Genomic DNA, 72,089 nt, shown 5'->3' with positions numbered 1-72,089 from the left:
ATTTTTCATAACAAGTAATGATAAACTATGGAGTAAAATTAATGACATAATCTACCATAGACAGAACATTTATATTATATTAAATGCTATTTTAAAAAAAATCATGTTACTACATGGTTCTCTATAAACTTCCAATAATCTTATAGTTTTTAAAATAACTGTGGAAATTCCACATATACTGCATGTATAAAACAAGCAAATATGTTAGTGAACACTCTATCTTAATATTGATCACAATATGTATTGTGTACCATTCAAGTTAGATCTGAACTTTACCCTTAACCATTCATACAGCTCTATATCCGGCTGTCTGTGTAGTTTACTCACTCAGATTGGTTAACATATCAGTACTTGTTGAAATGAGTTATAACTAGAATAGATTAGTTTCCTTGATTGTATTTCTATTTTTAACTTTTGTTGGCTGATCCAGTTGACATATCTCATTCACAATGTCTCCATATCATTTTGACAGCATATGAAGGGAAAATATAAAAATTTTGCTTTTAGCTCCTACAATGCTTACTTAATGTGGACCTGATATAAATTGATGGATAATGTAATCTGTGGTATGCTATATCTAGAATAATAAAAAAGATCAAGTAGTCATGGCTAGAAAACCTTTACTCATAAGTTCATTCAACTAGGGTCAACTTGGGACAACAACAAATGATAAAAGAAGGTATGGAGGAAACTAACAAAGATTAAACCATTGAAAGAAACCCTTTAAATATTGGGTAAGAGAACTAGAATAATAAAGATAGAGAAGTAGAGTAGGAGTGTTTAAGAGTGGGTGGCATCCTGTGGCATCTCTAGTTACACTGGAAGCAATGTATGGTAAAGAACCATTTTTCTAGATATAGGAGAGAATGATTGAGAGATGAGCAATGAAAGCATGGTCACTAGAAACTTGAATAATAAGAACATGGGTGATAGGGACATGGATGACAGATAGGTGAGTGATAAGAGGCATATGTAATAAGAGGGTGAAGGATGTGTGTGGATTGTGGGGATGCTATGTATTCATTTCTTCAGTAAGACACCCGCTTCTGTGTCTCTGTAATACTTTCGTATCCCTCAATTCTACACTCTACTCATTTGAGGAATCTTGTTTTGCGAGTACTTGATGACCATCCCAGTGCTGGTGCCACAAACAAAAGCATCCAGTATACACTCTGTGAAGTGGTTGGTGTTAGGGAGGGCATCCAGCTGTAGAAACAATGTCAAAGTAGACATAGACATTGGAGTTGGTATGGCCCTCTGATTCATACTGAGTTCTCCAATCTATGCCAGAATTAAAAAAGGTTAAATGATGATGATGTGTGTGTGTGTGTGTGTGTGTGTGTATATAATTATCATCATTTTTTTACATCCCATTTTCCATGGTTACATAGGTTGGATGGAATTTGTTAAGGCAGATTTTCCATGATTGGATGTCCTTCTTGTCATCTGTTTCCAAGCAAGATGATATTTCCCCATGGCCAGACATGTTTTCACAGAATATTGGAAACAAAGGACACTATTTGCTTGATAATCCTCGTTTATAACTATCACATGATGTCATGGAGACAGTAATGTTTGTGCGTGCACACACACAAACACACACAATGGACTTTTTGATTTAATAATTAACAAAAAGGCAAAAATATTTCAAATCCAATAATTCTTGTGTTATTAAACAGATTGCCTTTTGATTCTCTTTATCTGTTGTTTTATTAATCTTTTAATCTCTGACCTTCTTTGCTTTTTTTCCATCCCAGTTATGGTGCAAAAATTGATGCTGCTGACAACGAAGGCATCAGCCCCTTCATGGTATCTGTACGTGCAATGGAACCAAACTTTGAAATCATTATGATGCTTATAAGAAATGGTAGCAGCTTCAGCAGCCCTGCATGGTGTCCATCTGTGTTTTATTACATTTTACAGAACACTAATAAAATGGTAAGTTTAGTCTGAAGTGGTGGTCAGTATTAGACTGTGACGTGATATGGAATACAGTTCAGTTTGTTTTCAGGTTAATTCTGATTGAGCTTATCAATGAGCAAAAACATTCCGTCCAGGACCATCCTTTGTAGACAGCATATTTAGGACTACATTACACGATGTATTCTTCCTTCTTTAAGCTCGTAGCATGTGATTTGAGGGAGATTTGGTTGCTATCTGTAACATGTTGAGTACCTTTGTTAACTCATTAATAGTAATACATAATATAGTCCAGTTATGTCATGTTCAGAACACAATGTGCTGCTCGGTCTGGGAATTGAATACATAATCTGGTGATTGTGAGTGCAACAGCCTAACCACTAGGCCACATGCCTTCACTATAGGCATATACTAGTAAACAATATCCATTCTTCTCTGTGCAACTGAAACCTGAACTATGAAGAAAGAGCTTCAAGATTGTCTTGATGGTACATACACCATATTTCTTATGAGGGCTTAAAACATCTCATGGCATGTGCACAAGTTCAAAGAGGAGATTTGTGGGTGCATTTTGCCCATTTCTACTATTATTTCTCCATGCAGGGTAGCCACTGCAGACCACTTCTATGATGCTGAACAACAGACCATATCAGATGTTCTATTTTGGAGACTTCCACACTCTAATAGAGGACAAAGATGACTCAACTACATTGATGTTATTAGCAGAGATACACCACATGAAATTAAGAATCTACCAAAGCTAATGGAGGACAGGAATTCTTTGCACATTTTGGTAAAATGCATCTAAGTTGCAGCTATTTGAAGAATAATAGTCATTGTTATCTTTTGTTCATCTTTATTGGTGAAATGATTAATAAGAATAAAACTTCCAGAATATATGCCTGTTTGTTTTGAGAATAATTAAATTAAGTTTTTAAACTAACATCACTTGTATGAACTTAAATGTAAGCATTTTACACTGTCTTTGGCAACAATATTTTCTCTACTTTTATATAAATATTATTAAATACTATTGATTATTCATAAATTCTTTTATAGTTTGAAATATTTATTCCAATGTGGAGAAATGTTGATAAATTAAATTGACATTAACTAATTGAATTGGATTGAAATTGAGCTTTGTATACAATAGGCTCTTGATAATTATAACAATAATATCGGAACAAAACATTTTCTGTTGTGGTGAAATTTGTTTGGTTATTACAAATATAATTACAAACATCAATTTTCATTGAATAGGCATGTAATCTCAGTTTTACTTCTAATATTTATTCTTTTTCTTTTTCTTATCGTTTTCAGATAGTTAACATGGCTCTGTTATCCTGCCAGCTTTCACCAGAACAAATTTACAAAACTGTATTGACATTCCTGTTAAATCTGTCTTATATTTATGAACGGGGTTATACAGATATACACTCACTGAATACATGTAGGACAAATCTTCTGCACATGAAAGAAATGCGCGAATATCTCACCGGACTTGGCTACACCACATCACCTGTGTTGCCTTCACTGCAGTCATTATGTCGGAAAACTATACGACAAACTCTGAAAGAAAACTATGTTGGTAAACTTGAGAAGGGACTCGAACAACTGGGGCTACCACACACACTAAAACTCTTTGTTCAGTTGAGAAACATTTAGAAGATATAATTACTCCTTACAAGAGAGGAGCAATGTGACAGAAACATAAGAACACAGCACAAAATGGTTTTCAATATTTAGCTTTGTCCGTCCAGTTTCTCAGTTCAAATCCCACAAATGTAATTCCAACATTTATAAATTGAAAGCATAAGGTGGAGAAACAAACTGCATACATATATTATTGTATTTATCACTAGGTACTGAACTAGGTATACTAAACCAAATAAATACAAAGATTGATGAAGTAGGTACTTGTAATATGTTGAAGTTGATTCATTATCTATATTTCTTTCCAATATTTTGTCTTTCGTCAAAGTAGAAAATCACTATTTATAGAAACAAAGACCAGACATAAGGGCGATACTTCAATGGCTCATTGTTTAGTACTAAATTATAAGAGACAGCAGAAAGTTTCTCAGATTGTTAACCTCAGTTTTTCTCAGGTTTTTTTTTTCTTTTTTAAGAGTACACTGTTTCATTCATTTCTGCTATTTCTCAAGCTGAGATTAGACTCATAAACCTTTATTTAGGTAGCATTCCAACTGTCATATCTAGTAAGACACTGACAAGTAGTACATAAATAACAACTTGTTACATGAAAAACAGGTGTCTGAGTTAATAAGACAGGCAACTGAGAAGTCTATGGTTCCTACTCCCTGCACCAACCAAGAAATTTCAATCATAAATTCTCAAGCTGAAAATTGTAGATATTGTAAATTTGACCTGTAATTTGGTAGTTTGCAATATTGGGGTGCAAGTAAAAGAGGAGCTAGTAGCCATTGGTTTCTATAAGAAGTCAACGAGACTGATTACCCATTAATGTTCAAGTAAGTGACATTAATATCTGACAATAAACTGAGCACAGCCAAGACCATGTGATTAAGAAGTTCAGTTAGTTACTGCACAGTTTCAAGTTCAGTCATATTACACAGCAACTTGAAAGCCTTAAGAGTAAAATTTGGTGGATTGAAACTGTTTAGAAGATTGTTGTAGGGATCTTTTTTGTTCATAGGACTTAATCCATCACCCAGTCTTACACATTCTTGACCTTTGGGTAGCATCAACGGAGTATACTGCAGCATTGTGAGCAGTTGAGCTATGTCACCAGTCTAAGGATAACTTGTTTCACTTTCTCACATCAGTCTCAAGGTCCTGAAAGGGGTTTGGAGGCTACCTTTCCTTCTCAGACTAAGTCATATAAAAAAGAAAGGAAAAAGTGGAGAAAAATTTGGAAGTAGAGGACATGTAATTATAAGTTTATCACAGGATATGGCCAACCTATAAGTTTATATTTTTTCATGTTAATGTACAGAGAAATCATTTATATAATAAACAGTTGCATGAATATTAAACGTATAGTAAAAGAACAGTCAATAGAATACATGATCTGGTTATAGATTGTGTTAGTAAGAATTAAATTAGAATGAACCCGAAGATGTATGACGAGATAAAGAAGATACTAAAATTTCAAGCATTACTATACCTCAACAGAGAAAATGGAGTAATCTTTGTATGAATATTATTGTGTTTTACCCCATGTGGAGCAGACCTGTGATCAAAGGTATTCCAACTGTGACCATCTTGACAGCTGAAACCTTGCATGAATTTTTATAGCACAGACATGAGTAATAGAGTAAATCGACAGTAAGCTCTATAATTAAAAGTCACTAAAATTGGTAGCTTATTTAATGTCTGTGACATCGTAAATTGAATTTGGGTTAAACAAAAGTGAGGCATATTGTGGCAGAGTGATATAGAGATATTTCTCTTCTAATAAGAGAGCACTCTGCTTGGAATGTTAGTCTCTGCTTTGCCTCACAGTATGCCAAAAAGTTCAAAGTTTGACACACATTATTTAATTTAATCATTAATCAGATTCTCTTTTGGCAGCTAGTATTGATTTTTCATTGTACACCTACATCCTGATCATTTATACATACACCTTGCCATTTTAAGGTATGATCACACTGAGCAGTTGTCTTACAGGTTTAGGGGACCTAATGGTAATTTATATATACTATATAGGTGCATGTGTGGCTGAGTGGTTGAGAAGTTTGCTTCATAACTACATGGCTGCAAGCTCAGTCCCATTGCATGGCACCTTGGGCAAGCCTCTTCTACTGTAGCATAGTGTATGTGTGTGTGTGTGTGTGTATGTATAGGGTGGGCCAAAAGTCTCACACCAAAACATTTCACATTTATATTACACTAGCAGAGATACCTGGCGTTGCTTGGGGTTAAAATGTCATAGTTTTTTTTATCGTTTTACTTGTTTCAGTCATATGACTATGGCCATACTGGAGCACTACTTTTAGTCAAAGAAATTGACCCCAGGATTTATTCTTTGTAAGTCTAGTACTTATTCTATCGGTGTGTTTTGCCAAATGGCTAAGTTATGGGTACATAAACACAGCAACATCGGCTGTCAAGCATTAATGGGGGTACAAACACAGGTACACATATATACATACATCCATATATATATATATAGCCATGTATATGTATATAAACATGTATATCTATATATATACACACACATATATGTCTGTATGAGTTAGAGGTTAAGAAACTATCTAAGCGATATTAAATATCCAATATACTACTGGATATGTACCTACATATTTATAACCAAGTGCTTACTATTGCATGACAATATCACAATTCAATACTAAGTATGGGTGGGGGTAAATTAGAAATTTACCCAGGATTTATAAGGCAAATAAGAAAATGGAGAGGATATACAATCGACAAACATCAGCCAGTAAACATTCAATTATATCTATTTATTAATTGGTTAAAAACAAGTGTAAGTGATACAAGTAAACATGAAATAAGCCAATAATTATGTAAACAGATATATATATATATACAAATACATGGATAATAATACATGAGTGTACAGATACTAATCTGTACACTCATCTATTATTATACATTTATTTTGTATATATATATATATATATATAATGTTTACGTATTTATTGGCTTATTTCATTCGTTTACTCGTATCAATTACACATATGTTTGTAAACAATTAATAAATAGATATAATTGAATGTTTACAGGCTGATGTTTGTCGATTGTATATCCTCTCCATTTTCTTATTTGCCTTATATGTACATATATATCATCATCATCATCATCGTTTAACATCTGTTTTCCGTGCTAGCACGGGTTGGCTGGTTCGACTGGGGTCTGGGAAACCTGGAGGCTGCACCAGACTCCAGTCTGATCTGGCAGTGTTTCTACAGCTGAATGCCCTTCCTAATGCCAACAACTCCGTGAGTGTAGTGGGTGCTTTTTATGTGCCACTGGCACAGGTGCCAGGGGAGGTTGACAGCAGCCATGATCAGTTGGTGCTTTTTACATGCCACTGGCACAGAAGCCAGTCAAGGCAGCGGCCACATTCGGATGGTGCTTTTTACATGCCACCGGCACAGGTATCACAACTACAATTTCCATTTGATATTTATTTTGGTGTGTGTGTGTGTGCGTGCATATATATATATATATATTGTGTGTGTGTGTGTCACAGCATGGACCCTAAGTAAGGCATGTGTAAAATTTGAATGAAATTAGTTGGGTAGTTCTTGAGTTTTAGTGATGAACACACACACACACATTCTCAGTTTTATATATATATAGATTATTATTATTATTATTATTTATTTTGCTCATGACCTACAAGTACATGTGTATTCATCATTTTATTCAATTTTAGAAAATTTGAAGCATGTTTTTACTTATTTGGTGCATGACTTTTGGCCCGTCCTGTGTGCATGTATGTATATATGTGTATATATATCTTGACAAATCACCTGCAATGTCAAAAGTGGTAGACCTCAATATCATTGGAAATAAAATACTATATTTATTGAATAATACAGGTAAGGCGACTCACATACAGGACATCAAGTTTCTGAGCCAATGATACAACAATCTCTGTATTTCTTCAGCTGTTGCAAGTCCATTGCTCTTAGCACCATCGACTTCAAACATAGAGATCAAACAAAAAATTATTAGTACACTTCACATGGAAAGTTTTAAAAAAATCTTTGGATTTTAAGCTTAAAAATTTAGGTAAAAATATAGAAAACCATTGGCTAACTACAGGCACAGGCATGACTGTGTGTCAAGAATCTTGCTTTCCAACCGCATGATTCCAGGTTCAGTCTCACGGTTTGGTACCTTGAACAAGTGTCTTCTACTATAGCACAAGGCTGACAGAAGCCTTGTGAGTAGTTTTGGTAGATAGAAATTGAAAAATACCCATAATATATATATATATATATATATATACACACACACACATACCTGTTTCTATATGTGTATATATGTTTGTGTCTTTCACCACTCTTTTTGACAACTGGTGCTTGTTTGTTTACGTCCCCTAACTTAGTGGTTTGGCAAAAGAGACTAATTAGATAAATGCTAGACTTTAAAAACTAAGTAAGGGTCAATTTGTTCAACTAAAACCCTTTAAAGTAGTGCCCCAGCATGGCCACTGTCCAATGCTAGAAACAAGTAAAAGATAAAAGATAACTTGTTTTATTAATAATACTTGTGTATAACAAAATTGTGAATAAGTTTCTGTGGGGAAACTTATTCACAATGGCTGGAGGAGATGCACTGGGGCTTAAGCTTCAGGGAAATAGAACAGGTGAGTTGGTGTTTCATAGAGGGAATGAGATCCCGGAGCTGGGTACCAACGTCAGAAAGAGAGAACTGTTTTCAATGTGCGGGAAGTTAGTAGGTCACTACCCTATCATGGAGTGGCTGTGTATGGCATGAAGTTACACCAAGAGACAAGCAGAAGGAGAGAACTGGAGTGATAAGGTGGGAGAGGGGACAGTGGTGATGATGTTAGAAATCCTAGAGAGGATGAGAGTGAAAGACCCAGTCAGAAGGAACTGGCATGTGCCCAAATTGGATAGTGGGATCGTAGGGTGTGATGCTAGCAGTATTGCAATAGGCAGCATGTTGGAGATCGGAAGTACCAAAGTAGAGGATGCCACCTGGCTTCAAAAAGCAGACAACTACAACTATGTCGCTGAGTTGGACACAGTGCTGAAGGGAGTGAATTTGGCCCTAAAATGGGGGCTGTGCCTCATCGAAATCAGGACGGATTCAGCTACTGTATTTGGCTGGGTAAGATCAGTGATCACCAACAAGAAGAAGGTGTGAACCAAAGGGGCTGCGGAAATGCTAGTGAAGCACCGCCTAGGGATTCTAGGGGAGCTGAATGGCAAGGTCAGCCTGAAGCTGAATGTGGTTTTTGTGCCTTCAGAGAGGAAACAAGGCAGACACTCTAACCAGGGTAAAAAAGGCCTGGTTAGGGGAGCTGGAAGAATCAAAGCAAGGGGTAGCCGTGGTGTGTCAGTTAAATGACTCCAAGCTAAGGAGACTGCATGCCATGCATCATATGGGCGTGGATAGGACTCTGTATCTCATTAGGAGGATTAACACTGATGTTACCAGATGGGGTATCCAGAAGGTGGTCAGGAACTGCGACAGGTGTCAATCCATCGACCCTGCTCTAGGTGTGCATGAGCAGGGAAATGTTTCGGTATAGCACAACTGGAGACAATTAGCAGTGGATATAACACACTGCCGATAGGGGACGTATCTCTCAATGGTCGATTGTGGGCCGGGCCAGATGGCCATTTGAAGGGAATTGAGGACAGGTACAGCAGACAAGATACCATGTATTCTAAATGAGGTATTCTTAGAGTGGGGCCCTGTGGATGAATTGCTGATGGACAACAGCACAGCATTTTGTTCGGAGGCGCCAAAGGAGATGCTTGACAGGTGGAAAGTGCATCGCTTTTTTAGAGCCGTATACAGGCCAAGTGGAAATGGGATTGTGGAGAGACATCATCAAACAATCAAGGCCATGGTGGAGAGGGGAGATGTCTCACTGCTGGAAGTGGTGTTCTGGTACAACATGTCACCCCAATCAGGACAGGCTGAAGAGTCCATGTCACATAGAGCGATATTCAAATATGAATGGCAGCGTCTGAGTAAACCATTGAGATGCCATGTAGAAGAGAGGGGACCTGACTTCATGGAGGTGGGAAATGAAGTCTGGGTCGAGCTACCAAAATGCACGCAGCACAACTCAGTGGTACAGAGGAATAGTAGTGGTTGTCAATTCCAAAAACAACATCCCTGTCAATGGACTGCTGCATCATGTCTTGGATGTTCATAGGATTGTTGCTTTATCAGATGATGATTGTGGAGAAGAGGAAGACAACGAGGTTCCCAGTTTAAGAAGGTCACAACATGCAAGGCACCCATCTGGGTGGGTGGTAGATTTCAATACAGAGTGAAGTGAGGAGGTGATCTTTGAGATTGGGGGTAGGGGTGTGTGGGGCTGAGCCAGAAGAAGAGGGCCATGATGTCAATGGTCAAGGGACTGACAGGAAGAAGAAGCATGAAACAGAAGGGGGGACAGGAGAAAGTTATTCTCTTTTGGCCGACCGAGGCATTGCAAATGGGCATGTGGGAATTTGCTCTCAAGTTGGAGATAGCAGCTGCTTATTATTGGGTGACAGGGTAGGACAGGATCACCAGAGTAACTACTATTAGACAGGCGCAGATGAGAGAGGAAGGTAGGTGACCTCTTTTTTTTTTCCCACGCACAAGTTTCCAAGACTTAAACATTTCTATGCATTTTCTAAAGCCTTAATTTTAGGAATCCACAGTACACCTAGACATTCCTTGCAGCATACTGGTATACTGTGGTATTTGTACCATTGTATTGCGGCATAGAATTGAAACCCACAGAGAGAGAGAGAGAGAGAGATTATATATCATGAGTGTATCATGTGCAACAAATAAACAATAATTGTGTGTGTGTGTGTGTTTATGAATGGTAAGCATGACTTTGCTGTAATGCAATACCTGTTTCAACTTAATGTCAGATAAAAATTATGCAAGAAAGAAAATATTGTTTTCTAATGTTGGTGCAGAGTATGCAGCTTTGAGGGGAGGGGTAAGTTGATTACATCAACCCCAATACTTGACTGGTACTTTATTTAATTGACTCTGAAAGGATGAAAAGGAAAGCTGGTCTCAGCAGAATTTGAACTTGGAATGTAATGAGGTGGAAGAAATGCTGCTAGGCATTTTGTCCAGCATGCTAATGATTCTGCCAACTTGCCACCTTCAAGAGAGAAAATAGTGAGTTATCATCATCACCATTTAATGTCCAATTTCCATGCTGGCATGGGTTGGAGGGTTTGACCAGAGCTGGCAAGCCGGAGAGCTGCACACCAGGTTCCAGTCAGATTTGGCATGGTTTCTACAGCAGGATGCCCTTGCTAATGCCAACCACTTTACAATGTGTGCTGTGTGCTTTTAATGTGTACTGCATGAACATTTTCATGTGGAACTGGAACTAGTGCTTTTTTGTGTGGCACTGACACAGGACTCTTACAGGTCAATCCTCTTCACCAGAGAGAGCCCTTAAACTTCTGTTAAGGTTTAGGAGCCAAAAGATTTTAAGGAAGTGATAGAGTGATTTGAATCAGCCCCAATATATAAATGAACTTATTTTCTCCATCTTGAAGGGACTTATGCTTAGGACATAAAGAGACATAATTAAAAAGAGTCACTAAACATTAAGTCTGTCATTCAATTACTCTAAAAAAATATAATACTAACCAATCTTTATTAAAGAGAAAAGATTTAGAAAACATAACAACATTCACAACCTCACTATATGTTGTGGTATTTATAGAAAGAAATGTTGTTTTTTAGTCCTAGGTCAGCCCTACTCAAGCTGTCTTATAATGGAGGACATTCCAGCCATGGTCATCTGGTCTTTTTGTATATCAGGGACTACATTTTGTTGAGTGCATCCTTCTTTATTTAAGATAGAGTGTGATTTATTGCTGGTTGAATGATCACATACAAGCTATAAGTCAGTTCTGACTGAGCAAACCTATGATCAAAGACATTTCAGCCATGACCATTACATTTTTATCTTGGGTGTTAAAGATATGTCCCATTTTTCAAGATGGTAGGAAGTAATTTGAGCAAGAATTGGTTGCTGTTTCTAGCAAGCTGAGTAACCACATAGAGGCTCCCATACCTTGTCATCTTCAAAGGTGTAAAATTTTGTTATTTGACTTTACAGACTGTAAACTTCTCTCTCAAATTTGACCTTGCATAAGTAATAGTATAACAATAAAGTTGACCCTGCAATAAAGTCCTATAATAGGGCCTTCCCTAAGGAAATACCTGATACCATCATCATCATCATAATCAATGAATTCTTGAAACTTTTGGCCAATCTTCACAACTACATGCTTTCTTGTTCGATAGTGTCTTCAACTGGGGCTTCAGGTAAGCCAAAGCCTTGTTAGAGAAATTTGATTGATGAAAACTGTGTGGAAACCTATTGGAAGGGTCATTCTTGTTTTGGGGATGGTAGAGTTAACCTGTTGCCTTCAGGTGCTTTTAGCGGGACCATTCTGTTGTAAGTGGTCAGACCTGGTCTCTTGTCTGGGTAAACTTCTGCTGGCTGAAAGAAAGGTTGTGAGCATTGCCATTCCACCTGTGACAAACTCATTTTGCAAAATATAAAAAAGAAAACCAAACCAAACTTAGACCTCCAGATGCAATTACTGTACCCTGCATGCTGATTCATCCCTATGCCATTGTAAACAAACTAATGAGAAAATCTTTTCATGTTTGATTGACCTGACTTGTTAAAAATTGCAACTAAATCTCCGCCAAAATTACGTCCTTATTAAAAAACGGAAGGCTAGATTTTATGATATTGTCTAAATAGCTTTGCTTGAATAAAGTTGGGATAGTCACACCTGGAATGCTTTGATTGTAGGATTACTTGATCTGGACTGACCTGGGGCTAAACAACAACATTGAATTAGGCAAGTCAATAAAGCAGTCTCTGTGATTGTTTAACCTGTGAGAAATAGCAGCCAAATTTCTCTCAAATAGCACCTCACTATCTTGAAAGAGAAAGGACACATTAAATGATATAATCCAAGATACACTATTCCTAAAAAAGAAATGGCAGGATAGTCAAGGCTTGAATGTTTTTGATTCTAAGTCAACTGAATAATATCTGATCTAAGTTTAAACAATAACATAGTTACAGTTCGAAATTTCCCCAAGACACCTGAAGAAGGCTGGAGGGTATATCTGCTGAAATGTTGTGTTAACAACAAACAAGATGAGGACAAATATCCATTGAATGTAAATAATGTAATAACAGTTGTTCTGAGTACTTTTTTTTCTGTATGTTGATTTCATGATCATAAAGTTATAGGCTCAATCCCTGGACCACAAATTGTGTTCCCTTAAGCAAGGCACTTCATTTCATATTGCTCCAATCTTCTCACTTGAAATGATGCAGTTCTCTCTTCCTCCAACTACCACATCCTGGAAAGTCTGCTAGGTCAAGAGTGAGAGGTCTGAGAAGGCACCTAAAACAATTAGCAAAAGCACAGTACATGCTACCAAGCCATTCTCATTAACCAGTACCATTGATTATTGATATTCACGAGTGGTTAAACTTTAATCAACTCATTACATTTCAGTTTACAATATATCAGATTACTACATACCAGTTTATCACACTCTATTATATGTCACACATCAGTTCATTATACACACCTTCACTGTATGTCACATACCAGTTCACCATATACGACATACCTACATCTTACACACTGGTTCACCATCTACAACTTCAATATGTCAAACATCAGGTCACTATGCACAACTTTACTGTATGTCCATTACCAGTTCACCATACAACTTTACTGTACCCCACATTCTAATTCACTGTGCATTGTACAATAGATATATTATACTTCAATTTACCCATGCACTAACTCACAGTCATTCTATAAAAAAAAATTTGGTTAAAAGTTTTGTATGTAGTTACTTGCTCAATGTAGCAACAGCTTCCACACAACAAAGCATTCACTTAACAATAATTTTCACATTACCTGTCACTAAACAGCAGAATTGAAGGAAACCAGTTTAAACCTGCCGTCTCTCTCTCTGTTTGTATTTTTGTTTTCGTATGTTTGTTTATTTGCCCATGACCTAAGTGAAAGATTTAATTTTGGAGTCTAATTTTTATTGTGACATTTCAAGGACTGCCAATGCTGTCTGGGAGAAATTCCCATGGACGAGAAAAAAAAAATTGTGTAGATTGTTTTTTTTTGTAAGTGAATTTTTTTATTTTCATTTTTACAACTCTTATCCTATTGCTGACTTTTACTCTATACTACTCTCTATTTCAGAGCAGATATAGAAATATTTCTAATTAACATTAGAATATATAAAGATGAAAAACAATTTTAGAATAAATAAATTAAATTTTTACAAAAGTTGCCTACCAACCACATGGTTCTGGGTTCAGTCCCACTGCATGGCACCTTGGCCAAGTGTCTTCTACTATAGCCACGGGCTGACCAAAGCCTTGTGAGTGGATTTGGTAGACGGAAACTGAAAGAAGCCCGTTGTATATATGTATATGTATATATATATATATATGGGTGTGTGTTAGTGTGTCTGTGTTTGTCCCCCAACATCGCTTGACAACTGATGCTGGTGTGTTTACATCCCTGTAACTTAGTGATTCGGCAAAAGAGACCGATAGAATAAGTACCAGGCTTACAAGGAATAAGTCCTGGGGTCGATTTGCTCAACTAAAGGCAGTGCTCCAGCATGGCCACAGTCAAATGACTGAAACAAGTAAAAGAAAGAGTTATAAGAAAAAAACAAAAGAGTTAAATGGAAAAAAATCAACAATATACAGCATGAACGTTAATTGCCCATTATTCTAACTCTTCAGCATTCAGAGTACTCTCTCAAATATAATGCTTATTTATTCACCGTTTTCAATTACTTACCTTGTAGCTTTGTGTTTTTAATGATGTGATTGTATATTTTTAGAATGACATTGTAAGTTAGGTGTGAGAAGCCAGATCTTCCCAGTTTGAACATAAAACAGGTAGAATATTTAGGCCTGATATGACTGGTTTAAATGCTAAAGGGTCAAAGACTTCACTTCTGGTTTTTGACATATCATCATCATCATCATCATCACCATCGTTTACTGTCCATCTTCCATGCTAGCATAGGTGGGACGCTTCCACAAGAGCCAGCCTGGGCAAAGTCCGCACAAGACTTCTATAACTATTTTGGCAGGATTTTTACAGCTGGATGCCCTTCTGAACACCAACCATTTTACAGTGTGGACTGGGTGCTTTTAAGTGGCACCTGTACTATAGTAGAAGACACTTGGCCAAGTACTTGCAAACCAAAAAAATCTTTAAGAGGGGAGGATGCACTGGAGGAGATAATGATGAAAAGTTTATAGTGAGAGAGAGACAGGTGTCTTGCTGTAGAGGAAGTACAAGGTTACCCAGCCAGAGAGAAAGATCAAGAATGAAGACAGAAACAGGAATGCTTCCACAAAGAAAATACACGGTTGCCCAACCTGAGTGAAGTGCAGGAGAAAGAGAGAGAGAGTGAGAGACAGTAGGATAGAGATGGTGGCAAAATGCCAGGCATACTCACAAGGAATGGGGATCAGAATATAAATGAGATGTTTGAGTAAAGGAAGAGAGAGATACAGATGGTGGAAAGTGCCAGGGCATACTCTTGAGGTTCAGTGCCATAATATAAGTGGCAGGATACTGTGAAGGGAGTGATTAAAGAGTGTGACTAAGTGGTGAAAGACCTGCATATACAGATGTGTGAGGACAGTATTGGGGAGTGAGAGCTAGGCATAGTGTATGAAGGAGGAAATGTGAGAAAGAGATGTAGATTAGTTTGTTGGGGTATGGTGAGAGAAAAATTTTCTTGTTACATGTGGTTGGAACACCCAAGTCAAGGGCTAGCAGATAGCAATAATAGAGTGAGACAGGGCATGTAGATAGAACAGGATTGGAAAGTAACCATAATACATGAAATTTTCTTGCTCTAATGCTGATTATGAAGCTGATATTGTCTGACCCTATATTAGTCATGACAAATCAGTCCTATGTATGATAAAATGCATTCATCCTAGCTGTGACCATTCCAACTTCAAGGCATAGCATATTTAGAACTACATTACCAACTGTCTTTCTTCATATTTTGGTTGTTATTTCTAACAGGTTGAATGACCATTTAGAGGCTTTCTCTTTCATATAGGTGAAATAGATAACTGGCCATCTAAATAAACCTTTTCCAATTCCATTTTATTATTGTAGCTGGCATGATGTAAATTGACCTTTAGTACCCAAGACATGCCATAAGTCATAATGGCACCTGCATGACTCCATAAAAGAGTTGAGGGCCCAAAACAAAGCAGATTGGTCCTAGTAAAATTTGAACTGATCAAAGAATAATAAAACTAAATACTACTATCAAGCATACATTTTGTAATCAGAATGTATGATATATTTTGGCATTGCCTATTTGTTTTGCTGATTTAACATCAGAAGTTTTAAGGTTTCTTTCATTCTCTCCCTCTTGTATGAGCAAATTTCTCTGTGTATATGAGGAGAGGGCAAGTTTATGTCATTTGTACGATGGTTGATAATTTTATGGGTGTCTGCCAAGTCAGCTGCTAGACGTCGGAGTTCCAATGTGTCCATGCCCAGGGAAGTAAGGCGTTCAGGATATGGCAAATGCCTGATGGAGGGTACTAGAGTTATACTTGAGGTCAGGGAAACTATTTGATATAATTATTTATCACTTCCTTTTAAAGATTCACCTGTCCACTGAGTTAATATTTATATCTCTTGTCTAGTGAGTTGGTATTTATCTCCAGTTTCCAAAGCGTTAAAAAGATGAAAAGAGATCAATATTCATTTGGATATTTATCATAAACAACATTTTTGTACAGTTGGAACTGAATTCAGCACAACAATAAATTATTTCGGCCAGTGACATAACTGTACAGCTTAGTGAACCAAGTCATTGTGAAAAGATTTTCACAATAGACATAGCACAACACCAGTGACAGGATATGAACTACCAATCACTTGGTTGGTTAATCAGTAAGAACCTCTATCCATTTAGTCTTCTCTTGTTTGTTGTCTACTTAACTATTCCATTCTATAAAGATGGGAGTTCCTAGCTTTCATCAAAACCATAACTATGGAGTCAAATATTCTGTTCTTTGACAAACCATCTGCAGTGGTTAGGTTACCATTTGTATAGTGGTCAATTCACAGTCAAATAAATTCTTCATATATAGGACTTCATTTATTTTATATAAGCTCTTTTATCTAGCACAGTGCAAGAATTTGTTAGATTGTATTATTTTTGCCATTAAAAAATATAACAAAAAATAAAAATATAATATTTTAAAATTGTTTTAAACAAAAGCTAAAGACATCAGCTTGTGAAGTTGATATTTTGAACTCACCTCCATGTCAGTCATGCAAGCAAACAGATATTTGAATAACACGTACCTAAGTGCCTCAAGAGTGACCCTGTAAAGTTGGTTTTTCACACAAAGAAAAAAAGAAGTATTTGAGAACTACAAATCATCAGTAGATGAAGCTGTTCATTGTTCCATAAGTTTTGAAAAAAAAAACCCAACTCACATTTGTCTCGAACACAGATTAAACATAAAATTTGTATACAGAGAAACTTTTTTCATCAACAATGCTAACAACTTCTTGCAGCCCTTCCTTACACTTAAGCTTTCCTTATATCTAGATCACATGTTAGATTTATATCTACTGATAAATATGAGCAATTCATGAACTTTCTGTTATGACTAACCCTATTATTGGCCCCTTCCTAGGTAATGGAGCCTGTAGTATTTCTTTACTGATAACAAGTCACAGCACTGGGATTCTATACCTGCTGAGCAATTGCCCAGTGTACCAATGCCTTGAGACTACTGCTCTTGTGCATCTATCACATTTTGAATCCTGGTTCTCAGTAATCTTGCCCAAGAGCTCTCCTCACCATTGTTAACCCTGAGTATAGAGTATCAAGTTCCTAAAATATATATTGAACAAGGATTTCATGCTCTCTCCCTGTCTTACTAACTGGTACGTTAGGCTTTCTATGTTTGGCTCTAACTTAACTTACAAGTTTGGAACCTTTCTCAAAAAGTTTCTGCCAGGAGAACCAGGACTTCAATTTAAGTTTCTGAGTACTGAAAACTTGTTTTGTAGACTCAAGGACTGTAATGAATAGGATAAAGGTGGAGCAACCCTAAAAGATATTTATAATACTTGAAGGCTTAATTTCTTATTGTAAAACCTACCCTTACTAACATCACCCCAGTACATAAGTTACACAGCTTTCATAAGACATTCATCTACACCTGATTTCTTTAGCACAGACTAGGGTACCATGAGTGGATTGTTTTGAATGAAGAATTTCTCTTGCAGCTGTTTTACTTGAAATGTCATACCTGTGGTTATACACCATGGTACACACTCCAAACTGCAGCTTATTTAATGTCTTCTAAATTAACTTCACCAAAATTTTCAACTACAATCAAGGCATATTTCATCAGTATCAGGCCTCTAACTGCCTCCACTAATCCGGATGAATTTTTTGCTTTCTCTTTCATTTTTCTTATTGAAACTAAACTTGACAGCTGGCTCCATTTGAAGGTAGTTTCTCAATGTCCTTATGCAAGACTTAATTTCTTTGGTATTTTTACAAAATCTTTTAGACCTCTTGATTCCACTTTCAAGTTCTTTAAACACCTTATTCTACTGCTCCTCATAAACACAAAACATTGGCAGACTTCTAGATATACATGAGGTCTACCTTTTCTTGTAGCTACCCGATGTTTCATGCTCCGTACTTTTCTCTCACACTTTCCAGTCCTGTCTCAGTTTTTATGCCTTTGTTACTGTACCAGTGTTAGCTTGTCTGGTACCAAAAGTTTGTTCTACATACAAATCTGGTCTGCAACTGAGAGGAAAATCCAGTTGTCTTCCATATTCCAGTCCAATTGTCTCCTCCTCTCTATTACACAATACTTCTTGGAAATTACAATAATCTTTTAGCTTGTATACCTTCTGAGCCAAAACCTGGCATTATTTATTGTCTCCTCTTGGGAAACCATAACTATTTATAATTTTGCTAGTCTGTTTTCTTGAGAATATAGGGTATTTGGCTCTAGAATCTCTACAATCAATCCAGATCTACCTTTCATTGTACAAACTCTGGCACCTGTGCCGGTGGCACGTAAAAAGCACCCACTACACTCACAGAGTGGTTGGTGTTAGGAATGGCATCCAGCCGTAGAAACATTGCCAGATCAGACTGGGCCTGGTGCAGCCTTCTGGCTTCCCAGACCCCAGTTGAACCGTCCAACCCATGCTAGCATGGAAAGCGGACGCTAAACGATGATGATGATGAAAAGAGTGTTGGTGAGATTATAAGATGATAATCAAACCAGCGGTGCTCACAGTCATTACAACAAACAGAATGCCTTATAGTATTTGATCTTATGATGAAAGCAAAGGTTTTAACATTATGTGAGAAATGTTATACAACAGAGAACTATCAAAAGATGCTCCCATGATTGCTGCATCAGCAGTAATTATCATGTTGAGAATCAAATTTACTCTGTTTGTAATGTAATTCGCTTTGAAATTCTGGTAATTGAAAAACATCTTCCATTAATATGAGAAACAAATTGTTGAGAAATATAGAGAAAAAAGTTCCGAAACCAAGGTGCCGTTACTGTCTCCAAATGATTTTGTTGCTGTCATAACTGCAGCCTTCATACCTTTACAAAGGGAAATAATCACATTTGGCAGGTTTTTTTTCTTTTGAGCCTCCTACTGTTGTTACTTTATCAAAAGTCTTGGTAAGGTCAACAAAAACAATGTAGCCTGATATCTCATACTTTTTTCTGTAACCTGATCCAAAGGCAATGTCAAAATGTTTCTTTCTTTATCTGGCTTAAAGTCATGCAGGGGTTCAGGGTAAATTATCTACAACTTGAGTAATGAGTTTGTTTAGGTAGAATAGGACAAACCAGAAATTTACTAATAGTAGAAAGGGAAATAAAACTGGGATTACCAGAAATTACTTTATTGCTTTTGTTTTTGTAAATATGTTTGATGGAAGCATCTTCAAAAACCTAAGGAACATGCATGCGCTTCCATATTAGCAAAAAGTTTCCCATGAATTTATAATTCAATTTCCTACAATTAGACGACCATAATATAAGATGTAAAATCTTTCCCTTACATGGGTAGTAGGAAGATGCAAATTTCCCTGGATGATGATCTCGTGAATAGATTATCCTAAGCAAATGCCTCCTTTGGTAAATTGCAGTAATTTATCTGAAATGTGAGAGGCCTTACTTTGAAGATAAATAAATATTGATGTGTATATATCAAGCTGTAGTCCCTTCTACCTTGCTTTACAAATCAGACTTGACTCCTTATAGATCCAGGTTGATGCTTGCATCACATCCATGACTTCAGTTACTGAAGCACTTCTTATCATCCAGTCTCAGATGAATCAGATATATAATTGTCAGATGGGTGAGGAGTATCTAACCAAGATTCTCCTAAACCTTATGATAGTGCATGGAACATTGGTGAACCCCTCTTCATATACAAAAATAAACTGAAATCCAAATTTATTTGTAAATTATAGAGAAAACTGTGCAACAATGTTATAAAGAATTTTGAGGTCTCAAGGTTTGATAGCCTATCAGTAAATAACTGTTATGCATTGAAAGCTAAGAGTAAATTCATATATTATAAATTTACATATTCGGTATTTAACCATGTGTATCCCTGTTTTAAAATAAGCATACCATATCCCTGCATGTCATAAGAGGTGACTGAAGGAATTCATGACAAGAGGGATATCAGGCTTTAAAACACTGCCTTAAGAAAGAAACCACGAGGAATACAAAGGGCAACCCCAACTTTAGAAAAGAAAATGGCTGAAAACATTCAAAGGTTTATAAGTACACACACACACGTGTGCTAATTGAACAATATATATTTTTACATGTATATTTTGCATCTTTCTGATGTAAGTTAACATAACATGTCTGACAACTAGAATAATTTCATAGTTTCCTTTTGTTTTAAGATTCATATGTTATAATAAAAGAAATAATTCAAGTCATCAAAATAGTTGCAGGTATGGCTGTGCTTCAGAAGTTCACTTCTGAACCACATGGTTTTGGGATCAAACCTCACTGCATGGCACCTACCTTGGGTAAATGTCTTCTGTACCAATCAAAGTCTTGGAGTGGATTTGGGGATTTTGTAGATGGAAACTGAAAAGAGGCCTGGCATATCACTTTGTATTTGTTTTCTATGTTGGTATGGGTTGGATGGTTTCACAGGATCTAATAAGCTGCAGGACTGTTGAGCTGATGTCAGCTTTGGCATGGTTTTTACAGCTAGATGCCCTTCCTAATGCCAACCATTTTACAAAACATACTGGATGCCTTTTTTGTGCCATTGGCACTAATGAAGTTGCCAAATAACTTGTAAAACAAGAAAAAAAAAAAGAAGGCTATGTATGTTTGGGGGTTGTGTTTGAGAGGGAGTGGTGGCCTTATGCCAGGTGGTGTATAATCATCATTTAATGTCCATTCTCCATGCTGGCATGGTAAATGCTTTGACAGGAGATACCATTTGAAGGGCTGTTCAAGCTCCATGTCTGTTTTGACATGGTTTCTACAACTGGATGCCATTCTTAATGCCCACCACTTTACAGTGTACTGGATGCTTTTATGCAGCACTGGCACAGGTGCCTTTTATGTGGCACCAGAACTTACAAGCCTGCAAAATTAGGGATACTCAGCTGGAGAGAGCTGCAATGGACAAGCCTGTATGCAAAGGTAACCACACGTGTACTTAAATTGACATGTCTTTTCAAGCATAGCAAACTGCCAGGAGTCTTGGTCCTCTGTCATCCCCTCTGTGAGTCCCAACGTTTGTAGATCCTTTCTCACCATTTTGTCCCACGTCTTCCAGGGTCTACCCCTTCCACATGTTCCCTCTACAATTAGAGATGGCAAAACACAGAGGCATTTATTTATGGGTGTGTGTATTCACGTGTCTTTTGTGTTTGTTTCCATCTGCATGTCAGTGGTGTTGTTAGTGGTACTTCTGTCTAATCAACTGTCTACTTAATGCCTTCAAAGCCATGTGGAATAAAACAGGTATTATTATTTCAAAAACAAGTAAGGGTTAGTATCAGGAAAGGCATTTGGCTGTAAACCAATGTTGCAATAACATGCAAGCATGGAAAAACAAATGTAAAAATGAGCAATCTATGACTGAACAAAAAATACTTGGATGAAGTGTGACATCTGGTGTTTCATTTTACATTCTGCTCATCTCAATTTTTAGTAATAGTCATCCCTAGAACATTAGGGAAAAGATAAGGAACACTATTTATCTGATGTTCTTTATTACACCCTTAAATCATCAACAGAAGAATGGTATTTGAAAATTTTGAAGTTAGCAACAATAGAACTCAAAAGTGTCTAACAAATTGTTGCTGGTTTCTGTGTAAAGTAGAAGCATCACTTAACAATGTTAGTTAAGCTTTAGCAGACATTCACCAAAAAGTCCTCATTCATGCTTGATAATACATCCAACTTCAAGTTAACCCTGGCAAAGAAAACACAAAAAAAACAAATTATAGAAATTAGTATCACATATATTATATATAAAGTATGTGCATTGAGCATATATATATATTTTTAATATCTGTACACTCTCACTGTTTTGTTTTTAAGGCTGGATACACTTTCTACAGCTTTGCATCCAGCTGTGAATAAAGAGAGGAACATATTGAAGATTGCAATACTGGATTCATCATGTGTTTTTGTGATAACCTCAAAAGATGTTAGATGGGGTGATATCTTTCGTCTAACCAAGAATAAAGTGCTGAGTTCATCTACCTGTAAACATAATAGGTAGTACTATAAACAGACAAGAGTTCTGTTTCTCCAGTGAGAAAATACAGAATATTCTACCAAGCCTTTTAAACAGATATTCAATAGTCTGTTTAACCTTTGCTTTATGGTATTGTAGATAAAGTGACAGTATTTTAAAACCTCCTCTTGGATAGGACACCTTGTTTATTGCATGTCACATTCTCAAGACATCTGATATCTTTCATCACAGCTGGGTGAATCTAAAAACACAGCAAAATATAGACAGTAATTTTGAACTGGAGTTTGTAGTACAATATCTTTATTTTCTCAATCATTTTGCTGCTTCCTTAAGTTGATTTACCCTACCTAGATACAGAACATGATGTATACCTTCAGTATCTAGGTACACTACATACAATCATTTGTCATATCACAATCAATAATTTATCAAACACTTCAACACCATCTAACATTTTTCTTCTCATAAGTGGGATAAATTTTGTTGAAGCAATTGATTGCTTTTATAGCTGAATGCGCTTTCTACCACTATCCACTAAACTACAAATATCTTCAGTAGCAAGGTTTCAACTCATTCATGTCCATGTGGTTGGCAGTCCAGTATCACAACCTTGTTATTTTTAAATGCTTATTTGATGCACATAGACAAACTGAACGTTAAGTTATCTATTGACTGCTAATATCATTGCAAACTTTCCAAATTGAGGAGAGATGCAGACATTTAAGAGTGGACATGAAAACAACAGGAAGACAAAAAAATGTGGTAAAAATGGACAAAAAAAAAATAGTAATAATAATTATAAAATCAGTGAAGGTAATATGATTAAATATGTTAGCACAGGGTTAACAAATATGTAGTGGCAAAAATGTAGTTGGTTGAACAACCATCACCTCTCCTATACAGTAGTAATAAGATAGTAAAAACTAAGAACTGCTGAAAAGAAAACTTACTGGTTTAGTCCATTGCATACTTCTTCAACCTTTGAGGGGTGACAACACACCGAACATCGGTTCTTCGCAGGGTCAAAGAGATTTGGAATATATTTTGGACCAACTCTTTTCAAATCTGCAATAGATACTTGAGCAACTTTTCCGAGTAATTCCCTGTAAAAGAAAGATTGAAATTAAACAGATTAGCAATCATATTGTTAAATGAAATGATGCATTCTATCAAAAACATGATGTACATTGAGTATAAGGCTAAGTTAAGGAAATTTTGCAAGAAAACTAAGGAGCTTTACTTGTCATATTTCAGAATAAGCCACATATCAGCACAGTTCAGTACAGTTGCACCTTAAAACTATGTATGTAGTCTACAAGCTAACAAGGAAGCTTCTATTTAAGTCACTCTAGAAATAGCAGTCAAATTTCCTCCAAATTTCAACCTACTGTCTTAAAAATAGGGTATATATAATAATGTTGTTCTAGGTATTCTGTCCTAAAAAGCAAAAGGATGATCAAATCAAGGCTGATCTGAAGTAAATAATAATAGCAATGTCATTTAGTTCAATCAGAAATTCAATTCTGTAGGATTAAATGATGCCAAGTTTTAACTTGAATCAATTTTTTTTAGAAAATTTGACATTAATTCAAAAACAAATTTCAGCCTCTTTATATATATCACTGAATTTTGCCTTATATTTCACCTGTAATTATTGAATTAATTTCCCTTTCCCTTCTCTATGACTTAACCCTTTCATTACCAACCCGGCCAAAACCGGCTCTGGCTCTGTAGTACAAATGTCTTGTTTTCATAAGTTTTGAATTAAAATCTTCCACCAAACCTTAGCCACAATTTATGTTCCTAACACTAGATTAATGATAAGTTATTTTTTCTAAATTCTTTGTTTTATTTAAAATAATTGAAAGAAACATAGAGCATCTCAAAATAAATACAGTAACAAAAGGATTAAGTTTACGAAAAATATTTCATCAATTTGAAAATGGAAACAGAAAAACAAACTTGTTAGAAAATCTGTCCCTGTGACAATCAAGTGAACAAAGTGACTTCTCTTACCTGTTGTAGTTGTGGTCAACTCTTTTCAGGTATGACTTTAGTGAAGCCATGGAAGCATCAAAAGTAGTCTTCTCTTGATTAATTATTTCGAAGATCAGACTACTGCGAGCACTCTCCAACTCTAACTCAATATAGGGAGATTCACCAAGTATGTAACTCATCTGGAAAGAAAATCAAACAGAATTACAGAATAAAACTTCTGGTAATAAATTAAGAATAGCTTCAGTTTTTTTATGCTGTTTGGTACAACATTTTCGTAATGTGGAGATAGAAATACGAAGTCTGATCAAATCGTATTGAGACTAGTGTAATAAGAAGAAAACTACAACATATATCAATTCAGTATTTAATTTCCTTTGAAGTAGTCCCATTCAGAAGCCACTACATCCAGCATTGTTTCCATTGATGAAAATATTCCTCAAACTCCATTTTTAGGATAAGCAAGCAGCTATCTCATTGCATTCTCCTGATTTCTTTGACATCCTAAAATCTTGTTGGGGTCCTCCACTGTAAAGGCTGAGCCTTGGTTTCAGGGTTATAGCCATAGCCCAATGATTCATCACCTGTTATGACCATTTCCATCTTCATTGACACAGTCAAGGAGATCCTGTGCAGCTGAAATCTGATCTTTTTGATATGACCACTCTCTACACACTTTTCTTACAAGCACTGCTATAAATAACAGAACGTAAGAGTGCATGTATGGTCAATCTGTGTTAAGCAATTTCATTCAGTGTACTTTAGCTCAGTTACCATAGCAACAGTCCTGATAGTTTTGATCACACCTTGTATGTAATGAAGTGTTTTTCACAGACACAAACAAGAAGTGTTGCAGCACAAATAATATAACAGTTTAGTCTAATATTGATAACATCACAAAAGTGTAAGAGGCATTCTGTAAGTGTAAGGATCTGAGCTTCAAAATGGCAGAACAGCAGATGAGATATTCTGTACTATAATAACTACAGCTTCAAACTTTGCTTAGGTTTAATTTTTTTTTTTTCAATTTTCGTCTGAAATGAGTTGATGAAAACTAATAATTCAAAAAAGGGTATCTGTAACAAACCAAAACAAATCACCTATTGCTTATGCTCTCTCAACAACAATAGTAAATTATTTTAGAGGGTTCACAACCAATGCAGTTTCATAAAGTTAAGTGACTGAGCTCATTTTCCTCAGGATAAACATATTAATCTATTGCAAATAACATTTCTCGATAATCTGTAAGTCAAGCTTGGCAGCTAGGTGAAGCAAGGTGTTTTGAATTAAAGACACTAAACTCTGAACAATAGACTATAGAATACATTACAGAAGAATTAAATAAGACCTGTGAGCTGGTCTAGTGCAATATCTTACAAAGTCAGTTATAGTATTGAAAGGTAAAAGAAAAAGAATAAAAAAAAAAGATGCTTACCACTATATTCTGTGCCATTTTAAAAGATTCTATTAAGTTAACAGATTGGCCGAGAACCAGACACAACAAACCAGACTCTTCATTTATTGTCATACTGTGTACATAAAAACCACAAAATACATTAGATTTACAGGATACAACAAGATATATACATATACTGAGCTAAGTGTCAATGTAAAAAGAGATTGATAAACTAGAGTTTTAATTCTGACAATTCACTTACATAATTTACATATGTGCAATTTACAGTTTAAATGTTATTCTACACTCAACCCTAAATTAGACCTTCAAAAATATAAGGAAGTTTCAACTAAAAGGCATTCTATGTGTTGATTTTACACCAATTTTGCACAATATTCAGCCTTCAAATTTTACATTGAAGTATTGTATTTGTCCTCTTTTTTAAAATCAGTAGAAAATGGCTGCCACTGCTAGCAGGCCAAGTAACAAAAGTGAGTTTCTTCATTGATTTCATAGCAAGATGTGCTTTTTAGTCATCATTCAAAGCATAGTCAACATGAATGTATGAGAAATGTCAATATTAGCACTCCAGTTATGATGATGAGGGTTCCAGTTTAATGTGCTAGTGGCTGAGCACTCCAGACACACATACCCTTAATGGAGGTCTCAGGGAGATTCAGCATGGCACAGAGTGTGACAAAAAAGAAGAGCTTTAATTACATGTCAAGCAACTTTTTTGTACTTTTCCATAAATCTTCATATGTTTGTTTTTTTAAAATCTCAATTATACAGGGAGTTGGTGCTTATGTCTAGTTTGTGTAGCATTAAGTAGATAAGAAACAAACAAATCTAAGCCTGGATAGGGTAGCCTTTTTCCCTAGGAAGGATTAAGACTTGTCACTTGCAAGCTGACAAACCAATTGTCATTACAACACTACTAAAACTGAAAGGAATTATGCCTATGGTAACTATTTAGAGCTGAGTAAATGTGACCACTGAGAACTGCTTCTGGTAAGACCAGTTTGCATTATTGTTGGAACAATTGTTTTCACAGATGACATTTCTAACCATTCAACTATGAAGGAGAGGAATCTTAACACTGAACTATGTACTTCAGTCTGGTCAAGTAGGGCAGCATTTCAACCTCCAATTATTTTTTATTTTGGTCTTGTTATTTAAAAATAGTTGTACTTACTTATAACTGTAGGAAAGACCCAAGCCTCTAATCTGCTTCCACATTGGGCCCTCGCAAAGAGTGAGATACTGTAGCAGAACCATAAGAATTGCCAGATCTGGGTTGTCATAGGATATTTGTACAGGCACGGTAAGGTAGAGGTAAGCAGATTCTTCTGAACCGATACCGATAATCACATGTGGATTGGGAATTGCCTCAAGTGGCTGGATATACTCTGATGTGCGCCTTAAGAAGGGTCTACAGAAAAATACAAAATAAAAATTTGTAATCGGTTCTAATTTTTATTCTTAAATTTAAGAATAAAAATTAGAAACAAAAGATTTAATAAAAAGTAAGTTTTAACATAGATACCAACAATCCTAATAATGATGATGATGATGTGGCGGCGGAGGAGGAGGAGAAGGAGCACCCAGAGAGCGCAAACCTCCGCCAAGGCAACATCAATGTCCTCTCAATGATTAGCTGGAGATGATTTTTAAAACAAGAATACCTGAAATATACTAAACTGCTCTCACAAATAAGAATACTAAAAGTGAACCTGACCGCTCTCAACAATTAAGTAAAAAAGCCAGAAAAATAATCCAGAATCCTTTTCCAGTTCCTGATCGATCTCAGTGGTAGTCATGGAATATGAAGGTGGGTGTGCGGGCCGTGTTTGTAATTCTGTGCGTGTCGTTTGCAGAGGGAACAGGGAGTTTTCACTGTGAAGGCCTTTTTTAGTCTCTTCACTGATATAGTGTCTTTACGACCATTAAGGTCTATAGAGAAAAATTTCTGTGCATGAAAGAAAACAGAAAGGACCTGCATACAGTGCTTTTAACAACCTCGTTGTACACAAAAACATGAGTCCAAGAAGCAAAGGATCCTTCAAGGCAGAGCTAGAAATGCAGTTGACAAGTAGGTAAGAGGTTTTAAACAGGAGTGATATATTCAAAATAGGTAAAACTAAAAATTGTCAAGGATAAATTAAATTTATTATGGTTACTGAATATGTTACTGTTATTTAATTTCTGAACGTTTTGTTGTCGTTTGTTTATGTAGCTTGATTTCTTTATCCATCAATTTCTAGTAAGATAGAGACGCGAGTAAAATAAAACTTTGGAAACAGCAACGCCGCCATAACTTACATGGAAACAATGAGCGTGCTTTCAAGGGAGATAATCAGAGAGATATTTGGAAGTCAATGTAAGATCATATGTATAGTAAATATAACAAATAATCCAGAATCCTTGTCCGATACCAGATCGATACTTGAGACTATCTCCAAGATGCAACATCATGGCTTTTTGTTAAGAATTAGGGATTCATCTCTTGAACATTCCTGGTAGGGAGAGGGTTTAATCTGCAGTACATATCACAATCCTCTTTCTCAATAAGCACAGGGTTGATACAGAGGAGAAAAACATCTCTCTATATATAAACGGCAGTTTGTCTGTGCGTGTTTCTGTGTGTCTGTTTGCTTGTACCCTCACCCTGACCACGGCTTTCAACCGATTCTGATGAAACTTGACACACACATAGCCCAATGTCATAATTCAAAACTAACGCAGCGAAAATTTTGAAAAGTTCCCCCAGTTCTGAAAAAAATCGATAAATTCGACATGGGGTCGAGAATCAGAAACACAAACCACAAACTGTCTAGGGGACGCAACTCCACCTTTTTAACTCTCAAAAAAAATTTACCATCATTTTTTCCCATTTTTTTGCTATTTTTTGGCTATAACTCTCTAAAAATGCTTTATAGTTATTTCCCTTACAAACCTGAGCAACGCCGGGCGATACTGCTAGTTAGTAATAAATAGGCCAGAATGTTACCTTGATTTGTCAGTACATTGTTCACAAGAGTCAGGTATAAATGTTTTCCATGGCTGCTCTGGTGGCACATCAAGTTTCAACAACTTCAGGTTAGCAGTCATATGGATACACAAATTATCACCCTTCGTCAAAACTGAACGAAGTTTCTCCATTTTCTCAATGACCTTTAGATGAAAATAGAAAAAAGACATTTAAAAGCAAGATTTTTTTTATATGAAATTATTGGAATATGTTATGGTATTGCAGTATGAACATTTACTTGATGTAAAGGAATGTTGAAGCCACCAATTACTAGAGTTCACAACATTATTCCACTATATAAAAAAATTACAATACATCAACTCATTTCAAATAACCTTATTCCAGAAAATTGTTAAAAAGCAGAAAAAATACATGCTTTCATAGATGAGGATCACTAATAAAATAGCATTGTGAGAAATGTAGTAAGTAGAGGGACCTGCAATAACTGAACTTCTATGTTGTTGCAGTGAGAAATTAATCACCAAATAAATTAATCATTTTTAATCTCACACTTAACAGACTATGCCCATCATTCTGAACCAACTCAGCCATGGAGAGAAGACTGAGGTGGGAAGATAAAAGCACATAGAATAAATGTATAGGAAAAGGATGTTTCTAAGAGACATGACATGAAAGAATGGAAAATGGTGAACTCACACCATCAGGATTGGTGTCTAGCTGGGCCAGCACATCAGTGAGGAACTTGCTCTGTCGCAGCATACTAGTAACCGATATGTTGGAGTCTATGTGGTAAGAAGGAATAAAGGTAGTGTTAGTGGTTAATATAATTTGGCACATACAACATTAAATAGATAAATAAAATAAAGATACGTATACATAATACATAGGAGGATATACTTAAATTGCAGATAGATACGTATGAGTACAGATAACATACATTGGTTATACATAATGTAGATGGGTATAAATAACATAGAAAGCTATATGTAACATTTAAGTCACTACACATAACATACATTAATAAAGGACTTGTTCTAAGTCATTTACAAAAAAAATTCCTTTAACTACCAAAACACGTACTTCCCTAGTTGCCACTAAGGCTTACTTTTATTCATATATGTACAGTAAAACTTTTTACCCTAAGTCTTGCAAAATGTTAGGGGATTAAAAAAAAAGGGAAAAAAAGATATGAAATCATAATGTAATAATTAGTCCCACATCTTAACAACTCAGCTATTATTGATATGCTTTACAAAGATTGCATTTCAAGACTGAAGTTTTGGAGACAACAGTGGGAAATCTTGATAGGCTGCTAGAGCTTTACTATAGCACTGCTAAGCTATAGCTAAGCTCAAATTTAATGCAAAAGAAATACCGAAGGCAGTAATGCTCAGACATCTAACAACTAATGTATACACTTAATTGCTTGCAGCTATAAAATGTGCAACAAATACTTCCAATGGCATTTGTTAATTCTGTTGGCATACTGGCGGTGTTATACTTTATTAAGTGACTTTTTAATCTACAATTCAAAACATGAAAGTCATATTACTGACTAGTAATAACTTCCACGGTAATAAAAGTATGGATGTATTGCAGCCTCTAAGAAATCTGGGGGTCACTGAAGCAATATCAGGTTATGAAAAAGGAATGCTAAAACTGATCTCATGATGAAACAATAACTTTCTGAGAAGAGCATGCATATTTGGTATATACACACACACGCATATGTAAAAGAAAAGTAAACTACAAACCTCTATTGTACAACAAGCTATAAAGAACAGTTCTGACTACAGCTGGACCACGCCGTTTCAACATAGGAACATCATTCACAATCTTTGTGGCCCCTATTTTCAGTCTGTCTTTAGTGAATTGCACTTTATAAAGCAGTTCCTTCAGCCACTGCACACCTTTGTGGTATTTCTCTCGTTCAACCTGCAAGTGAAATGTTGACAAGGGATACATTCAACTGGGAATACTTTTATCTTCAATAACATCATGATCAATAAAGAAGCACCATAGTTATAGGTGAAGTGTTTTGATCAGCACAGAGTACCTTGTTCAGCACTAAGTCTTTTAATTCACTGCTAGTCAACTTAACTAACACAGAGGTACTGTAACCAGCAGAGAAGTATCTTGTGATTAGTGCAAAAGCACCTTATGTGACAAAGGCAGCATCGTGTGTATTGAAGTTTTAGCACCAATGTGCCTTCAGTTTGGTATCAAAGTACTTGAGTTCAATACAAAATACAGTTTAGACAAAGATAGCTACTAACCTTTAGTGATATCATAAGAGCCTGAGAAAAGCTACCACAGAAGAATTTGGAACCATCAATACCAAGACTAGCATGATTTTCCAAGGTGTCAGACTGCAGTTCTGCTACTATGGTCTTGTGAGAAACCAACTCTGAATATCAAAAACAAAGCAAACATTACTTTTCCACAATCTTATTTTTCATTATAATCATGTCTTGTGTATATCTGTGCATATGTATGAATATATGCATATATATACCTAAGCATGCATATCTATTCAAGAGCTGTGTGTGTGTGTTTGTGCGTGTGCATTAGCTATTGTTCCTTGTGCATATCAATCATTGTGAAACAAAGAGGTAGTTCCCTTAACCTTTTGGAATCCTAATCCACCAACCACTAGATAAGGAAAAGGACTGGAATATCTGGTTAGATTGGTGGATGGTTATTTTGAAGTGTCACAAATTAATAACCAAAGGATTAAGAACCAAAGAGTTTCAGAAGAGTACAGTTCTGAGGAAGAAGTATTAAGACAATATCTAATTATTTATTATTATTATTATTTTACTAGCAGAAAGACTGTCCTCAACAGTTTCCTACTAGTAGCTGGATATTTCTCACCAATTCCTAATTTATGTAATTTTTTGACATTATATCAAATTTTCTTTTTATCCTCTATTTACTTAATAGTTATCACTCACTCAATAAATAAGTTTAGGGCATAACTACAGAAGTAAGGCAGCGTGCTGGCAGAAACGTTAGCACGCTGGGCGAAATGCTTAGTGGTATTTTGTCTGCCGTTATGTGAGTTCAAATTCTGCAGAGGTTAACTTTGCTTTAGTGGAGGCGCATGGCTTAGTGGTTAGGGTTTCAGCATCATGATCATAAAATTGTGGTTTCGATTCCTGGACTGGGCGACGTGTTGTGTTCTTGAGCGAAACACTTCATTTCACGTTGCTCCAGTCCACTCAGCTGGCAAAAATTAGTAACGCTGTGATGGACGGGTGTCCCATCCAGCTGGGGAACACATACGCCAAAGAAAACGGGAAACAGGGACCACAAGCCTGGCTAGGCTTTAAAAAGGGCACATTTATTTATTATAACTACAGAAAGTACCTCACCAACTTGTCATTGTTTCCTCATAACTTTTTGAAAAATGGATATTTTTTGATGAAATTTTCTACAAATAAGTTTCAGATGGCATAGGTTATGATTATATCAGAATTCGATGTGAAGAATTTTTCTGGAGGAAGGACGAGTTTTGGATAATTCACATTCCTTCATTTTGTTTCCTTTCAGACGGTGTAGATTACAATTATAATGCAATTTAGTGTGGAACAAAAGGTAAAAATATCAATCATGTACATGAATTGAAGAGACATGTGCAGTGTTACATACACCTGCCCAAAGACTAATGCCAAAAAAACATAAGGAACTGATAATGATGTTGACTCTTAGCTCATGGTCACTTTCATAGTATGATATGGGTAAGTTGCTATTTTGACCTTTAATGACAAATTATCAGTAGGGGAAGTCTTTATGGACATTAGCCCTCATTACCCTAAAAGAGTACAAAATGATTGTGGAATTGTACACTATAGTGTATGTTAAAAGAAAAAGTTTTACAAATTGGTTGTTCAAGGCAAAAATTCCTGTTGTTATACATATGGCAATAAAGGATTTCTTCCCAAAAGAGCTGGAAAATCTAAAAGGGAAAACAGCACCAGCAAGCCACAAAGGCTGCTCTTCCAAGGGTACCACCAACCACAGCTCCTGAAATATCAAGAGATTGTCTCATCTTTGGTTCTAAAAGTCAACCAGAAAATTGAGGGAAGAGGAAATGGCAAATGAGCAAGAGTGGGAACTACTGGAGAGAATGAAAAAGAAGACAAGGTTGGTCTGATTAGCAGTTTTAGGTAGAAGCAATATCATCAACTAGATACCCCCACTAGTCTACCTGACTAAGCCATGTTCAAAGTGATGGATAAATATAAAGACTTACCTCCATTTCTTAGGATAGGACTTTCAAACAAAGTCTCTAAGTAAAGTGGTAAAAAGTAGCGCAACTCTTTAGGAATGTTCACAGTATCCAACACAGCAGTTATCTGCAGTAAAGAGAATTGTAATAGTTGTAAGGAAATCATTTCTAATATTTTGACATTGCTACAGAAGAATGAAAGGAAACAGCAACCTCAGTTTCTACCAATTCACTACCATAGTAATAATTTTTTTTTTGACCATTTAATTAGGGTACTCAAAAACTGAGTGCTAATTATGTCAATCCACTGTCCTGGATTGGTACTTTGTCTTATCAACCCTTAGAGGATAAAAGGCAAGGGTGGCATCAGTCAAACAAACACAAGGTTTTTTTTGCTCTACATTCAAGCAATTCTGGCTCCTCTTTTACATTCAGCTTTCCCTGATTGCATAAGTTTAGCCATTTAGAGTAATTGATCTTTTTTTTTACAGCTGGATGTCCTTCCTACTACTAACCCCTCAACACAATAATAGCAGTAAGATCTGAACTTACAATATGATCTGAGGTCAAAATGCCAGAATAAATGACTATATTTTTATGACTAACCTTAATGTCTCATGCTTTTCAGAAATGTTTATTGCCTTTTCCATCAATAAATGACATTAATAAGTCTAAGTTTTAAAGAATACATTGTGAACTTGGCATGTCAGTAGCCTTTAGTCCAGCAGTTGCATAATAACGATTGATTTCTTTATTCTGTCATAAGAGCAGTGTAAATCATAACAATAAAATAGAGTGACCTTCCTGTTTTCTGAGTATGGGATTTTTTTTTATTCAATGTGTCTTAGAAAGTACAGAGTTACAGGAATGTCAGTATAATGCCACCATTTCTGGTCAAGTGGTTTCGTGTGGAAACAAACACATGCACACACATTACAGTCAGTTTCTATCTGCCAGTTTAAAGTATTGGTTGGCCTGATGTTACAGTAGAAGGCACTTGTCCTATGTGCCATGTGGTTACAAAGTGAATTCATATACATTCATGTCTATTTCAGTATGTAAAAATATATTGGGGATAAAAAAATCATTGTCAAGTCAACAATATCTTAATTTTTTTTACAGTAATTAGTTTTGATCCTCCATTTTCTGATTTTGACCCCTTTCCCATTCATTTTCCGCCATCTTGTGGGCTGATAAAATAAATACTAGTATAAGACTAGAACACTTGACTAAATGCTCTGTAATACTTTGTTACATTTCTTTATACTCAAAATTTAAAGCTCCTCACAGTTGACTTTCATCTCTCTCGGGGCCCAGACTGATCCAAAAGATTTCAACCTTACTCCTAAATTTGTGACTATCACAAAGTTAGGAATCATTTCCATCATTGGAACTGGATGCAAGAAACATCAGTAAATCAAAATCAACACAATAGTGTTTTTGAATATCAGTTGGATCTATTTCATTTCACTCTAAATATAAATCACAGCAACTCATTGGCTACCTGCTTGATGTTGACTTCTTCGAATAATATCAACTGGCAGAATGGATTACAATGAAAAATAAGAAAATTGTTGAGTATCTCTTAAGTAAAATAAAAACTTGCTGCTGACCTGCACAAAATTAGTTTGTAAATCATCAAGCTGAAACTTGAAAGGAATATCATCAATGGGGAACACATCAGATTTGTCGCAGTCTTTGGATCGATAGTTGCAGTAAGGACGCAAAGGATGGAACTGGATGCAAGAAACGTCAGGCACAGGAAGACTGCTAAGTATATCATCTTCAGGTTTTATCTGGATATGAAAAGAAAATTTTGAACAACAATGTAATTTCTTTTAAATGAAATTTTTGGAGGACTAAAATACCTTTGAACATGTAAGTATAGCTGTAGATGATATGTGAAAGAGACCCTAAAATGAGTATAATGTGTGAATCAAACCTATGTCAGCAGATAAAATATTTAAAAAAATACCAAAATATAGTTCATTTGTAACACAAAATTACAGAGAAATATTTATGTAATAAATAAAAAAACTTTTAAAATAAAGGAAACTTAAACATTACACTACACCATAAAATATAACTATATTATATTAAATTGCACTAGTATAATACTAAACTGATATTTTTTAACACAGTCGGGGGAGGAAAAAACAATGTTCATGACCCTTTATTTATTTTATTATTATTCATGGTGTGCACAAATGCTTTGCATTCAGAATCAATGTCCTTGATACTGGATCACAACCAGTTTCCATAGATATCAAAGACCTTTCTTACAATCCTTGCTGTTCTCAATAGAGCAGATTTCTTAATACAACTCTCATAGTTACACCAACTTCAATAAGAGAACTGCTAAATTTGTTGTTAATGGTATCTAGGGTACCTATTACAATTGGGATTATTTTATAGAAACCCACCACAGTTGTATTTCCTTGACCAAATCCTGGTATTTTCCTATTTTCTCCTGTTCTTTGACTGCTACCTTCATGTCCACAAATATAGCTACATCTATGATGATACACTCTTTTTACCCTTTTCTTATCATCATCATTAATATAATTACTAATTATTATTTGCAGGGGCTCTGAAACTGGGTTGAAAGTATCTTTAAACTGGCAACCCAGGGCTTGAACACTTGCAACAGAGCAAATTCTGTGAGAGGCACACAAGGATCAGTTGGTATGTTGAACTGAATGCCTCCACCCCAACACACACGCACACCAAACAACACTGCAATGCTACATTACATCAAATTATACTAAACTACACTCTTAACTGCACTTTTACACTAAACTACAACATTACATTATACTATATTACAATGTTACACTAACTACACCTGATTGCAACATTAGCACATTACACAAAACTTTGACACTATCACTACATTACACTTCCCTATGACATTATACAACTCTATTGTACACCAAACTACCTTATATACAAAACAGTTCTATGTTACACATCAATAATATACTACACACAACCACATTAAACAAAAACATACCAGAACATTCTAAGGTTATACTACACAATTTTATCAACTAATCCATGAAAGATCAGGTTTAAAATTATCTAATTTACCTCATTTGATTCAATGGCCTCAAGCAACTCCTTTTCTTTTTGATCCAGTCCCATCTTTCCTAATTGTGATTTCTGATCATCCAGCCGTTTCTGTTCAGCCTCACTCATTTGTTTCATCATAGATTTACTTGGTGTAGCTATTATCTGAAATTAGTGTTAAGAGATGTGTGTTAAGATATGTGATATTTAAAGGAAGTGAATAAGGAAAACTACACAAAGTGTGTGGCTGTGAAATATAGACACCTGTATGATGCATGTAAAAGGTATCTAATCATGTATGATTGTAAGATGTATAGAGTAAAATAGCAAGGACTGAGTAGTGAATATAGAAAAACTGAGGTATGCATAAAATGCATGACCTGGTATAACAATGAAATTCTATGCTGGGTCTAGTACAACAATGAAATAGTAAATGGAGACAAACCTGCCCCTAAAGGGTAATAAGCCAAGTTTTGTCTGTTGGCATGTTATGTTAACAAAGGGTTAATTAGGTTTAGAAAAATAACATGGTAACAAAGAAATTAACTAGTAAAATAAGTTATGTAGTATAAAATAAAATTTTGTTGATGTCAAAATATCTAATACCAATAGGTAATCATTGCCAATACATTCATGACCCCAAAACAGAAGCTGTTGTAAGAGTGAAATTAATGAACATCTGTTCCAATAGTCTAGCAATGACAATAAAAGCCACAGAAATACTTACAGAAATATTATGATTCTGAACACAGTAGGTCTGAAGCAGACTGACCCAGAACATTTCAGGTTTCTTATCCAGTTCTTCATAACAAGACAATGGATTCGTACGTATTTCAAGCTAGAATTGTTAAATGATAAAGATGAAAATGATGATAATTTCTTTTATTAGTTATCTGAACCAAAGATTCAGAGACAATACAAAAAAGATATGAAATACTGGAGTTTAGATTAAATACAAAGAAAGCAACATGAACGAAAACAATAGATAATAGGTCCCCAATAGGTAGGGAAACAATTTATGTTAATTCACAGCACACCCAGTTTCTTATTGCTTGTTTATAGTTTCAAATTCAGAGTGGGCCAATTTAATCTCAAATTCACCTCTGTGACCCTTTTTCATAAATAAACCACACTACATTGCATTATCAAACTCTCTACTCTTACCTTCCTCTTCAACTTAATGCATCAAGTTGGAAGTCTAGGCTAAAAAGTAGAAATCCCTAACCTTAGCCTTTCGACTGCATCCACTATTCAATTTCCTTTGTCATAGTCACCAAACAGAGGAAAACTTTTTTGCCCTTCCTTGGTAAAGAAAAGTAACAGATTGATCTTGACAATAGACATAGGTGATAATCATCCTATATGTGATAACAGCTGTTCAACAAGTTCACAAATCAGTGGTGGCTGGCTACGTGAATGAGTGTGTGCAGAATGGCTTCATTAACCTGGGGAAATTTTGAATAAGTTCAATTGCTGGCACTTCTATGCCTGTTAAGTTTTCCCCAAAACTGTTGATAGAACTGATTTCAAAGGAAAAGACTTGATTCATGACCACATGGTCTTCTTTGTCCTTAATGGAAATAATACAATATATTTGAAAAATGAGTAATATGTGTAATACTTATGTATAACAATATGAATGCAACTTACATCATCTTTGTTGTTTCCAAAGAGAAAGTCTCCCATGAGAATAAAAGCCATAGTGTCATGTGGTTCTGTCTCAACCTGAATAATAAACAGAATAAAGATTGAAACAAAACTTTGCAGAACATAGCAGCCGTTGTTAATAAGTTTCATAGATTTGGTCTCATTATATGATCAATGATTACACAACACAATATACAATTATATAATACATCTGCACTATACACTAGTGGTATGCTTTCAGAAAGATGTGTTTGCAATATGGTCTTGCTTCTGATATGTTTTCACTTAACTCATTGCTTAACCTTTTTCTTTGGCTTTCATAACTTACTCTCATTTTTTGGAATATAGTAAAATATCAAAAAAATAAACAGTCTTTGAACTCTTTGGATTCATAATACATATAACATAGTTTAACTGGTATATCTCTCTTCTCTTTGCCCTTTTAACATAAATACAAGTTTACACCACTTCCATTTTTACTTCCATTCATTTCTCACACCAGCTTCAATTTCACACCCAGGACTTTACACTAAATACTTTAAGCCACTCCACTTGTCCTGGACCATTTTCCTCAGACAATCAACAGCCTACAGTTATGCAAATAAAACATTAAATACACAATATTTCCTCAATAGGAGAGACAAAGGAGATCATGTGTAGGGTCTTCTATCCTTATGCTATTAAAGTATATTTGTCATGAGAAAATGCAAAATGTGGATATTCAAGTGGATAATCATCATCATTTAATGTCCATTTTCCATGCTGGAATAAGCTGGATGGTTTGACAGGAGCTGGTAAGGTCAGGGACCACACCAGACTCATGACTTCAATAGCTGGATGCCCTTCATAATGCTAACTAACCATTTTACAGAGTGTGCTAGGTGCTTTTTACATGGCACCAGTGCTTTTTCATGTGGCACCAGCACCAACTAACTGGCAAGACAAAAACCCCTTCAACTGGGAGGGGACCATTAGCCAAGAAATCAACAATTCACATCATGTGTTTAGTACTGCATTGTTGTACACAATCATAAAACAACTCAGTCCACATAGTTGTAAGAAGGCACTGCAAGACTGCTGAAGACAGTAAAAAGAGTATTGTGAAATTGTGGTGTGGGTCATTGGCTGACAAATTTATGTGTTCAATTAAAATATTTTACTACTAAAAGTGCCAAAACCATGTCTATCATGTTGATTTTTTGTGCAACTAACAACTTCAAGAAATTGAAAATAAGCACTAGTCCTGTTTATCATTATGATTTAGTAAATGTTTGTTTCCATCATTCCTTCTAATTGTGTGTCAAACTAATCACTTGTTAAATAAAAAGGAAATGTTTGCTAAAACTCAAAACAGCTTTTGAGAGTTGGATAATAGCTCCCTGTTTAATGATATTGAGATGAAAAATATATCTCTTTGGATGGATGTTGGCTAATATCAGGCAAAATTTCTTTTCTCTATTGCTGTCATAAACTGAGGTAGTGTTATAAACTGAGGCATTAAATGTTCTGACTAACTACACAAAGAAATAATTGTAGTGGAATTGAGCCCAAGAGTTGATAGTTTACTCAGACAGGGCCACACGTTTCCAGAGAAAGGCAGCTCATTAAACTGATTAAAATGTTACTTAAACAATCTCAGAAATAAAATCAGAATAACTGAAAACTATGAGAATTTACTTGAAAATGATTTATAACTTTGGCGAAAAGCCATATTTTCTGGAAAGGATTCACTTAATTGCACTGACTCTAGAACTTGATTTCTACTACTTTTTAAATCTGGAACACAATGCATCGGAAGTAAATTATATATATATATATATATATATACATATATATATACATATATATATACATATATAAATATATATATATACATATATAAATATATATATACATACATAAATATATATATATACATACATAAATATATATATATACATACATATATATATATATACATATATAAATATATATTATACATACATATATATATATATACATATATAAATATATATATACATACATAAATATATATACATACATACATATATATCCATACATACATACATATATCCATACATACATACATACATATATCCATATATATATATATATATATATTATATATATATATTATATATATATATATATATATATATATACTAAGCAATATAGGATGAAGTCCCTTACTCTACAGCAAAGGAATTCATCAGGAAGCGTGGGCAGTATACTTAAAAAAAACCGTTACGGTTGCAATATACATCATATAATTAAGGGCTAAAGAGGGTTATTCTAAAGCCAAATACACTGTTTTATCCACTTATAATCCGCTTGTTACAGGAAAATTGAAACTGAAAGTTTCAATTTTCCTGTAACAAGCGGATTATAAGTGGATAAAACAGTGTATTTGGCTTTAGAATAACCCTCTTTAGCCCTTAATTATATGATGTATATATATATATATATATATATACACACGTACATACATATATATATATATATATATATATACACACGTACATACATATATATATATATATATATATATACACACGTACATACATATATATATATATATATATATATATATATATGTATATATAGTTAATCCAAACATGAAAACACAACAATGCGAGGATGTGGAACAAGTATAGTGTTATTGGATGCTCAGGAAAGGAAAGAAAGAAGGAGGATTTAACGTTTCGAGTAGAGCTCTTCATCAGAAACATAGGAAAAGGAAAGATCCAAAGAAGGGAAGATGGAGGAAAAAAATCACCGATACACACGTGGTCACATAAACGTCTGCCTTATATATATATATATATATTATATATATATATATATATATATATATATATATAAGGCAGACGTTAAATGAAAATGGGAACAAAACACATGACAAGATTTTAAAATTAAAAGTAAACAAAGCTATAAGTTGTCTCCTTACACAGTTCAACAGGTCCAACATTTTGCGTTTGATCACAGTATGCATTCTATTCATATCAATCTTCTCTTCTCCGCTAGAAATCTTTTCTAGAGTTTTGTTTAGTCTGAAGATAAAAAAACATATTTATATTTCAAAATTGCTCAACTAATTGATAGAAAAAACTAATATTTCTTTTTCTTTTTTCCTGGATGAAAGTTGTTTTTTGAATTTCTTTTATTTTACTGTTTTACATCTCTTTCCCAGGCTTGAATAGGGTAGGATAGCTTTTGAAGAGCAGTTAGTTTTTACACTGGATATTATTTTCCTTATTAACCACTCTCACCTTAGAGAAGGAATGAATCTGTTACTGTTCAGTTAAGCAAACTAGAGCAAGTAGAGTTACCATCTTACTTACAGGCACAATTCAAGATCATGTGGTCAGTAGACCAACATCTAAACATCACAGCCACTGAAAATCACAAAGTTAATAAAAATGTTAGGCAATCAGTCAAAGGATTGGTGACTTATCTAGTCACAAGCACGAAACCCAGTTCACCAAGTTACAAAGTTATGAAGGATACAGTTCAATAATGTAAGCAGCTGAAAGAATTTCTATAACTGATGAATGTTTCGTTTACTTTAAGTACCAAGTTTTGCCTGCCATAGATCAGAAGGGATCAACAAGAAATCCTTGCAATGTATTTTACCCTTAAAAATAGCAGTAAAAAACAGCAATGATGCTTGAAGAACCCATTTGGTTGTAGGACATGAATACTGTATACTGCTTCAAGCAAATGAAAATGGGCAATAATAAGTATAAATACAAATTAAATGAGCAGTTTGCTGGCAACTGACTGTCTCACCCTAAAATAAGTTGTTTCCCTAGTAATTACACTGGATCTTTGTAAAGAAATGCTAAATGGTATACACAGAGATATAGCCTGCAACTACCAACTTATGAAAGAGTTTTGTAAAATAAAGTCAAAATAATTCAGCAAATACAAATGTAATGTACAAAAGAGAAAGAATAGAAAGAATGGAAAAGAATGAAAGATAAATGAGAGTGAAGAATAAAGACAAGAGATAGTATTAAAAATGGGTAGAAATGAAGAGACAGAAAAGAAAATAGAGAGAAAGAACTTTGAAAAATTCAAAATATGAATGATAAAGGTAGCAGAAAAAAAAAAGTAATCTTACTGTGGAACTATTTCTGTAAGGTTTTCTTTCGGAACACTTCGGAAATGGAAATAGAAAAGGGTTACTGAATTTTCTATAAGCTCATGAGATACCTGTAATCAGATACAATAAAGCAATTGAGACAGAATAAAGCAAAAATAAATGGGTATTACATTTTTCTCATTTCATCCAACCCTAAAAATATTAGGTGAAGTTTATAGAAATATGCATGCCATAACATCCTTACAATGCAAAGCAAGATGTTTTGGGAAAGCATGATGTTACAATAAAGTTTCTTTATTAGAGAAGGTGACACTGAGAAAAAGATAGAAAGAGAGATATAGCAGATACACTAGAGTACAGCTAAACGAATAAAGTTTATAAATCAATTTTAACTTATCACTGCTGGTATATCATGCTTAACTTGGTTTTCAAAATGTCAGAGAGCTGGAGAGTGGGTGGGTGAGGGAAAGCGAGTGGGGTGGGGGCAGAGAGACGAAACCAAGCTTGACAGTTAACGTTTGTCAGCTATGAGAGAGGAACAGAAAATAAGGTCATGCCGACTGCATTGTAACCTTCATGTAATTTATTTAGACTTCATTGACAGACATTGAGGAACATATGGCTTCACTGAGCTGTTAGGTACATAGGAGTTGTTGCATATCGGTTAACATTGTTATATCACAACATTCAGAGTTGAAAAACCAGTGATCTTCACTAGAAAGTTGTGTTAGTAGTAGACCAAAGAGGGTGAAGAGAGAGCATGAGAACTGTAGAGTTAGAAGTGCTATCAATTACCAGTGACTTACCATGCTACAATAAGGCTTTTTTGTTTCAACAAAGTCACGCTGTAAAGGTGCAATAGGTGTATCATTCAGATATTCAAGCAGAATCTTCAATGCCATGACTTCCTTTTGTTGCTGGTAAGAAATAAATAAAGGCATATATTATTGTTGTTGTTATTATTATTATCATCATCATCTCATTATTATTAAAGCAGCGAGCTGGCTGAATCATTAGCATGCCAGAGTTCCAATTCCACCAAGGTCAACTTTGCCTTTCATCCTTTTGGGGGTTGATAAAATAAACACCAGTTGAACACTGGGGTTGATGTAATCGACTCACTCTCTCCCCCAAAATTGCTACCCTTGTGGCAAAATCTGAAACCATTATCTAAGGCAGTGAGCTGGCAGAATTATTAGCATGCCAGGCGAAATGCTTAGTGGTATTTCGTCTGTTGCTACTTTCCGAGTTCAAATGCTGCCAAGGACGACTTGCCTTTCATCGTCTTGGGGTTGATAAATTAAGTGCCAGTGAAACACTGGGGTCCCCTGCCCCAAAATTTCAGACTTTGTGCCTTTAGTAGAAATGATTATTATTATTATTAGTATTTTTTGCTTGTTATTAATCATTCTACTTATTGAAATTGTATTAATATTTACCATACCAAAATTTGTCAATAAATCTTGAGTATTGACAAAGCAACATATATACAAATTGCTTTTTAGGCCCTTTTGCAAAATTTGTTTCACATTCATGAAGTCCAAATTTGATCCAAGATTGCAGAACCTTCAGTAACTGCATCTTAAGTGAAATTGGAAGCTTGTGTGAAAGCTCCTGAGGATTACTTAGTACATAATTCCACTGATTAAAACAACAAACATTTATCAGTACTCACATTAGAGTTATTTTAGGAATAGAATATATGTTCAGTAAGTATCGATAGCACACAAAGTTTGTATTTCATGTTGGCCTGTTTTCCCTCCCACAGGGAAGGTTTTATTTTATACTGAGAGGGACACTCATTCAAAACTATTCCACAATGCCAAGGCAAGGACGCAGCAACACACACACATTACTGTACATCCATCAGATTTATTAAAAAGTTTAATACATGAAAACAACTTACTTTGGCCTGTGGACCTCTCCATGCAGAGAGAACTAAACCATGAGTGTCTTCATCTGAAGGGTAAAGAATTGCTTTTACAAGTGATCCAGTCAATGGAGTTATGGATGATTGCCATGGCCGAGAGAATGGAGCTTTATTATTCTGAAACAGACATAAAAAGGATTAAAGTGGCATAGTTTGTATATAATATATTAGTTATATTGAAACAGGTGATATGGGAAAGTGCAGCATTAACAACATAACATTTGTGGAGTAAATGCTGCGCTAATTTGACTAAGCAACATGCTATGTGGCCGTTTGGAGTATTTCAGACCCTAGTCTGTCATGGAAAATTGGAGGTGGGGGGCTTATGTGATTTTTGAATGCACTGAAAATCTGTCAATGGATATACTCTCTTTTGCAGCAGTCAGCGCTGTCTTACACGACTCATCATCTGAAATTTTAACACTTCTTTCAGGTTTGAAGCCCTACATCACTCATAAAGTAAATTTGGAAGAACTGTGGTTGTTCATTTGTGGGTAACAGGGAACCAATGAGGTGACAGACTTGCCCTTGAACTTTGAAGGCGTAAATTCATGTTTATGTATCTTCTTAGATGCACCAAACCATGTCATTTGAAATGCAGAGTTGTATTGTCGGATATTATTCAGAAAATCCTTTGACTGGATGGAAGTGCCTTCTAGAAGATTCATAAGAGGTTGGGAAGGAGCTGGTAGTGCTGGCAATGTTACCTGACCACCTGAACAGCACATACCATTTGTTTCATTGGAAAATTTTAAAGCTCTACAGGAATGACAATTTGGACAGTTATCATTTTTATAAGAATGGGATGGATTATATCTGAAAACAGCTTCAGGAGTTGTGAAGAACGAATTTGTACGTAGTCTGTTTCTGAGAGCTATTCTACTGGATTTCTGTCTAATCATTAAAACATTGATTTAATAATCCAGCATTAAGTACTGCAACATGCATTTGCTGATCTTGAGAAAATCTCATCTCTCTTCAGACTCTTGCCTTTGGTTTTCTACAATCTTCCTTGCTTTGTACTTGTTTCTGGAGAGATTATGTCTTTTCCGTGTTTCCCCCACACATTCCATAAAAATTTATTTGAAGAGAGCAGAAATTGAAAGAAGAGAAAGCGAGAAGGACAGAGAAAGAAAGTGAAAGATGTATGTATGCCTATATGAAATGGATGTGTGTGTGCATGTGTGAGAGAGAGAGAGAAAAAGAGAGAGAGATTGAGTGAGTGAGTGAGTGAAGGTGTGTTGTGATGATTGATGTCTTTTAAGGTACATGCACATATAGAAAATGTGACATCGTATAAAATGTTTACGATAGTTGATTTATGGAGAAGAATATAATGTTAATTTTTTGAAATGCAAATGTGTGAATGGAAATTAAGTAGCTGAAATAGTACTGAATCTTCTGATACCCCATACGTCAAAATCTGTAACTCGGTTCTGGAATGCATAAGGAATATATATATATAGGCCAGGCTTCTTTCAAACTGAAAGTATTATCTCACATTACAAAAGAGACGTAATACTGAAATAGTGTAAGAGATAAAGAGATTGCTCTGGGCTCACAATAGGCAAGAAGTTGGAAATTTATTTGGCCTGTGACACTGCATGGACATTGGCTTTTGTATTTGACGACTGTTTCTTTAAGTATTTTATTTCGGTTTTATGTATATATGTATGTTTGAGCCAATGAGGGAGATCTCTAAATGGTAGCTAGACCTGGTAGAAATAGCAGCCAAATCTCTCTCAAAACACCCTACTGTCTTAATCCAACAATTCTGCCTATTATGTAGTTTGAATGAGGAACTCTAAAGATTAAGATTATTAACCCCAAACTTGGATGGTGTTAAGTAGTGGAGATGTTTGGTAATTGTATGTGGTAGTTACTTTTGACTATTTCTTAATGAGGATAATTGATTGATACCACAATATATATATACACAACTTCAAGTGGAATTGGACATCATAAGAGAGACAGAGAGAGGAAAGAAGAGAGACAGCATAGCAATAGTTTTGGCTGACTGTTATCCTGTACTCCCCTTGTTGCTAGCAAAATGGTAAGTGCTGGCTGTCTGAGTAAACATGTTGATTTTAATGCCAGAAGAAACAGGACAAAAGATTACAAAAATAGCGATTCTCACTTTGAAAATCTTTTTAGATTACGGAATGTTCTGCTCTATCATGTATCCATGTTTAAAATTTCAGCATGGTCAGCTGAACAACACTCAAGTTATAAGCACACAGACAGACAAACAGAATGGATTTTATATATTAGATATATATATATATATATATATACACACACACATATATGCAAGTAGGCACAGATCTACATACAAAGAAAAGCACTATATATATCCACCCTCCCATATTGTTTATATATATATCTATTTGTATGATAAGTCAAAATAGTCACAGGAACTACCCATAAACCCCATAGATCCTTCTGATTGGTGTAAATCTCTCAACTTTCATCTGTAAAAATGGACACCTGTATTTAATATTCCCCTTAAATACATGGATTTTGCAAATCATATTTGTAATATCCTATGGATGAGGATACAACTAAAGCATGAGGTTTGTGGAAACATACATAGCAATACATTAAAGGATTTATGGATTTCTATCCAAAAGTTCTTATTACTATATATTGGGATGCTATCAGTAGGGTGAGGTGGGCAATGAGTACAGCAAAGAATTCAGGGTACAAGTAGGGGTTCATCAAGGATTGGTGCTCAGCCCCTTCTTGTTCATCATAGCCCTCCAGGCAATAACAGAGGAATTCAAGACAGGCTGCACCTAGGAGCTCCTCTATGCTGATGACTTTGCGCTTATAGCTGAATCATTACCTGAACTAGAAAAGTTCTAGGTATGGAAACAAGGTCTAACCTAGAAAAAGCCAAAGGCATAGTAAATAGAAAGGCAGACATCACAAATCCCCTCAGGTAGATGGCCCCGCTCAATCTGTAGAAAAGTTGTAGGTAGAAACTCCATAAGATGCACCCAATGTAAGCTTTGGACACACAAAAGGTGCAGCAACATCAAAGGAAGGTTAACAGAGAAACTATCCTTTGTTTGTGGGAGGTGCACAGTCATAATAAATGAACATGTGCAGAAAATTGACTTCATCAATTGCCAAGGGGCAAGCTAGAGGTAGTAGATAGCTTCTGGTATGTAGGCGACCAGGTTAGTAGCGAAGGTGGATGTTCCAAGAGTGTAGCTGTGAGAATAAGATTAGGTTGGTCAAAGTTCAGAGAGCTCCTACCCTGGCTGGCAACAAAGGGCCTCTCTCTCAGAGTGAAAGGCAGATTGTTTGATGTCTGTGTGCAAATAGCAATGCTGCATGGCAGTGAAACATGGGCTATAACAGCAAGAACATGCATAGGCTTGAAAGAAATGAAGCCAATGTTTCACTGGGTGTGCAATGTCAGTGTGCATGTTCGACAGAGTGTAAGCATCTTGAAAGAAAAGTTGGGCATAAGAGGCATCAGATGTGGTGTGCAAAAGAGACGACTGCACTGGTTTGGTCATGTGATGCATATGGATGAGAACAGCTGTGTAAAGAAGGGAACCTGTAGTAGAGGAAGACCCATGAAGACATGGGAAGGGATAGTGAAGCATGATCTTCGAATCTTGAACCTCACAGAGGCAATGACTAGTGACTGAGACTTTTGGCGATGTGCTCTGCTTAAGAGGACTTGTCAAGCCAAGCGCACCTGTGCTAGTGGCACATAAGAAAATCAACCTTGATTTTGCACGGAGGCAAAGTGGCCAAGTTTCTTTTTGAGCATTGGGCCTCATGGAGGCAAGTGGCCAAGTTCCTTTTTGAGCATTGGGCCTCATGGAGGCAAGTGACTGAGTTCCTTTTGTGTTGGGTCTGGGCCTCATGGAGGCAAAGTGGCTGAGTTCCTTTTGAGCATTGGGCCTCATGAAAGCAAGTGGCTGAGTTCCTTCTGAACATTGGGCCTCATGGAGGCAAGTGGCTCAGTTCCATTTGAGTGTTGGGCGTCACGGAGGCAAGGTGGCCAAGTTCCTTTCAAGTGTTGGGCCTCACAGAGGCAAGGCGGCTGAGTTTCCCAAAGTGTTGGGCACCATGGGGGCAAAGTGGATCAGTTCCTTTTGAGTGTTGGGCTTTAGTGTTTGAATTGCATGATAGTGGTTTTATCTCTAATTTATATTTTATATATATATTTATATTAGGTAACATATAATAGTTAAAAATAAAAGAGACTGAAAGAGGAGAAAGGAGAAGCTTTATAATCAACCGGTTAATTGAAAAATATCATTACCTTTTTAACGATCTTTTCTTCAAACTTCTGCAGTTGATGAAATAGGTCGTCATTACTCAGTTGACCCGTTATGATTAGGCAAAGATTTTCAGGTCGGTAAAAGTCTTTATGATAACTGCAAACCTAGTTGTAAGAAATTTACAATTTTGTTGTTTTCTCATCTGTTTTTTATTTTTTTGCAACAAATAATAAAAATATAGTTAATTACAAATAAAAATTTCAGATTAAATTATTTCCAATCAAGGCTAAGGCTGTGTGTGACACCTTTGCTGAAGTCGACCTATTCAAGATCAAGTAATTATATGTAGCATGCCGATGGTATACAAGGAAGTTATATATTGAATTTTTAATTAAAGCATTGTTAGTGTTATGACAACACTGACAGAAGTTACAACATTAAAACAATATTAAATTACTGATTAGTCATACTGTGATGTCTATAATAGGTGTTAGTTACAGAAATGTTAAGGACACCTCTTTAAGCTCCTATATAAAACAGAACATGCACAGTTTAATGTATCTGGTGGAGCCCACATTTCAGGTGATACCCGTGAGTGGAGTACACTCCATGCTAACATTCAATTTTGCAGTTACCACTCCTTACAGTTTTTCCTACCTTCTGGTACCCACTACTTACTTGGACCAAGATACATGCTGTTGTGTGGATCCAGGATGATTCAGATTAAACAGATCTACAGCAAAGATATTTCATCCATGGCAATCATATCTTTTTTTAATGGATAATGTACTGAGGAGCAAGTTATCCAAGGTGTTCTTTCTTTTTTTAGCTGATAAATAATATTATAAAAGCTATTGTGTTTCTTTCATTATATACTTACAGAATATTTATAGTATTCTCGAAGTAAAATAAGCAATATAACAGGAGAAATATAATTAAAGAGCCCTTAAGAGCCAAAAAAATGTAAAAATATATAAATAATATTTTTAGTTCAATTATGGCCTTTAATGAGTTAAGATAGTAAGATGTCTGCTTTTTAAAGTTAGTCAAGCTGACAGAGGCCACCTCAGTGGCTCAAGATATAAATGAATTGGACCATTGATGATAAGATATGTATCTATTTTAGCCAGTAGTACAATACCTTATTGACTTAGTATGCTGTTGTCTGCAACACACAAGACAGTCATGTATTCTAGACCATTCCTACCAATGATCTAAATGAACTGACCTTATCATATGTTGTACTTGTTCTCAAGTTCTTCAAGATGCCTCCAGTCTCTGATCTGTAACCACAGCCTTCAGGGTAGACATAACGTAACATTGCTAAATAGGCAAGACTTTCACCAGTGTTCTCTCTTGCCTGCATCTCACTGTACACCACACCTGCATCCTCACCGTTTCCATTTATGTGATGCACTTCAGTAATGTAACCTGATCTCTGTAATGTAAAAACATATATGCATTTGTATTATATAATAATAATTTCATTGAATAAAGTTTACTTTGGATTGTGGTGTGCAGCACAAAAAGACAACAGGGTTGAACAAAAACAGAAAGACAGACAAGACCCGAAAAAGAAGAAAATGTCAAAGAAACGGAAAAGAAAAAAAAAAAAGAGACAGATACATGGAAAATATTTGGTGACAGAGAGAACAGACATATACTGAGAAACAAACAATAAGTGCTGAAAAAAACATGACTAATTTTGTAATAGGGAGAAAGTATATACATACTGGCAGCGTTGGATAAAGTATGTGATCAAGGAAGATAGGTAACAGGTTGCAAAAGCCTTCACTGCCAGCTGTTGTAACAGTGTAACAAGTGTTGTCTGTGTTTGTCCAAGCATTTGTACCTGATGCAAGGCACCGATTAGCTAACATATCAAGAACACCCTGAAAAATAACAGAAGTGAAATAATACATAAAAAAGATAGATCATACTATTTTATTGAAGGAGAGGAAAGAAAATTTGTGTGTGCACATGTGTTTGTGTGTGTGTATGTATATATATATATATATATATATTATGAAGCTTCGTGATTGAATTTAGTTGGCGGAAGTTCTTGTCATGTGTGTACATGTGTATGAAAGTGCTTGTGCCTCCTAAAAGAGAGGAGGGAAGGTGATCCACGCCCGGTCGGGACGAAGCCAGAGGAAACTCTGCTGGAAGTCCGAAGCGCCTCTGACGTGCAAATCGATCGTCGGAACTGGGTGTAGGGGCGAAAGACCAATCAAACCGTCTAGCAGCTGGTTCCCTCTGAAGTTTCCCTCAGGATAGCTGGCGCCAGCGGGAGAACGACATGCAATTCCATCTGGTAAAGCGAACAACTGGAGGCCCCAGGGCCGTTGATGGCCTCGATCTACTCTTGAACTCGGAAGGGGCAAAACGGCCGCTCCTCTCTCTATCGGAGGCAGCCGCCGTTATACGATGATGATGATATATATATATATTTGTGCATATATATATATATATGTGTGTGTGTGTGTATATATATATATATATATATATATATATACATATATATGTATGTATGTATATATAAATTGAAGGAAATGAGCTAATAGATATGACTCAGAGAGGGCAGTGGCATGTACTTGAATAATACACACAAATATCTGAAATCATCAGAGAAGAACTTCTGTTAACAGATTACTAAGAATCTCTTCAAAGAAAATTTACTATACAAATTTATGAAGTTATTGTTATTTTAATAAACCTGATGGCATGAGGGATCCTCTGTTGGTTTCATCAATGATAATTCAGTTCGATCAACTGCCTCTTTGTCAAATCAATGTGTAAATGGTTGTGTATTCTCTAGCTGAATCAGTATGGACTATGAGACAATGCTGGACCTTTCAAAGGTACAATCCATTTAATGGGCTTCCACACACTTTCCATTTACCTATTTTCACTCACAAGGCTTGGGTCAACCCAATGCTATGGTATTAGTCACTTGTGAGACAGAACTCAGGACCTTATGAATGTGAAGCAAATTTCTTAACCACTAATTTGTGCTGACATTCAGTAAGGTAACTTATAGAGATCTTGAACCTCAGATGGAGTTAAACTGAGATTAATAAAATGTAAAATTTTGGATATTGTAAAGTTCTTTATTCTACTTAGTACCTTTTTATTTTAACATAAAATTCTAAGAGTCACATACAATGAAAAGCAAATTGGTGATTATGACAATTCTTTATTCTTAACAATGTGTTTTTTTTTTAATTTTTTTCATTTTTTCAAGTAGTAGTTTGGCAAAATCAGAAAACTCCTGTGGTATTTGGTTATGTCCTTTTATATTCTTTTTTGAAATCTCATTTATGGCCTCCTTACATTAGTAAAATAAGAACCAGCCAAACTGCTAAGTCCTCTTAAGCAGAGCACATCGCCATTGACAGCATGACTGCAGTCCAATAACGAAACTAGTAAAAGAACAAAATGGATGAGGTATTTTTGTTACAGCAATTATTTTTACAACTGAATGCTTTCTTATTGCTTTATGCTGAAGAAGGAAAAAGAGACAGGAGCCTGTTTTATTAATTACTAGCAGTAGTACCCAGTGTTGCAAGGGTCTTAATAAATTACCATTCAACAGTGGAAAGATGAGGCCTTACACTCAAGAAAATGTTTTGAGCTCTACCTTGGCTACTGTGTTCGTGCAATGCTCTTCTGATTTCAACACCTTACTCCTCAGCCCAGTGCAGATTAGAACCATACACTTGTGGAATGCTTTTAAGGCCCATTGTGAGGCCAACAGTTTAGAAACACCTTTCCTAAGAGCTCGCTGTCTGGCATCACTCTGAAGGTGATTATCACGGTCTTGTAACATTCGGAAAGATCAAGCAGCAGCAGTGTTTGCAGCATCTGTTGTCCAATGTCTATGGCACTGTTCCTCACTCTCCTCAGCACGTGTGGCTGAAATGCACGCGACATTAGTGGCTCAGTGACGTTTTTGCTGGGGACTTGTTTCAGAAGCTCTTGCGCACACACACGGACAGTTTGTTTTATATATATAGACAGATAAATTTAGTTTTAAGAACAAGCAGTCCATTACATTTACCATACAACCATTGTTTCTCACTTGTTTTCACAGAAGAGCAGAAAAGGTAAGCTGTAAATTAGAGATATGGATATGACACTCAGATGTAGTTATTTAATAGTTCTTCAGATCATTTAAACTGAATCAATTTGAAATACTTTGGAAAATTTCTTACATGGACAAATAAAAAGCTTCATATTTTTACCTTGTAAGGGTATTCTTCACTTCCAAGAAATACAAGATGTTCCAGTGTATGTGGTAGTCCATCATCATCGTGTGCTTCAGTGGCTGGAAAGTTAACAAAACAGAAAAAAACAATACAGCATTCTTAAACAGACTTAGATGTTTATAAGATGAGAAAAATAAACAAATAAACAGAGAAGGAAAGCCAGTCCCTATGACATTCTGGGCCTTGGAGAATGGTTAAGAAACAGAAGAGCAATTATTCATGGGTTGCAACTGAAGGAAGCAACATATTAAAATATCCTCAAATTGGAAAACTGGTCTTAAAAGGTAACAATTTTTTTAATTCTATAAAAAACTAGTGCAACAATTAGTTCCCTGCATAAAGTCATTGACTGTGAATAAAAATTATTCTCCTGATCTAAACTATAAATTTTCTGTGCTTCACTTTCTAATTAAGAGCCCCCTCTTTTTTTATATTATCATTCTTTTAAATTTAACATTACATTTGACAGCTGTAAATGTGACTATGTGTGAAGAAATTTACTTTCCAACCACATGGTTCAGTCCCATCGCATGACACTGTGAGCAAGTGTCTACTATAGCCCCAAGCTGACCAAAACTTTGTGAGTGTGTTTGCTAGACATAAAGAGAAACAATTTTGTCATATTATGTGTGTGTGAGGAAGAGAGGGAGAGAATGTTACAGCTTCTTTGCCTTGACTTCCCACGATAGCTACGAGTGCCACTGTCATGCAAGCAATATCCATTTCCAATCTTCTGTGAAAACATGTCTGGCCATAAGGAAATATTATCTTGCTTAGAAACAAGTGAAGGTTGGCATCCGGCCACAGGAAAATCTACTTCAACAAATTCCTTCTGACTCATGCAAAGTAAACGTTAAAATGATTATGATAACATTCTCAGTTACCTCCTAAATAATTTGGTCAGCATTACATGATAAGTAGATGGCAAAACATTTTAATCACACAAGAAAACAACTTAAAAAGAAAGTTTCTTATTGAAACTGTATAACTATAATGTCTCTTGACATTGGTATGGATAAATTTCTTAAACATCACCTTCTTAAGACATACTGAGGAAACCCCCTTCAGTCATGAATGACCATGGAATTGCACCTAGAAAGTTACCCTCTGAGACACAAGTCCAGGCAAGGTTGTTTATGGAAGGCCACCCATGCATACCAGCCTCCCCTCTCCACACCACTGATGTTATCCAAAGGAACGGCAAAGGCCAATACAGCTTGGCACCAGTGATGTCGCAACTCATTTCTACAGCTGATTTAACTGGAGCAACATGAAATAAAGTGTCTTGCTCAAGAAGACAACACGCAGCCCGGTTCGGGAATCAAACTCACAACCTCACGATTGTAAGCTCGACGCTCTAACCAGAGTCATGCACCTCCACATACTAGATAATGTAATATTGGGTGCAGTTCTTGAAAATATGCCTTTGAGCTTCAAGACCCTTGTTTCACTACCATGAAATGTTGCACTTCTTTACACAGATTCATACAATCTGCCCTCCACACACAGACAGAATCCCATTCTTGCTAGCAGAGGCAACAGCTACATGAACATTTTCCATCCTAGTCTTATTATAGTATGCTTTTGAATCACCCTCCTCCACTGCTTTGTTAGGTAATCTAGTAACAAAAACAATCAACTATTTCTAGGTAACCCACAAAACATTTGAAAGATTTTGTAGTCAATCCACTCCTGCGTATATCTAAAATAGGAAGTCTTTATTCTCTATCAGTCTGCCTGTAACCTCACTGCATCTTGTGCATCCATAGCTTCTATTGTCAAAAACACTGCAAGGTATTCCTAACTACTTCCCTGCAAATTGAGCATGGACACTTCATCATCATTTAACGTCAGTTTTCCATGCTGGTATGGACTGGACAGTCTGACAAGAGCTGGTCAGCTGAAGAGCTGCCTGGTTTCCATGTCTGTTTTGGCATGGTTTCTATGGCTGGATGCCCTTCCTAATGCCAACTACTTTCCAGAGTGTACTGGGTGCTTTTACACAGCACCAGCATGGGCACTTTTTTGTGGCACTAGCATGGGTGCTTTATGTGGGGCATCAGAACCCACAAGCGCGCAAGATTAGTGTTGCTCAGCTGAAGAGGAATGTAGGAAACCTGCCTGTATGCAAGGACAACCATGATTTTACTTAGCTTGATGTGTCTCTTCAAAGCACAGCAAACTGCCAGCAGTCTCAGTCATTTGTCATCTCCGTGAGGCCTAATGTCTGCAGATTTTTTTCACTGCTTCATCCCAGGTCTTCCTGGGTGGATTCCTTTCACATGTTCCCTCCACAATTAGAGATCTTTTTGATGCAGCTGTCCTCATCCATACACATCACATGACCACACAAGCAGTCTTCTCCCTTGCACACTACATCTGATGTCTCTTATGTCCAGTTTTATTCTCAAATCACTTACACTGACATTCATCCAGCAGAGCATACTGGTTTCATTTCTTTCACGCCTTTGCATGTCCTCAGTAGTCACAATCCATGTCTCACTGTGATGTAGCATAGTTGTTTGTACACAGGCATCATACAATCTGCCTCTCACTCTGAAGGAGAGGACTTTTGTTGCTAACAGAGGTAGCAGCTCTATAAACTTTGCCCAGCCTGTTCTTATTCTAACAGCTATGCTTTTGGAACAACCTTCACCAAATACTTGGTCATCTCAGTAACAGAAGATCCCCTTCAACATTTGAGGGAGTCTATTTTCTCCTTTTTTCTTTAGCAGATTCATCTCTGACAAGTAGGCCATCAGCATATAGCTCTGAGATGGCTAATCTATAAATTCTTTAGCTATGGCCTGAGAACAAAGCTAGCATGGATACCAACCTGGACAATATTTTAACCACTGGTAAAACGAAAAAGCACATAACCATAGCAAGAGCATAATTATATACTCCAACACACTGCCACTATTTTGGAACCTCATTTTGATCTAACAGTGTTTCCATATTATTTTATTGACAAAACCTTATTTAAAACATCCACCCCAGGTTTTTAAGAAGTAACACTACATTTTTAAACCTAAAATAATTTTGACAAAGTGTGGTTAGGTGAAAAAGGTATTACCATCTCATGAAATCTTTAGTTTCAAAATACTGAAGATGTTCTGTCCTGTCTCTAGAGCAGATTACATTCACTCACCAACTATAAATAAGGAAATAGTCTAGCTTTCTAGATTTGGCCAGCAGAGTTAGTCTTTCTCCTATAAGAAAGTGAAGTAAACTGTCATTCCTACAGAATTAAAACTGACATAACTACTGAACACTTGCTACAATTTCTACTTTATGTATAAATTGTAGCACAACAGTAACTGTCTATATTAGAAGTTGTAATTATCGATATTGGAAGTTAACTCAAGTAACTGTTGACATTGCAGTAACTATTTATATTTAATGACTCAATAACAAAGCCTCTGATTTAATGGGTTTTTTTCTTGTTTCAGTGTTTCTTTTCAGATATTGGAAAAAACAAGATTTTTTTTCACATATCTGTAATATCATTAAACTGTACTATTGTGTGCAAATCATGTATTTACAGTTAAATGAATTGATTTAATAACTATCATTATAATATTTAAATGAAAGGATATTTTCTTAGCCAAAATAGTGACTTTTTCTCTCATTCCATTCACGTCTAAGTCATTCAATCAGCTAAAAGTTGCAGTCAAATGCCCCTCAAATCACACATTCTACTACTGTCTCAAACAAGATACATTGGAATACTTTTGATCATAGGTCGCCTCAATCAAGGTTTACCTTTGGACAAATAAGCAGTATATTTTAAACAAAATGACTCCTCAATTGGAAGTGAAGTGCATAATGTGCTTTGCGAAGAAAATAGAAATTAACTTTGAATTAATTATACTGTTTAGGCCTAGATCAACTATGACTGAGCAAACTTATAATCAAAAGCTTTCCAACTGTGACCATCATTTTAAAATGAATAGTGTTTTCAGGTCATGCATCCATGTATGTAGTGATAAGTTTATTGAAGTATGATATAGTTTAGTCTCATGTCAGTCCTAACTGAGTAGACTTATGGTGAAAAGTGTCTCTGCTTTGACTATTCCATTTCCTGTCATATATTGAATACTAATGCCCTTTTTTACTATGCTTCTCTAGTTTATCAGGGATTAACAGAGTTCGAAGATTGATGCATTTAATTGTCGCTCAACCCCAGGTCAGCCTACATCCAGAAGACTAAGAAACAAGACATTAGTTATGGCTATTCCATATTTTATTCAAATTTGACACATCTAAAAAACTATGTTATCCAATGTATCTTTTTTTGAAGTTAGTAGGATGTAATTTGAGAGAGAGTCAGAGTTAGCTGCTATTTCTGTAAGGCCTAGCAGCTATGCAAATGCTTAGTGTGACAAATATAGCAATGAACATCAGCCTCATTTTTTTATGTAACTAGGACAATGATACCAATTTTAAGACAACAGGGCATGATTCAAAGGTGATTTGGTTACTACTTCTAGCAAGTCGAATGGCCACATACAAGCTCTTTCATTGGCTTCTTCAATGAACTTTTAAAAAGTGTTCCAACTATCACCAACCAGTCTTTTATAAAGTATTACAGTTCCACCCATCCAGTCTTTTATAAGAACATTGTACCATGCTTGTCCTATGTTCCAAACATGACCATCTTGTCTTTAAACCAAATCATCCTCATCTTATAACCTGTCTTTTGTTTTTAAAGACACACTGGATTAAGTAGAATGGAATGCACTATGCTGGATCAGAGCTAGTCTGGGACTAGACAATAATGACAGACCCATGTGCATGTGTATATACTATCACCCAATGTGCTCAAAAATAACTACATTCCTCTTCATTATATAAATTTTGTTAAAATTAATCCATAAAAATTTTGAAAAACATACATTACCGTAACTAAGACCCAGCGTTTATTTTTCAACATATTACAATTGCTACCAAAAAAAAAAAAAAAAATGAGTAAACCACAAATAGAATGCCTTTGATTAAAAGTCTCTTTGTTTCACTGTTTGTGCATGCTCAAAATGAGTAGGAATTTTTTCCACTTTGGAAATTTTATGGAAGATGTAAAGGGGTTATAAAGACCACAGATATCTGGGAAACTGATTTCCCCAAATGTACTAGTGGCTTTCTGGAAGTTGTAGATAATTTTTGTTACCTAGGTGACCTAATTAGCAGTGGAAGAGGTTGTACAGAAAGTGTAATTGCTAGAATAATATGGAGAACGTTCAGAGAGCTTTTATCTCTGTTGAGTTGAATCCACATCTCTTCTATATATGAAACGCTTACAATGGTTTTATTCTTGTCATGTTTACTTATCATAAGAGTTTTTCAACCCAATATTTACAAGCTATTCTTAATAGTTTTATATGTACAAGATTGAATTCCAAAAAAGATTTCTTCCACTTTCTCTTAAATGTTTGTAAATTATGACATATATATATATAGGCATGGCTGTGAAGTTAGCTTCTCAAAGGTTTAGTCCCACTGTGTGGCTCTGTGGGCAAGTGTTTTCTACTATAGCCTCGATTAAAATCCCAAATTTTATTTAATTTGCTTTGCTGGAGCAACTGTTTTGTCGAAGATGTATCTTGTCATGAATTGCTTGAAATATGAAGTAGAAAAACAGCCGACAACTGATGGAGGGTCGTTTTTTAATGTTGCTTGTCTTTTTTTCCCATTTGTTTCTTTCCTTTTTTGCAAAATAATGTTCGTATTCCATGTTTTCGTATTTCAAGTTGTTTACATTCTGCGATGTCCTGTACCCATATATGCATATGTATATACATATATATGTATGTACACATATGTATGTATATATGCATATATATATATCTAGGTTTAGAATCAAAAGGCCTTAGAGTCAATGTAGCAAAGACCAAAGTTATAGTAAGTAGGAAGGTGAACTCAGCACACATCCCCTCAGTGGCCCTGCTCGATCTGTAGAAAAGGTGTAGGCAGAAGCTCCATAAGATGTACCCAGTGTAAGCTATGGACACATAAGAGGTGCAGCAACATCAAAGGAAAATTAACTGAAAAGATAGCTTTCATGTGCGGCAGATGCACAGGGGCAATAGACACCACAGATACTCAGAAAACAGATTCCATCACACTCCAGGGGAAGAAACTAGAAGTAGTTGATAGTTTTCGCTACCTAGGTGACCAAGTTAGTAGTGGAGGTGGATGCTCAGAGAGTGTCACCACCAGAATACGAATAGCCTGGGTAAAGTTTAGAAAGCTTCTACCCCTACTGGTGACAAAGGGTCTCTCGCTCAGAGTGAAAGGTAGATTGTATGACACATGTGTGCGAACTGCCATGCTTAACAGTACTGAAACATGGGCTGTGACTGCAGAGGACATGCGTAGGCTTGAAAGAGATGAAGCTAGCATGATCCACTGGATGTGTAATGTCAGTGTGCACACACGACAGAGTGAAGGCGCCCTGAGAGAAATGCTGGACATAAGAAGCATTGGATGTGGCGTGCAAGAGAGACGTTTGCACTGGTATGGTCATGTACTACGGATGGACGAGGAGAGATGTGTGAAGAAGTGCCACTCCCAAACAGTTGAAAGAATCCGGGGTAGAGGTAAACCCAGGAAGACACGGGATGAGGTGGTCAAGTATGACCTTCAAACGTTGGGCCTCATAGAAACAATGACGAAAGACCAAGACCTCTGGAGATATGCTTCACATAGCAGCCCCAGCCCATCCAAAGTACCTTGGATCGCAGGATGGCCTGCTGTGCTTACCTTGAATCGTAGGGTGACCTGCTGTGCTTGAGGAGACCTATTGAGTCAAGTACATCAACATAAAATAAAAATCAAATGGAAATTGTAGTTGTGATACCTGTGCCGGTGACATGTAAAAAGCACTATCTGAATGTGGCCAATGCCAGCGCCACCTTGACTGGCTTCCGTGCCGGTGGCACATACAAAGCACCGACCGATCGTGGCCAGCCGGCCTCCCCTGGCACCTGTAGCAGTGGCATGTAAAAAGCACCCAGGCGTTAGGAAGGGCATCCAGCTGTAGAAACACTGCCAGATCAGACTGGAGCCTGGTGCAGCCTCCTGGCTTCCCAGACCCCAGTCGAACCATCCAACCCACGCTACCATGGAAAACGGATGTTAAACGATGATGATATTTATATTGTATGATTGAACGCCATGCATCCATTTCCAAGCAAGTTTTATCTATATATACAGAAAAGAAATGGAGCAACAATTAACAGTTAGAAGTTGATCACTGGTATTAAAAGGTCATAGTTTAATTGTAGTTCAAGAACATTTACAGCTGTTTCAGTCTGTTATTTCAAACTGTTATAGCAGTTTGGTAATTTTATGGAAGATGTACAGGGGCCATAAAGACAGTTTGTTATAACAAACTGAAATAAACTGAAACAACTGTAAATGTTCTTGAACAATTAAACTATGATCTTTTAATACCAATGATCAACTTCTAATTGTTACCTGTTGCTCCATTTCTTTTCTTATCTGTATATACTTGCTTTATTTATTTTATCTGGTTTTACCATTTAAATTACCAACTACTGTTAACCTTATAGCAAGGCCTATACATAGTGCGGTAATACACCAGTAGTGCCTATGGATACATTTATACCTTAGACGGTTGCATAACCTCTAACTCAATTTATATACGTGTGTGTATTTATTTGTCTCCGCCATCACTGCTTGACAATCGGTGTTGATGTGTTTATATCACCATAACTTAGCAGTTTGGTAAAACAGACATAGAATAAGTACTAAGCTTTAAAAAAAAATAAGCTCTGGGGTTAAATTGTTTGACTAAAAACCCTTCAAGGCTGAGCTCCAGTATGGCTGCAGTCAAATGACTGAAACAAGATAAAAATAAAAAGATGAAAGATATATTTACACACACTCACACGACATAGCTACACGAACGAACTCCCTATCAAATTTCAGAAAAATGAGCATTTTAAAAAACTTTCTACAAATGCCTTTCAAATTGTGTAGATTCCAATTGTATCGAATTTGTTGTGAGCATATCTTCGAAGGGGATGGTAGAGTTAAGTTTCTGATAAATTACACAGATCTTTTCCTTTTGAACAGCAGTTTTCAACACAATTTCTAGTTAACTAAACACTTTTAAACTTTGTATACTAGTAGAATGTGTTTATAAAACATCATTTTTTCTTGGCTTTATTGAGAAAATTCTATATGTCGTAACATATTTCCACTTTAAAATCGAGCTTTTCGGCAATTTTAACCAATCAAATACGTCCATTTGGAGTCAAAACATACCGTGCTGTATAAATATGTCCTCGTTTAAGAAACAGACTGGGTTTATTTACATTTGCGAAGAAAAAAAGATACCCTTCCCCCACCCCTAACTAAACCTGACCCTAAAATAGATTGAAATGCAACAGATCGATACTAGAGCCGTAATTATGGGTGACAATTTCATACGACACCGCTACGGAAAATGGGATTTTTTTTCTAGCGGTGTCGTATGAAATTGTCACCCATAATTATGGCCCTAGTATTGATCTATTGCATTTCAATCTATTTTAGGGTTAGGTTTAGTTAGAGTTAGGGTTAGGGGTGGGGGAAGGGTATCCTTTTTTCTTCATTCATACAGCACGGTATGTTTTGACTCCAAATGGACGTATTTGATTGGTTAAAATTGCCGGAAAACTCGATTTTAAAGTGGAAATATGTTACGACATATAGAATTTTCTCAATAAAGCCAAGAAAAAATTATGTTTTATAAACACATTCTACCAGTATACAAAGTTTAAAAGTGTTTAGTTAACTAGAAATTGTGTTGACATATGCCGTTCAAAAGGAAAAGATCCGTCGGCTTTGTTTCCTCATAACTCTCAGAAAGAGGGTTATCTTAAAATAAAAGTTTCTACAAATACCTTTCAGTTGATATGGATCACAATTATATTGGAATTTAATGTGAAAAAGAAATTAATGGCGGGCACACACAGACTGAAACAAACCACGTATTTGCTTTTTTCAAAATTTTAATTTTCTTTTTGTAGATATGTGTATATATACGTGTGCGTGTGCATAAAAACACGAAGTTCTTAAGGGAAAAAACTCTTACAAAACTATTTTGAAGTGTGTAATGAGACTAAAATAAATTTGACACGCCAAATTTTTTAAGAGCAACAGAATAGATGAAACTAATTCAAATCAACGCTACTGTATCACAGGAACATAACTTTTCCATTGATTTCCAGAGAAATAAAATCGGAATATCATAAACACAGCGTTCAACAGTCAGCTGTATAACGAAAAATAAAAACGACAAATTTTGAAACCTGCGTTTTAGAGATTTCATATTCCTCTAATATATATGCCTTACGCAACACATACAGTGGAGCCTTTTAAATAACTGATAACATTCAACAAATGATAAATCCTGAGCGGTTTGGGATCACTGATTTTCATGTTTGATAACATTCATGTCCATGGGATGCTTCAAACGTGCGTATATATATATATATATATATGCTAAACTGGCAAAATGACCATTCCGAAATATAACAATATCTGTTTCAACACACGACTTCACATAAAAACATAAAAAATCTTGCACAACAAATATTTAAACGTATATATATATATATATATATATATATATATAGGTATGTGTGAGTATTTAAAAATTACCTGCATATATGTGTATGTGTGCGTGTGTCTGTCTATATCATCATACATGTATATGCCTATGTATGTTTATTCACACACGTACATAATGGAATAGAAACAATATCAATTTATAATTTGAATACTTAAATTACAAACGCTCAATAAACTGTTATATTCCTAATGCAGTCCGTTAACAGGCCTACGTTTGAAAATATACCCACACAACTACGATAGAGGTGAGTTCGTGTGATTATTCGTTAAGAAAATGATTCGTGTGTGATCAAGTGAGTATCTATATACGACACTAATCAATAACAGGTTAAAAGTTTCCAAAGGTCGATTCCTGAGGAGTGAACTAAGGCAATGTAAAAGTCTATTTGGGGGCGTTTAGGTTAAAGGTTACGAAAGGCGAATGGGGGCAAAAATATAAAGAATTTAAAATGTTTTGGGGAAAAAATCGTTATTTCTGTCGTATAGAACATAGAAATAACTAAGGGGGGGGTGAGACCCTACCCCTTTTTCTTCGCCATTAAGTGTGGGATTTCTATTTCTTTCCAGAGCTCCATCCTACTTCTTCCTAGAAATGCAATGATTTGCTAACAGCAGTTCTAAACTCGTGAACTCAAAAATCATATGTTCTAGACTGTAGTCCTCAGATAAATCCAACCCCAGATGTTGACATTATTGCCCCTTCGCAACATTAATGAGAATTTGCCTCAATTTTCTTTATTTGCCATGATTTTGGACAAGTTGAAAGCATTAATTCTATTTTAATTTTATTGGACAATGCAATTTGCTCACTCCTTTTCAATCCTCACAACCCCATGAGAAATACTGCCCTAGGACATGCCTTGGTTACTTCTACGTAGTCGTGTGATATGACAGACACAGAATTCAAAAATATTTATGGTTATGTCTTGGATTATCCTAAGTCTGCCCCATCAACTATTTTGGTGTCAGTTCACTGAGGTTCTTTCATTAGCAACTGAAATAACCTAGCTTATGTACTAGTGCATCCAAGAGGTTAAGACCCATTTTCTCTAGCACGTTAAGGACGAATTGATTTTATTATAGCCATAAAGGCTTGACACAGAGTACAATACAAAGTGAGGGGTCGGGGATCGAATGATAAAACACAAATATGAACCAATTGAATAAAAATTTGAAATATATGCGGATGATAGGACAACACAAAAATAACACAAGAGTGGGGGACGAGTTTGATCCCACAAGCCCCGTTCCACTACTGAACTCTTCGATCACCTTTATATCTTCACTCATGCAGGTTCATTTATTCTTAACACGCTCGCCACTTTCTTTCATATTTTACCATATATATTGGGTGAAGACACTTGTCACTACGCCTTTCATTCGTGTCCTCCATACAACCTCTTTCGCTATAGCCACCGCGGTGAGAAAACAAACCTTTCCTTCCCTGTTCAGAGAGGATGGTAGAACAATCTTTATGATTGACTCGGAAGACAGTTGTACTCCTCCTAAACGCAACAGTCGTTGAAAATCATGTTTGAGATGGTTGACACTGCATCTCTTCAAATCCATTGAATATTTATTGAACCAAATTAGTGCTGGTGTCCTGAGCAAGGCACATAACTCTGCTTGACTGAACATGGGTTTCTATTCCCTGTTGCTTTAGGGAGAGAATTCGGTTGCAAAAAACGTTTCTTTCGGTGTAGTTTTGAAATAACTTATTCTACCTAGGAAAGGAAAAAGTCAAAAGATTTGTGTTTATCTCCTTCAATTTTCCTTTTATTGTATCCTGCGTCTCATATAACCGGAATTATAATGCTGAAAAAATTTTTTCCTCAAAATTTCAAGTTTTTTTTTAATAAAAAAGATTTTATTTTCCACCAACATTTAATAGAATTATATACATAATACAAAACCACATTGAAATACAAATCCCAAACCGAACAAAACACAAACGTGAACGAAAAAAAACATCAATTCAACACCAAGTGCACATCACAAGGTTCAACGCAGCCTTCTGAAGCAAGCCAGCACACTCGCTACCTTACCACGGGTGTCACCCGATATCATGGTAAGGCCAGTCGCCAACGATGAGAACTTCGCTGTTAGCGACCCAGCCCCCTCCAAACGTCTCAAACGCTACAACGCGGCATCCAGGATGTGGGAGGGGGAAAAGGAGTCACAGACTGTGATATTCCAGATGAGGCACTTACCTTTTGTCCAGGGGCAAAGCCTAAGACCATCTGGTCTCTCCCATCATTTCTGGATAATTCCGTTGGCTCCAGAACTGGGGGAATATTAACCCGAGCCAAGGCCCACTTAATGATTAAGTTTAGCTCGGTGTGACGAGCTAAACCAGTATTTGGGTGGTAGGACAAACCATGAAGGCCTGCCAGTGGAGTCGAGTGACCTACCACATTTCAGTTCTCAGACATCGCCTCACACACAGAGCAATGGAGATGTGGAGCCCCAATGATGGTCACGGGAAGGGCATCAATCCAGTCCCTTGACAATTATTTTTTGAACCCCTATTTTCGTGCTTTTACTTTCCTCATGAGATAGTGATAATTATTCCTAAGTCCACTTACAATTATGCCCACCCACGCAATTATGCAAAATGTAAAATAAGTTTTCTTTAAAAAAAAAAGGTCTATTACGTTTATGTTGCTGTGAATTTTGTTTCCACAGTAACAACTGAGGCCAAAATTTGTTTATTTTGTAACTAAGGTGTATATAAATAACTGTTTACAAATATAACCAAAAGCAAAATTTTCTAAACAGTAATCGCGTGGGGATGTGCGTTTGTCGCAGAATCACCACGTCATGACGTCACGTGACCACTCATAGTTACGAAAAACTGAAAAAACGCCACAAAATTTTGGCTTCAAAAAGAAAAATCAACATTCATAAAAAATATAGACAGTATGTTTTTCTTTCTACTCCCATTTGTCAAGTAACGATTCCCTTCGGCCTTCGTTTTTAATTTTGGATTTTCATGTTGGGAAAATAAATTTTCTGTCCATTACCATGTCAGCAGCAATTACATCTTAGCATTGACTCGTTGTCTACAAATTGTTTTTGATTTTCAGTTTCATTTCGACTGTGCCCCCGTTCTTTGAGAAGGGCGGGGGAAACATGACAGGCAATCTTACCTTTCAAGGTAAAGAATTGTATTTCTTGTCAGCATACGAAAACAATCTTGCAAAGTGAGGAATTGTCAACTCTTATCATCCGGTCATAAATAAACATGATAGAATGACAAAGATTGTAAGACACAAATTTCCTTGCTAGAGAAGTAGAGGATAACCGTTTGTGATGATATGATAGAGACATGAATAGTGATATAGGTGAGAAAGTAAAAAAGACAGATGACGAATAAAGACGCAGAAAGAAACGGTTAAACACATATTTGTGTCGTTTAACCTAAGGCTAGCCTTGATCAAGTCTATAACATTTACTTTTACATAGAATTACATGACCATTCTGTCACTTTTTTAAGGTGGAAGAGTGCGATTTAAGGATATTTAATGCGATCTACAAAGGATATTTAATGCGAGAGATGTTTTGTGTTTGTATGTGTGCGCGTGCATAAAAGTGACATAGAGAAGACAAAGAAAAAACAGGAAATATAAAAATATACATGTTAGTTTACTATGAGTGTATTTGTGTTAAGAGACTTTGGGGGATAGAAAACAAAAATGCAGACACAGAAGAAATGAGTTTGTGTAAAAGATTAAAAAAAACTAAAAAAAACGCATGGGCAACAAAGAAAGACAATCAAAAAGACAAACTTATAAAACTGTAGTAAATGGGAGATGAAAGGAGAGATGAGTAAAAGTTTTACCTAAACAAAAATATCCATTGACAATTGGTCCATCAACAGCAGCCAGGAACACAGACAGGCCTGTGGTTTTTGATTTATATTTCGATACTGGGATATAGCCATTGGCTTTTACTGTACAAATGTATTCGAAGTCGCCCAGTGCCATAGCCACTTGTTGGCGGTAATAATGTTATTGTTTATTCTGTTGATGATGATAAGTTAAGTCAACGATCAATTGACAAAAGTCAATGTTTCTATCCCTGCAAAAGTTAAATCCTAGCCCGAAAACCGTTCTGACAAGACGCAGTGCCGTTGCTGTATTCTAAACTGTTTGGCTGGATTTTCGTTTGGTTTCTGTTTGACAGGAAGTAAACGAGATTACCTGTCTCGTTCGTTGCTAACTTCCTGTTAATGTTGCTCAACGCTGTATAGCGTTCGTTTATTTAATCTTCTGTCTTAAAAAGTAATTTGTTCTACTCTTTCTTTTGTTCTGTTTTCCTTTCCCACTGTAATTCATTTCCATGTTCATGTCTCCGGTATTTGCAACATTACCAGTTAAGCATTTGGGTTAATGTAATCAACTATCCCCTTTCCCCACAAAAATTCAGGTCTTACATTATTAAAAGGGGCGAAGTTTCGCATGTCGTAGCTCAGATTTCCGTCGATTTCCGTAAAAAACTTTTATTTTTTTACATAAGTAATGAGAGCGAAAGAGACTAAGAGGAAGCAATTTTATGACGAGGGAAGTTTGTCTTTGAAGTTACCGTCTAGGGGAAGCATTGATGTACATGTGTGTGTGTGTGTTTGATGGGGTGTGGGAGACAGTATGTTGTGTAAGTGAAGTGCTTCTGTTAGTGTGTGCGAAGAGACAGAGAGAGTAATGTGTGAAAGAGAGAGATAACTGATTTTTTACTCGGTGTATGTGTATATGTATGTATGCATGTATGTGTGTGTGTGTGTATGTATCTATGTATGTGTGTGTGTGTAAGTATGTGTGTGTGTATGTATGTATGTATGGCCGATTTATCGTAATTTTTTACTCGGTGTATGTGTATATGTATGTCTGCATGTATGTGTGTGTGTGTATGTATCTGTGTATGTGTGTGTGTGTATGTATGTATGTGTGTATGTATGTATGGTCGATTCAGTGTAATTTTTTACTCGGTGTATGTGTATATGTATGTCTGCATGTATGTGTGTGTGTGTGTATGTATCTATGTGTGTGTGTATGTATGTGTGTGTGTATATGTATGTATGTATGTGGTGTGTGTATGTATCTATGTATGTGTGTGTGTGTATGTATGTATGTTTCTTCGCACACTAACAGAAGCACTTCACTTACACAACATACTGTCTGTCTCCCACACCCCATCAAACACACACAGGCCGACTTCAAAGTGAAACCTTCTCGTCGTAAAATCGCTTCCTCTTAGTCTCTTTCGCTCTCATTACTTATGTAAAAAAATAAAAGTTTTTTACGGAAATCTGTGCTACTACAACCGAAACTATGCAAAAGGTATATAAAAGAATCGATTTAATCAACAGAACTTCTTTCCACCACGAAAATTTCCTTTATCTAAATAAAAACAAACGAAAAAGCATTTATTATCTGTGTATATATATTTTTTCTCTTATTTCTTAATGACAAATCTGAGGATAGGCTTTGCGGCAAAGGTAAAGAATACCCACACCACCCATTTAGGGGTAGGGTTACGCCGAAAAAGGATGGTATGCGTATTCTTTACCTCTGACGGTTTTGCCTATGACCCACGTAAGCCCTCCAATATCAATGTTATCAAATCTCTGTGACAACAAAAGGCAATGTTTCGCTGGCTGCAGGAAAAGCGCGGATAAAGAAATTCCAAAGAGTCGATGAAGTGGTTTAGTGTAGTGTTTGAAAACGACGAGGGGGACAAGAATGGGGTGTCAGATGAGAGCGGTATACAAATAGTTGTCACAGATGTCATTTTAGTTGTGATAAAATAGTGCTTCTTTACAGAGGTTGAATCTCGGATTCAACTGACCTACGAGTAAAGGCATTCGAACTCTGACTCTCACCTTTTAGAAGTATCTAGGAGCATATTAGCCAACGTGTTTTTCCTTATTTAAACCAGTCTGATTTTGTTGAGTGATCTTTTAACAAATTAGTCGGTTTGTCTTTAGGATGCTTGCTTATCAACAGTAGCACACCATTATGTTTTAGTTGACATAGAATTTTTTTAAAATCCCTATAGTTAGTTCTTATATCATCTCAAAAAACCGACTGAACTTCTACCCAGTCATTCCATCTGCTAGAAATAGAAGATAAATCTCTCTCCCAAATCGACCTGCTGCCACAAATAAAACCAAATCTCTCTCTCAAATCACACATACACTCTACCGTCTGAAATAAAGAATACATTGGCCAATGCAGTCCTGATATAAAGAAAAATATGGAATGGTCATGACTGGAATAAATTTGATCGAAGGATACACAGTCAGAGCTAAACAGAGGGTAAACAACAGCCTACACAGTCCTGGTCAATCACACACTATTATCACTGCTATGAAAGAAGTGAACAATTTATATGGCGATACCGAAAGAGAGAGCTAGGTTTGCTTGGTTGACAATGGGCCCAGTGCAATGGTTCTTTCTGAATTAGATCAAATCACAAGTGGGCCGTGTAAATTTAACATCTATCTAAATATATAACAAATACTGTTTATATATACGTGTGGTGTGATGTAGAGGTGGTGGGTGTATGTCTGGTCCATTCATTATTTCCCATCAAATAGCTATTAAAGTATTAATTTTTATTTTATGTTTTAGCTATTTTATATTATGGATGTTCTTAGAGACAGCTTAGAGCTGAAAACATTACCTGCCCATCCAAGGAAACGACTCATAGATACATATATACACACACACACACACACACACACAAACATAATATGTTTGAAATGGGGGGTACAAATCTTTTGGTCACATTATTTGGGTTTATCCAGAAGATCAAGCAAATAGGACAAGTAATTTGAATTTGATTATTTAGGACGCTGAGTCCAGTGTCAACGGACTTGTAGTAGATATTTCTGAAGATTGATGTTGGTTCTAATAATAAAAAAAAAACCATAGTACAAGCTAATTCCTAGTATCTTGTTCCTTTTTATTTGGCTTTGACGTAAAGAGCTGGGGGTCCTAACCTCGTTCAAACCTAACTTGATTTTTGAAGGGTTCCCTCGATGGTTGCTGAATAACTCTTATGTTTGCAAAACGTTTCTTGCTCCGTTGAAGAGTTTTATAACTTCATTAAATGCTCATTTTTTCATACGATGATTATATATCGTTCTTGTTGATAATCATTTATTTACAATCAGTCTACTACAGTACTTTAACAAGAAAAAAATAAGATATTTTGTCTGTCTAAGTGAGATTTGTATGTGCGTGAGAAATTTGTGTACGTGTATGTATACATACATATGCGTGTGTGTGTGTGGTAAGAAACTATAGGCAGTACTGAATAATAGGTTTTCAGAGAAGCAGCCAATCACGCAGGCAAATGTTCTGTCCCTTAACTCTCTACACTCTAAAGGGGGCCGGGCCGCATTTTGATTATGATTCTTGAATATCCCTCTGCTGTCTCATTCCGTGTTATTGCTTGCATTGAACTTTCCTCAAGAGCCACGATTTTCAAGCATAATGGGTATCCGTTGCTGTTTGGAATGGAGGGGTACAAACCTTTTGGTCACGTTATTTGGGTTTATCCAGAAGATCAAGCAAGATGTGAGATAAATATCCAAAAAACGACAAATCTTGCTTGATGCTAACTTTCATTTTCAATAGTTTAATTCAACATGTCTTTCACCAAAATGCAAAACGTAACTCCGAGTAAACCTAGTGATGGTATGAGTTGATTAAAAAATGTAGTTTGTGTACCATGTCGTCGACAGCAAAACTTTTGACTACATTTCTCGCTATCTACATCTACACAGTGTACAAAATACATCCTTGGAGAACAATACATAACGCTGGCAAGAACAATATCTTCCGGGTACCAAATCCTGTGTAGGTGACAGCACATCTAGTATTTGCATTTTCCCCCAATAGAATACCACAAGGATCCGTCTTCTTATTCATTCGATTTAACTTGTACAGACACTTCTACAAACATACACTCAACATCATAAACAGATGATATCATAATTACATCTCAATACTCCACAAACGCAGCTGCACAGCTTCTGCAACCATTCACAAACCATTCAGCAGTCTGGCTTTAAAAAGACTTTAGCAGCATCACAAATTTTTTTTAAATTTACAACAAACCATCACACTCAGCTACACAGAAGACAAAGAAATATTAGGATTTACATACAAACCTTCTGCAAAATTCATACATACAAAATGGTGCACAAACACACTTAAAGCACTCACATGCAGCACATTTGACCCAAAACAACGATACGTTTGATTTATGATGGGTTATACCAATTCTGTTAATCCCACCAATCTCTTCACAACAATTCATGAACTACATAAAATACAAAAGAGAATACTCCAAAATGTGCTTAGACCGTAATGTAAGTCATTTGCACAATGAAATAAAAATACTGAAAAGGAGACCTCACTGATATGCAAGGAGTCAGAGATTATTATTGTAGCAAGCTTCGACTCTTAAACTCTATCATTACAACTACATCCTAAGAACTCTATTCTCCCAATCAGTCCAGACTAACATAAAAATGACATATACGCAAAATTAGTAGCAGCAGAATATTTACGATCGCATTCAGGACATCTACAACCACATTTGCTAACTTCGGTCGTGTTCATTACCACAAACACAACATACATGACACAATTTGCAATATGATCCTCAACCAGACAGACATATAGCATAGAGATAGGTGTGTCTGGATCGTACCCAGTTGTTTGGCTGACGACCTTCGAGCTTTAAATCTTTCGATCACAACTGACCTGAGGCCATGCAGCAACCATAACAATGAAATTACAGTAGAGCATATATTCCGACATTTTACCAGATACAGGCATTTCATTTAACTTATGTCATTCATGTCTGCAAGAAGATACGAGTATCATGCGATCATTATTGGCTTATCTTCTCCGAGTTCAAATACCGCCGAGGCCAACTTTGTCTTTCATTTTTTCAGGTCGATAAAGTTAAGTATCAGTCTAGTACTGGGGTCGATGGTATCGACTAATACCTACCCATCAAAACTGCTGGTAATATGTCTAAATCGGAAACCATTATTGGTTCTCTTCTTGGTGGTAGATTTACAAAATTAGTAGTGTCGGGCATAATGCCTAGAGTATTTAGTCATTGCTCTTTGAGTTATGGGATTAAATTTGAATCGATTTTACTTTTATCATTCCGGGCAAAATAAAGTTCTAGTCGAGTCAATAAACCGTTGTGGTCAATCGACTATCCTGTTTCCTAAAAATGATTTTTCTTCAAAAGTCTTAGCTCGTGCACAAGCGAAAGAAACGAAAGCAGTTGATTTTACAATTAGTTTCGTTTAAACCCAGTGACATTTCACTTCATTTGTGCCGCTAATGTTGTTGAGATATATGTTAGCGTCACAAAGTTCCATTCCTCTTTTACATATAACATTTACTTCGGTACCAGAGTTAGAAACTGATGCTATAATTTTGCTTAAAATTATAGTTTCAAGATCTCAGGCTTCTAGAGAACAAGCAAGTGAGATCAGTTGACGTTTATACCTTCCTGAAGGGCGACAGCAACGTAAGTGAAAATAACTGACTACAACAAGGAATCGAAACTGTATTGTCTTGTTATATATGATGGACGATGATTGGCACAATTCCAAATTGAAAGTGGAATAACGATTCTTAAAACAATTTTCATCGAGGGAATTCAGTCTTGCTTTTCACTTAAAGGGAAATAACTTTCATTTTAACAATATTTTCTCAATACATTTACTCTTTCAGTCATTTGACTGCGGCCATGCTGGAGCACCGCCTTTAGTTGAGCAAATCGACCCCAGAGCTTATTCTTTGTAAGCCTAGTACTTATTCTATCGGTTTCTTTTGCCGAACCGCTAAGTTACACACCAGCATCGGTTGTCAAGCGATGTTGGGGGACAAACACAGACATAGAAGCATATACACGCACATACATATATACATATACGACGGGCTTCTTCCAGTTTCCGTCTTCCAATCCACTTACAAGGCTTTGGTAGTAGAAGACACCTGCTCAAGGTGCCACGCAGTGGGACTGAACACGGGACCATGTGGTTGGTAAGCA

The 72,089-nt window shown here is 35.9% G+C and overlaps 2 protein-coding genes and 1 long non-coding RNA gene across 4 annotated transcripts in view; 1 reads left to right on the top strand and 2 right to left on the bottom strand.

Annotated features, from left to right (window-relative positions):
* The window catches only part of LOC115209373, a 26,842-nt gene extending 22,999 nt beyond the window's left edge, over positions 1-3,843 (top strand). For both annotated transcript variants that reach the window (XM_029777752.2, XM_029777750.2), the window contains exons 3-4: positions 1,758-1,938; positions 3,241-3,843. In XM_029777752.2, the coding sequence (XP_029633612.1) occupies positions 1,758-1,938; positions 3,241-3,585 (526 nt within the window). In that variant the 3' untranslated portion in view covers positions 3,586-3,843. The remainder of the gene's footprint in view (positions 1-1,757; positions 1,939-3,240) is intronic.
* The window catches only part of LOC118762519, a 19,000-nt gene extending 4,382 nt beyond the window's left edge, over positions 1-14,618 (bottom strand). The window contains exons 1-3 of the long non-coding RNA XR_004998275.1: positions 14,477-14,618; positions 13,441-13,447; positions 3,029-3,033 (exon numbers count right to left, since the gene is read on the bottom strand). This is a non-coding gene — a long non-coding RNA (uncharacterized LOC118762519). The remainder of the gene's footprint in view (positions 1-3,028; positions 3,034-13,440; positions 13,448-14,476) is intronic.
* A 7,358-nt stretch (positions 14,619-21,976) lies between these two features.
* Positions 21,977-66,216, bottom strand: LOC115209301 (uncharacterized protein C05D11.1). Its single transcript, XM_029777639.2, has 23 exons — positions 65,845-66,216; positions 52,338-52,420; positions 49,827-49,985; positions 49,322-49,531; positions 48,135-48,257; positions 43,826-43,966; positions 42,726-42,836; positions 41,938-42,029; positions 40,762-40,864; positions 37,818-37,892; positions 36,895-37,005; positions 36,189-36,332; positions 34,712-34,894; positions 33,123-33,225; positions 31,144-31,274; positions 30,622-30,802; positions 29,564-29,649; positions 28,886-29,049; positions 27,071-27,307; positions 25,915-26,008; positions 24,501-24,661; positions 23,435-23,587; positions 21,977-22,196 (listed from the first exon to the last, which is right to left on the bottom strand). Exons 1-23 carry the CDS (start codon positions 65,987-65,989, stop codon positions 22,133-22,135), a joined length of 3,054 nt encoding a protein of 1,017 aa, XP_029633499.1. The 5' UTR covers positions 65,990-66,216; the 3' UTR covers positions 21,977-22,132.
* Between the last annotated feature and the right edge of the window lie 5,873 nt (positions 66,217-72,089).

This window comes from Octopus sinensis, linkage group LG3 (genome assembly GCF_006345805.1).
Source record: "Octopus sinensis linkage group LG3, ASM634580v1, whole genome shotgun sequence".
In the NCBI taxonomy this organism is placed as follows: domain Eukaryota; kingdom Metazoa; phylum Mollusca; class Cephalopoda; order Octopoda; family Octopodidae; genus Octopus; species Octopus sinensis.
The sequence above is the reverse complement of the archived record's forward strand: the minus strand, read 5'-3'. Positions and strand labels throughout refer to the sequence as shown.

Coding starts and splice junctions, on each gene's coding strand:
- LOC115209301 (XM_029777639.2), bottom strand. CDS start 65,989: ATGGCACTGGGCGACTTCGAATACATTTGTACAGTAAAAGCCAATGGC. Junction 33,226..34,711: donor TACAAACTAATTTTGTGCAG/GTCAGCAGCAAG, acceptor TCTTTACTGCAG/ATAACTGCTGTGTTGGATAC. Junction 29,650..30,621: donor TAGCTTGTTGTACAATAGAG/GTTTGTAGTTTA, acceptor CTTACCACATAG/ACTCCAACATATCGGTTACT.